The sequence below is a fragment of the Hetaerina americana genome, unplaced genomic scaffold, assembly GCF_022747635.1.
Source record: "Hetaerina americana unplaced genomic scaffold, ioHetAmer1.1.p SCAF_50, whole genome shotgun sequence".
NCBI lineage: Eukaryota > Metazoa > Arthropoda > Insecta > Odonata > Calopterygidae > Hetaerina > Hetaerina americana.
Genome location: NW_027287096.1, coordinates 2,189,574 through 2,250,521, shown reverse-complemented (window position 1 = coordinate 2,250,521; position 60,948 = coordinate 2,189,574). Strand labels below are relative to the sequence as shown.

Below are 60,948 nucleotides of genomic sequence, written 5' to 3'. Positions count from 1 at the left end.
TTTTTGGATTAAGAAAAAATCAATTTTTTCTTACCCAAGTTAAAATCTCACTAAATTATCTTGAAAAAGGTTATCAAATAAAATTACAAATGCAAACAGAGATCCACTTTTTAATGAAATAACATTTTTAAAGAGCTTTCTGTTGATTAAAATGATCTGATTGCTTGTGACTTAAAACCAAAGTAAGAATTATAGATTGCGAGAAAGGTGCTGATATTGCTTACTTTCAAAGAACTTTATAATTGCATTTAATAAAAATAGAACATAACACGTTATATAATATATTTATACCTCTTTCTAGGTTGTTAACCCTTCTATTACTTACAAATCTTGATGGAAAACGAAAGAAAAATACTCGATACATGATGAAAATTTGGTATGAAGATGCATTGATGCAATAGAAATACACAATCCATTTTCACAGAGTTCATTCACTTTCACTTTCTCATTTATTACTCAACAATTCAATGGATTTAAAAACAATGTTTAACACCACCCACTTTTTTCACACTCGTCAGTCCAGCAGTAAATCTTCATCCTCCTGAAAGAACAAAAAATCTTTTAAGTGCTTAGAATATTAATATAGCCACAAAGACAACTACATAATATACAGAAGAAATAATAAGATTGACCAAGAGATAAATTTATGCACCCCCATAAATAATCCATTTTTGAAAGAGTTAAGGTGATTACTACTTGGTTTGATATTAATGGCATTTGGATATCAGAAAGGCAGTTATTGATGAAACTTTTTTGGAAAATCTAAATTTGCATAAATACAAAGAAAAGGTTTTTCAGTAAACCATTTACATTACAAATGCATACATGGGATATAAGATCTACCTATGTGTTAAATATTAAGCAGTGGGACCATGAACTGATAAACTGATGAGTATATTAGTGTAGCACTGTCTAGGAGGTTCTAAGATTCACTCATTAAGAGAATTTAAAGTTCTTTATCATTCAATGATATTGCTCCAGATAATCAAATAGACTGTCAACGAATTGGAACTGCACTAATAATAATCCTTATATTAATCATAATCTGCAATGGTATATGGCTAATTAATAAAAGAAACTTATTTTTTACTATAAAGATCATCAGATAATAACCAAGTTCACACAATACACTAACTTTTTTATCTCAGAAAATGACTTTACCAGCACATATTAGAACGCATCAATGGAAATTCAGGCAGGTATGATCCACAATCATATCCAGGAATGAGAAATACAAAATGCACTACCATCTGTGCATGCAATGGTTTCTTATCATGCTGATAAATGGTTGCTTTATCACAGAAAGGTAACTCTGGTGGACTTACTCTGGATTGGGGAAGATGATGGGAGACCTCGGATGTAAGGAGTATAAGCATAGCAAAACTTCGTGGCACTTGAGCAGAAGTCATATTTTGTTGGAAGGGTTCATTTGCTGAAACACTTACTTGATGTGGGGGGGAGGTAGACGGTTGCTGGCTGAGCTCACCTTGGACAGTTGCTTTTCTTTGTTGCCAACTTTAAAGCGCTCTCTCTCTTATTCTCCTTAACTGAAGGGCCGCATATTTCAAAGTAATATGTATTATAATTGGCAAAAGAAACTGAATAATTAATAACTAAATATGATTACTTCAGAGTAGTATACAATGATCCAGAAGAACTAAAAGATCTACATGAGAAATTATAATATGGCAACTCTCTTTTGGTTAATAATAATATAGATCAAGCTTCTTCAGCAGGTCACATTACCGCAGATATGAGCATTTCCATTAATTTTTTCTACACTTTTATTCATGCATCACATAGTTATTCTGAATAAGAAACGATCAAAAGAATATGGCAGAAATAATCTTGATTTAATTCTGCATAATGTTCCATATAAAATAGAGGACTGATATAAATGGATAATTAAACTTGTTAATCACAATCGGTAACTAAATAACAAAATACTCTTCATTAATATGTAGTCATCTCCATATTTTGAAATCAATTACAGATATGAGCGTGACTGCTAAGTGCTATTAAAATTTTATCTGTGGATTTTTCCACCTACTATCCTAAAAAATTCTTAATTAAAGATCTAAACGTAATAATTGCAAGTACAGGAAAAGGAATGATTCAAAATGATAGAAAAAATGACAAAAAGAGCAAGGCATTGATATACATTGAAGAATTAAACAAGTTTTAAAATTTGTAAATGAAAATACACATTACTATATTCATCAATTATATTATGAGATAAACTAGCATAGTTATGTCTGTGCTTGTATAGCTACCCTATGCCAATTATGGGTAGAAAGGGAACAACAGAACTACAAAAATGAAAAGAAATATAAAAGCATACGTATTTACACAAAAGCATAATTTGTCGCTGCTCAAACACATCGCTGTGACTGGAAATTAACTCTATGCCTCCTTCAAGGTCCAAGCTAGTAATTTGGCCTTCCTTGTACTCTTCCCACTCTCAGATATCCCCTCCACACAAAATTTTACCTCCTTGTCATCATAGTTCCTGAACGTAAATGCCACCAAGTTTCACCATGCCTATAATTAGTCTTTTACTACTTACAAACAGAAATTTTATACTCTTTACTCGCTCAAGTATATTTTTAATTGTAAATAGATATTTTAAAAGTTCTAAATTAGAAATTAAATCGAATTTCAGGGTAGATATCATTTGCGCTGGCATCTGATATTTCATTAGTATTTATTTCAATAGCAATGCCATTTTGGCTGGGTGGAATTAAAAGGAAGATACTGGTAACTTTTAACTATGACATTCAATTTGTTAATGGTAAAAACAAATGTGAGAAGGTGTATGTGAGTTCTTCTACACTGGTGGACAATTTGATGGCAACAATAGTATTTGGGCAACATGAGATCATGTGTTCATGCAACTCCTGCCTTTTCATCTGGATGTTCTCAAATATTGCAACAAAAAGCAGAACAATGAAAAGTAGAGCACTATTTCCAATAAGCGTCACATCAAATTGACTCGTAATGCATGACTCAAATAATGCCAATTTCCTTTTCATAGGGTGTTGACTTTGAAAAACGAACAAGTTTCTAACATTACATTTTAAACTTTAATATATTTTCACTGGAGGTATATCCAACACACCTTCAACATGCAAAAAGTAACTTTGAATTACAAGCCTTTAATTCTTGATTATATAATCACATTTTTGCTCACCTTTCAAAACACATTTCATATGAATAACTTGCATTTCATATTTAAACTATCACCATTGATTTCATAGAAACTTTACTTTCCACTATAAATCTAAAATTTCAGATTTATCTTTGATTACACCAACGACAGTAGCATGAAGTAATTTATACTTTTGACTTATTTCAGCAATCAATGCCCTTCTATCAAAAAGTTTTATTCTGAATTAAATGATCTAAACAGCCTTTCAATGCTTGGATAGGTAAAAAAACTTTTGCTTTCCTTTGCTATCTGTCATTATTACAGAACAAAGACCCAATAAACAAGGGCATAAAGTAAATGTAACATTATCCAAACCAATTTAGTATTTTGGGCATACCTAGTAAGCAGAATATGGTAGAAGAATTAAACAATGCATCAAGTCACTTATTCACTGTTTGATTGCCAAAAACAACAATGAAAAGTCAAAAAGTAACAATGGGTTGAATAAATGAATAAAGATATTCAAACACTGGGTTAGTGGTAACATATTTCACCGGGTACATCAGTGAGATGGTCCAGAGTGGGGTCACAAGAAGTGTGTACGTGTGATGTAAAAGTGTAGTTTTGGGAACCACATTCAGTAGTTAAATATGCTTTAAAATTATTTTATTTGCAAATTGGCTACTTTCCTCACAATTTTCAATTGAATGTGTATAATAAAATTCAATTTACACATGCATAACATGGAAAAAGTAACAATGTAGAGCAAACAAGGGGACGATAAGGATAGAATACATACTAGCTTTTAGTAACCAATCAAAACTACTTAGAATCAATAGATTACCTTTGATTAATTGATATATGGGCCATAGAAATTACCTTAGAATAAATATTATTTCATCCATAAAAAATTATCAAAAATATAATACTTAATGATTTTTCACAATATAGTTTGCTCTACAAAATAAATAACAAAGTTGGGACATATTGTTCATGCTATGTACCTAGGCTGATTGGAACCAATATTGAATCATTTAGAACCAAATTTATGCTTAGAATTTAATTATGAACTTGAATTTGGCATTAGTTTGGAACACATTAGGTCCCCAATGCAATGCAATCAAGCCAATAACGTGAACTTAGAAACTGGTAAAATATGGATTTTAATTGAAATACTAGCAATTCTGTGACGATTTTTTGTATCAACATATTATTTTCAGTCTCCAGGAGAATTATCAAGCAGAGTTGCCACTTATTTCTGATTTAATAATTCCCAGACTGTTCCAGGTTTTCCAGGCCACAGCCATTTTCCATACCCAAGCATAATTAAAATCACTATGAATTAACAGATTCCAATTATTATAGCCATGAATAATCTGCATGTACATATCATAATTTTCCAGCATATCATGTGACAATCAAATAGTTAATTGAACCAAATTTCTTAAATTTATTTTGGTAGAATATTTTTAAAAAGTACCTACCATATGAAACAACAATGAACGTTTTCCTTATTTAACTGAGATCTGTATTTCTCACTCAGATCAAACCATACCCAAACCACTCTTACTCAAGATTAAGAGTGTGGTCATGTGAAGGCATGCATGTTGAATTTGAGGACAGTAGGAGACCAGCAGTCAAGATTTGAAAATTTTTGTTTCCTTATAATTAAAGAGACAAACTGGAAAATTTTATGAAAAAATGTAAAATCTGCCTCCCTTTATAATAAATGGGACACCTTTAGCAATGTATTTTGTTTAAGTGGACGACAATGAAGAATCAAATTTTTTTTCAGGGATTATTCTCAAATTCTCTGACCTCTCCAGGTTTTCCGTATACCTAAAAATGCCCTGGCTAATCCAGGCAAGTGGAATCCCTGATAAAAAAAATGCCCTCCATCCTTAGAAAGCACTGAACTGGTAAAAAATTAAATCATATACACACAAGCCTTTTAATAAAATTATACCACACAATAGCCATGGGGAAACTACAACACTTGTGGCAAGCTTACTACTTCATCATCTTCAATCCCTAAACTGTCCAACTCAAGCTCCAGCTCTAGCTGCTCATCTTCTGTAGGGGCTGTAGGGTTGCTGGGAGTTACAGGCACTGGAGTTAGTGGTGGAGGTAATTGTTTTACCTCTGTTCTCAGGACAGGAGAAGGTGGAGAGGTGATTCCAATGGTTGCAGGAGTAGGAACTGAAAAAATTTCAATTTTGCTTTGTTTAATTTAAGCTATCTATATTTTAAACTGTGGTGCAAAGAATATAAAATAATATTACCATAAAAGAATATATCTGAATGTGTGTACAAATTATATTGTCAAAAATGACTACTGAAGACCAGTTAAATGGCTATCAAAACAGGTATTCCCATTACGAATATCAAGGAGCTATTGAGGAAAACATGCTGCATGGTTAAAAAAATGTTAATGAAATTAAGAATACAAAGTAACTTTCCACTGTTCTTTATTAGCGTACGACCGGTTTCAACGCTCAAGCGTCATCATCAGTACCTGATGATGACGCTTGAGCGTTGAAACCGGTCGTACGCTAATAAAGAACAGTGGAAAGTTACTTTGTATTCTTAATTTCATTAACATGAATTTCCACAAGGTTGAGCCAGAAACAATTGAATATTTAAAAAAATGATATTTAGTCAGCTGATTCAGTGCATAGAATTAACAATGCAATAAAGGGTAATATCAATAAGCTGAATGAGATGAATTAACACGACCAATGCTGTGACGAACTAAATGAGACAACTTACCACCCATCCAATGCTACTGACCATAAAAATGTATCAAAATTGAAAAGTCCACTGTATAATATTTCTTTTGACCTATTTTTAAGCAATAGACATTATAAGAATGAGCTTTGAGCTCAGAAACTGCCAATGTTAATGATAACCTTGAAATTAAACTGTCAGATTTAAAATGACATAACCATGGACTTTGAAGGTATGTTACTCTGGTAATTCTTGTCATGGAGATTCTGAAAGCTTCAAGTTTATGCTAAATACAAGGTACAATTTCATTGATATAAATTTTAATTTATTACTGACGTGAAAAACGTACACAAGAGGGCAGAAAAGCAAGGTGAGATATACCTTCAGTCATCTTTTGCTGACCAAACATGAATAACTGTTTGGTTCAAGCTGATAAAAATTTCATAATAAAGAAGAAAACTTATGGGTACAAAGAGTTTATTGACTTAGTGGCAGTAGGAGACTTGGGGCCATGAGATATGTAAAATTCCTATTTATTCCATAAGATTCAATTTTTATTACAAATTATTATAAAGTCAGAAATTACTTTTCTGCAAAATCTGGTTAAGATACAGAGCCTGCAGCATTATTTTCTAGGCAAGTATCTGAACTCCTTAGGTGTTTGGTGTCACGTTAAGAAGAAGTGAAGCAACGGTTAGTCTGTAACTGTCAAATAAACAGGTGTTGACTCTAGTGATTTAGTGAATGGCATTTTCTTCAGAAAATAATTGTACCACTAGGAACTATTACAAACCAGAAATATCAGTTGAAAAGAGTGCGATTGTGAATAACTAGAATAACATCAGCTCTTCAAATACATTTTATTATTTATTCATCAAGACACCATGGCTAATTAAGTGATATGAATTAGAGTAAATCTTAGAGATATACTGTAATATTTAAAGAAATTTATTATACTTCACAGTAAATATATTTATTCTATCAAAATATACATTTGGTAAAGAGATTTGTAGGTCAAAACTTAATTTTTTTATTATGAGTTTGTAAAAATACACTTTTAAGTACATAATTTCCAATGACGTAAAAAAGGAACTTATACGGATCAACAATGATTAAAAACTTTAAACATGGAAAAGTACGCTAATTTGCTCACCTGGAATACTTGAAGAATCTATCAAGGGCTCAGCCTCTACAAAATGTTCTTCCTCTTCTTCTTCTGTGGCACCAGTTAAGTTTTCAGGAATGTATTGAAAGTTACCACTTGCTTCAGCAGCTTTCATTTCTTCCACTGGAATTCTTTCATAGTTCGGCTACAAAAATAATTGGACCAATTAGTCTTGTGCATCACCAATTGGACTTTAGTAAGACAGTTATACTTTAAATACTATACAGGACTGGTTTTGCTATGGACCTATTTCTTGACATATTCATGAGACATGACATATTCATTCATACACATTCATGATACTTGTACATCTTTACAAAGCACAGACATTCAAATGCTTGTATTAACGATGTGCATTAATCTTAATCATAGTTCATTTTTAAATGATAAGAAACTAAGGATTAAAAAAAATCAGCATCCAATTACCTGCTCAGACAATTCATGACAAGGGTTTTAGTGTGTTTAAGTTTTTTGTCATGGGTCATAGTAAAACATGAACTGTGGTAAAAACTTCCCCATAAAATCATCACTGTATACAATTTTGATAGAGTCACTACTTACTGTAACTTCAAGATATTTTGAAGCTGGAATTTGCTGTTTTCTCTCCACTCGAAGATACTGCTCCGTACTCAGAGCATCTTCCATTTCTGGGAAGAGATTTTCATACTCTTTAGGATCTGCTAAGGATTGTCCTGCCTTGTGACTAACCTTGCCAAGAGATTCTTTCCATAAGCCTACAACCCTTGAGACTTGACTTGGCAAATAGGCCCTGTGTGAAAATACAAAATTAAAATTTAATTTCATACTGTACCCACCTCCCCTACTATTTATTTGTATGAGCCAGCCATATATGTATTGAGTTTGGGGATGTGGCATGAGTTTGAACACATACACAAAGATTATGATAATTTCTTCTCAATATTAAACCATTTTCACTTCATAAGCAGAGAAACAATGTAGATTACTGCCTAAATATGTAGTGAAAAGTTCTGTAACCTCCAGCATTCAAACCTGGGCCCTCAGAGTGGGAGGCTAGTACATTAGCCATCTCACCATCCCAATCCCCTACATTATATAAACAGTTAATTATGAACAAAAAAACAGGAAAATTTATTAAATAGATCTTTTTTCAGGGCCACAGGGCCATGAGATTTGACATATATTCCAGGTTTCAGGAGCTTGAATTTGAGGTTTTGATTTCATCAATATGTTAAAGAACTGTTTAGATCATAAAAAATTAAGTAAATCATGATATACACGCATAGAAACTTGGGGTCTGTAAATTGAAAGCTTAATTGTTATGTCCTTAAAACTTAGTTTCTTAGATAAAAGTTTTGGTTGACACCCTGAAAAAATATTCTTGCGAATAACAGAGACAAAGGCTATTACAATTTCCCACTTAATATTTGACGGAAAATTGTAACAGGCTTTGTCTCTGTTATTATGGAACAGTTCCACCACATTACACCTGAATCTATAATTTATATTATTCTTGTGAATGCTAATTCAAAGTCAAAAATAATTTTACATGGCGGCATTTCTTGCCAGCCGTCTAATATGATTATAGGCTACACATTTCCTATGACTATGGATTAGAAAGAATAAATTTTAGAACTATAACAGATTGAACTAATATTCATTTTTCCTACAATGCACACTTGACTCTTCCGTGAGGCGATTGCACCTTGTGATACGTATATGTACCTTATCAGGTACATATATCCACAAAAACACAAGTAATTGATGATCACACACCAAGATATCTATCCTCACCCACATTATGGAACTTACTTTCTGCAATATATGAAATTAAATGAAGGTGGCTGCACATAGGGCAGTTATAATTGTACGTATTTGCTGTCTAGTTGAGTGAAATTATTACATGAACATATGATTGTTTTATCAACAATTATTTCTTGGTTTCAATATTTGGTGAAACCAAAAGTGTCGCCGTTGACAAATACAAAGTCGACCATAAAATAATTGATTCAGTCAGAACGACCATTATGAGACAGGATATAATAAAAAAATAGAGGATGTGGAGCTATTGGCTGTTGAAGAAATTGTCACTAGAAGAGAATCCTATAGCCAATAAAAATAATTAAGAAGAACTCCAATACCGGTACCTCCAACTCCCTGGACTTTGGACAGTGCCTAGTGCATAGTCTTCCAAATTCAAGGCCCCATTTGATTCTCCCTGTAGATGGTCACCAGGTGACCGAAATACCGGTATTGGAGTTCTTCTTAATTATTTTTATTGGCTATAGGATTCTCTTCTTGTGACAGGATATAATAATTATGGATGGAATAATATGATTTCAAAGAATGAAGCTTTGCCCTCTCAACTTGGTCAATATGATGACTGGTTTAAACAACTGTGATATAGAACTGAGATGAAGAGCTTCTGTCAGTTATGTGAAAAGTGAAAGTCAAGTGGAACCTTGCTTAATGAGCAGCTCCGATAGCTAGTATTTCGGATGAGCAAAAATATTGAGCCCAAAAATAACTTGGTAGGTGAGCGACATTTCACATAATGAGTAATGAGAAGAGGGGGATGCCCAGAGTGATTACACCAGCTGTTCACGTTTGTGTTTCGCACAAGTTCCACTAGCATTGTAGTGTCGCTAGTGTGCTCACATTTGCCCAAACTTGTGTTACATTCCCAGTGGTTTACATTCTCCAATAGAAAAAAGGTGAATGTGAACCATGATCCTAAACAATGTCTATGTGATTATCTTTGAAAAAACTTTGCAAAAAATTTATTTTTTCGTCATGGAATGCAATATTGTGTTTTCAATTACTTTAAACGGAAAAAAATGAAGTCACTAAATGAGTGTTTCTTTTTAGGAGAAGGTCACAGAACGGATCATGCTCCTATTATGAGTTTTCACAGCACATGAATTCATGGACAAGATGATGATTACAACGAAGAATATTGACTTATGTACATAACGTACTGCTTAGTGATGCTTTTAATGAAAATAGTCACACAAAACCTCGAACCTTGCAAAGAAAGCAGCTTCTGGAATCCTATCTGTTGATATTAGAATTTCCAAACACTTGTCCAAGTCCCCAAGCAGAATATATGCCAGAAAACCAATGTTGTTCTTTCCCATTTTGAGTGCTTCCTCAGCTATATCTTTCACCATTTTTACATCACCTGTTATAAATAAAAGTCAAAATCAGACACGAGTTCAACTAGTATTCTTAAATATTAATCATGCTATGTCCAGATGGAAGTATATTCAAACAAGCTTATGTTCCCTGGTTGAGTTTGACAGAAATTAATTTAGCAAAGGCTGTAATATAAGGCCATCTTTGAAAAAAATCCATCTTCCATCATTAAACCAGGAAAGTGATGTATAACAATTGAAGAGAAGGTGGATAGGCAATTCATAAAGCATAATATATTATATTTACAAAATTTTCAATACACAGAGTTTAAATTATAGTTGTAAAAATGCCATTCCATTAAATTATAAACAAGTATTTAATTCCATTATAATAGCAGTTTCATCAGTTGAAAAAAATGACATCTAAGGCTTATCATTACTACAATGAAAAGTAACAACAAAGTCGAGAGTTTTTCAGTTCTACAGGCAATGGGCAATGGGCAATGTGGCAGGTAGATATGAATAAGTCAAGAAGATGGCCTGGAATGATGCTGTTCAACATTTTTTTAAGGAAGCTTTGGGCTGACTACATAAATTTGTCAACTAACTTTGCTTACTTTTTAAATATAAAAAATAAAAGTAGTTATATCACGTCTAAACGTGTAGAAATGACAAGAAGTATGAAAGGGTGTCAATTAGTTAAGTTATTATCAATTATTCTTAACATCTGGACTATATCCACTTATTCAAGTGAATTTTTAGGTAGGAAAAGAGATGACACATAAGACCCCATGTTAAAAGTACCAATATTATGGAAGAACAAAGCAAAAGTAGCAGGAAGTCTTTTTTCAACCACCTTAGTTGATGAAATGTAATTTAGAGACACTATTTTGAAATATTCAGAATATCTGGAATCAGTGACCACGAGAGCAGAGCATTGTTGGATAAAAATAAGAAAAATTACCAATGGAAGTTGCTAGCAGGAGGAGGCCTCCATAATCTTGTGCATGCTCCAAGCATTCCCGTGCTATATTGAGGTTCCCCTGATCCTTGGCCAGTTCAACCAATTGGTGCCATTTATGTGTAGAAGAAGCTTCTCTTGCCAACTGCAAAGCTTCATTAAGTTCACCAAGATGCAGGGCTAGATCAAATTTATGCTCTAGATCCGTTGATACAGCAAGCGCTTGCTGCTTGAAACCCTAGGAGATAACAAAAGCTATGTTATAATCACATATATGAATATATCACTGAGTTATGAGGGCAATCCTAGAAGTACCCGACCCAACATAGAAAACACAAACATTTTGGAAAAATATGTATTTATTTTTCAACATGATCTCCTTTCAGCTCTATAAACCTTTCCTAGTGATGTTCATTAAGTTCGATACCCTTTTTATAATAAGAACTGTCTTGCTCCTCAAAAAAGCTTTTAAATACTGTAATCGATTCTTCATGGTTGGAAAATCTTTGGCCACCGAGCCATTTTTTCAAGTTTGTAAACAGAAAATAATCTGAGGGAGCTAAATCTGGCAAATAGGGTGCATGAGGTAGCAATTCAAACTTTAATTCATGAATTTTGGCCATTGCAATAATGGATTGGTGAGCTGGTGCACTGTCTTGATGAAACAACACTTTTCTTTTTAACCAAATGTGGCTGCTTTTGCTTGATTTCTTCGCTCAAATGTTGCAGTGGATTCTCGCAGTTGAAAGTTTTTGCTTCATCAAGATAGCCAATGAAAGTTATCCCACGCGCATTGCAAAAAACCGATGCTGTGACCTTGCCTACAGATGAAATGGTCTTCACCTTCTTTGGAGCTGGTTCTCCCATTTGAATCCATTGTTTTGATTGTTCTCTTGACTCGGGTGTGAAGTAATGGACTCATGTTTCATCCATGGTTATGAAACGGCGCAAAATTCTGCTTTGTTGCCGTGAAACTTTGCTAAACACTCAATTGAAACATCTTCACGACACTGGTTTTGCTCAAGGTGAGCAAATGCGGCACCCATCTTGCACATAACTTTCTCATGCCCAAATTTTCAGTTAATATGCAATGTACCACACTTTTTGAAATGCCTCCTATGTCTGCTAGCTCGCGCACTTTCAGTCGATGATCATCCAGGATCACTTGGTGGATTTTCTTCACCGCTTCTGGAGTCATCACCTCATTTGGTCGACCCATGTGATGCTTGTCTTGACAGCTCATATGGCCTCGTTTAAACTATGCTACCCAATATTTTTTACTGTTGTAAACGAAGGAGCAGACTCACCCAGAGTAGAATCCAGTTAAGCTTTCATATTGGTTAGGCTGAGGCCTTTCAAATGGAAGTATTGTTTCACATAACGATGACCAATTTTCTCCATTTTCACAAATGCACTGAAAACGTTCACTATTGATGGCTGCCAAACAAATACTTAACAACGTAGCATCTTCAAACTTGAAAAATATTCTTTATAGATTGCGTATTTTCTCACACAGTTGTGATCTTTAAACAACTACCGCTATCTCTAGGTCAGGTCGGGTACTTTTGGGCCTTCCCATGCATTAAACTGAAAATTTTCATTATAAAAACACAATATGAGTACTGCAATTAACTAATGACATGACTGAACCTTGACCTTTATTCATTTCTGAGGTGGACTCAGGATTAGACTTCAGGTGTTGTGGAAAACACCATCGCCCACTAAAAGCCGGCCCCGATGGTGGCGGAGTAACGTCCTCGTCTGCCAACCCAGAGGTCGCGGGTTCGATTCCCACCTAGGTGGTTTTTTCTCCACCTAGGGCTTGAGTGTACGTAATTGTTACACGGTTATAACAGTATTTGAAGTCTACATGATGTTAAGGTCTACATGCTGTTTTCGGACTAATACAAAATAAATAAAACCTTACTACTCTGCATATACGGCACAACCTTATAAGTTTCTTCTGCATCTGGTATGTCCTGTATCCACACAATAAGTTTGAATTTTTTAAAATTCACAGTTGTATGCATTAGGCCAATTTCGTTTTACTTAGCAGACCGGTAGACATTCCAAAATGCAACAAAATATGAAAATTTAGTTTCAATAATTGTTTTCACTACACAATAATGAAGACGTTAATTAGAAACGTAAATTAAAAAACCTAGGCTGCATCACATTTTCTGCATATTTGTTCTTCAGTACTAACTAGTGACTTTGCTTTGTCAAGCAGCGGTCTTAGAACTAGCAAAAAAAATAAAATAGATTTTAGACAATATAATGGTTCGTGGAAAAAACCCTTAACTAGCTAAATATTGATATGCTGAAATAACATACAAGGAACAAATAATTTTTCATAATATAAAATGGGGGTAATTAACCAAAAATGTCTTTTGTTCCCAATACTGTACGTTCTTTTCATGTAGATGATGTTCTGTGTTTGTGCCATTGCGATTGACTTAGATATTTCAGTGGGGTTACAAAAAATATAATTGATAAGGCGGAGTTCGAAATGAACAATTGTGAATGCATACTCCAACTAGAGTATGTGAAACAGTGGTTATCATGAGTGCCAAACCACACATATTAGAGGTTTAGGGGGATGTAAACCCAGTCAGGCAATGACACACCAATCAGACTAAAAAATAAATTAATTATGTAATAGAACTACCTAACCTAAGTTGGCAGTATTTCTAAAGGAGAGAGTGCATGGCAATCAGTTTAGTCACACATTCCAATTAACTTATATGTAATCTGATGACTGGGTCACTGGCTATGGGTTTGCTCTGTACCTAATCCTTGAGTGTGCTTGTGTTTGAGATTCATTAGGTCAATGTTTTCCACTCTCTTGAGCAATGGGAAGGGCGTCAATCTAGGATTGATTCTTTTAACTTGATTTTTATTGCATTTGAAGGGATTTTTCATTCATCCCCTTCCACATTTTGCACCTTTTTAAACTTATGGCCCTGAGTCAAAATTAATTGCTCATCAGAATGCTTGAGGAAATGATGCAAAGAGCAAAATTATTTTTCACAACATATATGATTTAAGAGACAAGAATAGCATGATGGTACCCTGAGAGTGACTTACTTGCTTCTCTAAGAAATGTGCAACCCTTGTACGTTGCTCTCTGGGAACTGTAGGTAACACCCGGTCTGCTGTTTCAAAATCTCCACGCATCACTGCAGTCTGGTATTCCAAGACCGAGAGTAATAACAAGTAGGAAACGACATTCAGTTCCTTATCGCACAAATAGAGTCTGTTTTCTCTGGGTATGTAGCCAAGCAGGTACATTGTCCTAAAGAAATACAAATATAAGTTAAATTAGTTACCATTTTACATTATGAGAAAAGCTTTCAAATGGATCAATCAATTACAAAAATAACTTAAAAAAGGAATCTAGTCATCTATTAAGAATACTAGACAAGAAAAATTCTGTTTAAAAAAATGCTAGCTCCCTTTTTTGAATATTTTAAGATCTGGCAAGGTGAATACATTGAACTATTTTGTCAATAAATATCCAAATAGCTTTAATTCTTAGAGCAACAATAATGCAAAAATCCTGAAATATATTTTAGAGATGCATAGACACCTAACTATAAGGTAATATGCATTGATAAAAATTGTATGAAGGACTTGGCTGAGATAATCCAAAATTTATGCACACTTTTTCTACAATATTTATTTGTATTTAAATTTATATGCACACTGTAACAAAAGAAATCAAAAGTCCTTAGAATAGGGTTCTTAATTATTTAAAAAACAATACTGGCACAAACCTGTCTAGGTGGGAAATAGTCACAATCTCTCCTCCAACATAGTAATTAATTCGGTTTACACTATTTGTGTAAATGAAACAATCTCCTACCCAAAGACCTGTTTTTACTGTCTCCGGTACTTCTCCAAGCACCTGTCAAAAGTAAGGATGCATGTAAATATACACATATTAAAAAAATCCAACCATCCAAAAATCAATGATATAGTGATTTTCACAAGAGAGCATCAAAAGAGAGAAATTAAAGCCATGCTCAAGTAGAGCCTATTCTTGTACATACAGGTAAAACCAAACAAAGTTCTAAATATAAATGTCTGGCTTGGAACTAAAAATATAAAAAACTCAATGAAATCTAATGACCACGTTTCCCTGACTTTTAATCTCTACAGAACAAACTCAGTCAAACATCTAAAAAAGCATTAGAGAAACATTATCTCAAAAACTGAACAAAATTAAAATAACCAATAATATTATTTTTAGATATAGAGCCCATAGCTGTATGGAAAACTATTTTCAAACTCCCGATAAATATACTTTGGTTCAACTTGTGGATGATTCTGGGGCCATTCTTTCTGATCCCCTTAGGCTAGCTACTGCTTTTAATGACTACTCCTCCAGCCCTCATTTTTAGTTCCTCCTACTGACTTTCTTCCTATGAAACCTATTCTCTTATCATCTTCTTTCTAATCAGGAAAAATGAAATTTTGTAGATTTTACCAAACTTTGTTGCGGTACAACCAGTTTCATCACATACGTGACGTCTTCAGGATGACACTGGTCGTAAACCAACTAACTTTGGTGTAACTTAAGAAGCTTTTCAGGATGCGATTCTCCAAGTTGAGATTTCACAAGATTGAATCTGATACCACTGAAATCATTTTTTTTCTTCAGAAAATGGCCTCAGATGCTGAGGTATCTAAAAATAAATTACTACCACTTCCTTTTTCCTTTACACTTAGTCTGAGCCCTAACTGACTAATATCATGTCCAAATCAGGTGCCAAATTTTGTGCAGGTCCTGATGAAATCCCAAATTATCTAATTCATTCACTTTTTATTCACAATTTTACTATATCCTTTTACTATTTCTTATTAAGAGTTCATTGGATTTTTTCCAGAATCCTAGAATGCAACTAAAGCAATACCCATGTACAAGAAAAAAGGCCATGCCCATGGATTCAGCTCCTTATTAGCAATATCTATTCCAAATCAACATAGAAATATTTTTGAACAAGTACACTATAAACAGCTAGCCACTCACTGAGGCCTGAGTAGCTTGTTGTAATCTTTTCACCATGGCTTTCATAAACACTATTCCAGCAGCACAGCACTTTGCCAAGTAATGCATGAGACGATATTGCTATAGTGCCAGAGAGTTTAAAATTTATAATCTATTTATTGGTTTCAGCTTATTCTAGAAACACAACTTTGCATGCTGTCCTGAACATTTTTAAGTTTTTAAATAGGGCAGGAAAGAAAGAGAACAAGCAAGAACAAAAATTATCACCTCAAAAGCATCCTCAACTCCATCTTCCTTTAGGCCTTCTCGTGACTCAAGTGCTCGCGCTACAGTGGTTGCATTGTAACGTAGGATGAAATAAGATTCATCGGTGGCAAGGCAAACCAGGGATCCACTGTCTGACCAGAAAACATGTCTTGGTTGGATTTCAATGCGCCGTGCCAGTTCCAAGCCCTCCCACTCATGGAATGCCAAGCCTGATGCAGAGCGCACACCAAGCAAAAATCCTCCAAAAATGCCTTGAAAATATGATTTAATGAGTTAATGTTAGTGAGAATGCAGACAAAGTATATAATAACAGAAATTCCTTCTGTTTACAAAAACTCTGAGCAAGGGATAAGATATTGGCTCTTTTTTGAAGTATATATAAATTATCATTAACCACATTCTATCAATAACAGAGGTTCATCAAAGATTCCACATTTTCGCAGTAGCATGCTATTTGGAAAATTAAACAACTTATTAAGAGAATATGAATGAAAATGATGCACCTGAATTGCAATAGCTGATGAAACAGATCGCCTTAAATAACAAACAGGCTTAAATAATTTTTCTGGTACAAAATACACTCGACAGTTTCATAGTAATACAATGCCATGAATTGAGGTAAATATTATTAAACTTGAAGCATTAGATGCCCATATTACAGAGTGGCCTTCCATTAACACGGTTGAATGCCATGGTTAGCACTGGTTGATATGTGCCCCTGCATCATCTTTATTCTGATGTCTCCATGTTCCTACTAATACACCATGGCTTTACAAAACATTTCCCTATAGTTACAATTACAACCCTATAATTAACAATTCTTTTCACAGAATTTTCCCTGTGATGGAAAATGAACTCTACCTTTTAAGCATCATACAATCTTAACTATTAGTACCAACAGAATTGCTGAACTTTACTGAAATATTGAATTCCAATTTCTTTCCGATATTTTTTAAAGTGGAGAACATAGTAATCAACCTGAAAGTTGGTTGATAGGTTTGAGTCAAGCTCACCCAATACTAAGATTTATATGCATTTGAAATACATATAATAAAAGGGTAGACGGGCCACTTCCTTTTAATGAGCCACCATTGGCTTCCCAGAGAAATTTGGTCCTATTAAAAACTACATAGATAGAGTAAAGCTTAGGCTGTTTAGAGGTTAATCTGGAATCGAACCTAGGCTCTCAGGTAGATACCCTAGATCTATACCCACTATAAAACCACACCTCTCTCTTAAAGTAAAATAACTCGATACTGAACATTTTTCAAAAAAATACACTCAACGTTTTGAATGAGACACTTCATGAGATATGAGCATGTTTTGCTCACTGGCTGGGCAATGTTAACAACTTTCAGAAAACCACATAATTCATTGTCAAAATTGCCATTATGATGCACTCAATAACTAACAAAAGTTCTGGGTGTTAGCTGGTGCTACATTGAAAAATTTGGGCCTTTTTTGAATACATACTTGTACATAAAACCTCAAGGTGAAAACTCATTCAAAATAAATTACACTGAGGTGCATCAATCCTACAATTTATTTCCATTAAAAATGAACACACATGGATTTTTGATGTAAATGGCACCAATGGGTCCAATTACTTTTTTTGTTTGGTCAAAGTCTCCCAATTTCTGAACAAACAGGTTTAAAATTAATAGTTTTGGGCATAAATTTTGGAGTCAATTTATTTGAGAAAGATAGACAGTAATATGATACTCGCACTATTAATAATTTCATTCTACCAGATGGATACAATGGAAAACTCATGTCCACCGTGAGAGACTAACTAATCATCTTAAAGCTAGTAGATACATACTCTGCCCATCAGAATAATTAATTTTACACCAAGTAAAGAGACTATGAAATATTTTCAACCCAGTGCCATGCAATACCATGTACACAGAATAAAATGAACACAATTCCGTAACCCTGGGTATTCAAATAATCCACATAAAAACAAAAATGTTACCTTCAGCCCCAAATTCAGGTTTGAATGCCTTACGCTCTTTGAAGTTCTTAAACAGGCGAACTGTAGAAGTTCCTTCCCTGATTGCATATTCAGATGAATCATGAGCCCAAACAAATTCTTGAGCAGGGCCAAAAGCTTTGTTTCTAAGAACCATTGCGGTGTAAATTATGTATTCCCCATCACCACATACAACCACAAACCTGAATAAAAATAAAATACAGAACTGTCAGTAAATCTGCAGCGCTTACATAATTAATTCTGTGAATAATTATTTAAAAATATAATATACTAAAAATTCCCCAAAAATTAAGTATATAAAATTTAAATTGGGGTTATGTGTATAAAATTAACATGTGCTAAATAAGAGTTGGCATACTTTCATTATAAATTATTTTCAAATGAATAAAAGCAATTTTGTAGTTTAGATTGAACTCTAATTCCAATTTGGTTGAACCTAATTTTAACAGAAAATGAATTTATTTGATTTGAAATTGTTCTCATTGAGAAATATTTTCTTCACGTTATTTCCATATAAATTAATAAACTTCAAAAATGGTCATTCATTCATTTCACAATACATACCTCCCATTTGGATTATGAGCTATTGTTTGTGGGTAAATTTCACAGCTACCCATATCACGAACAGCAAGAGGTAATCGTTCCCCATCTCTCATCAAATCTTCTCCTGAATCTCCTCCTGTGCCAACAGCTTTTAGGTTAGCTTGCTGCAGCTCAGAGTGACGAGCCCAAACAATTTTCCCACCTGCATCCATTGACACTGCTGGCTCCTCTCTGCCCACACGTAGCTGGAATTACAAGCAAACAATAATTAGGACTTTGCAATACTGACAAATAGTCATTTTCCGTCAATTTTGCACAGTACAAATGTTCATATTAAATTATAATGCTGATGGCCCCTGAGAGTGTTGCAATCATTGCATCTAAATCGTATTGCATCTCTGTTCCAATGAAGTACAGCACAAAATCACCTCAACAACATATATTTCCAGTGAAAATTAAATTACAAAGGAGGCTTATAAATTGATGTATTAAGTCACGCAAAAGATCTGACTAAATTATCATTTCATTGTCTGCTAAGAAATATATTTACACGAAAAGTAAAGATTTTTTTGGGATTATATACAATAATTCAATTGTAATTTATAAACAATGTCACATCTCTAAGTACATAAAGCCCCATTTAGAACATGTACTAGTAGAGAGCACTTTTAAGCAAAAACCAAGCTCTCTGTTCATTAGCAAGTCATTTTTTCCTTCATATGGTATTAATGTAAGGTAGAAAATTATGCTATACTTTGAAGTTTAGAAAATTTTATAATTAACATCATTAGGAATCCATCACATGTAGGTTAAGTCCATTTGCATACCTTATCAATTCAATGGTAAAAGCCTCAATCTTTTTACATTGCATATTGAAGAATCAGAAAAAAATTGTACGCATGTACTGGTCAGTACAACCAATTTCATCTCACATGTGATGAAACAGACTTCATCATAATTAAGTATGGTGACATCAATAAAGCTAATCCAATTCTTTTACATACTTTTATATGACTCTGATAAGTTTACCCTATAGTTACTCTCTAAGAGTAAAACTTCATGCCTTCAGTGATACAATAAAGACCTGAATCTTTAAGTCATCAGCCAATTATATCTTGAAATATTTGTTCACACTAAATTGTCACATAGACTTGTTGAGTTGAGGTTCACTAATCGATGTAATAATAAATAAATTACATTTTCTGAAAAACCATCTATTTTAGATAGTAAAAATGTTTATCACTAGGGGCCTATGGAATGACAACTAAAAATGGGCATTTTAGAAATGTGAACATTGAAGGGTTTACATAAATCACATTTAAAAAATGAAATAAATTTTTTAAATGGAACATAATTTGTTATTTAACTTGCCAGCATAAATTCGAGACATGTTTTACAAGCACAATTTGTTAATTTAATTAACTGTTTTAAAGCACTTCAAATTAAACTAGCTCTTATCTATTAACAACCAAACAAATTATACTTACCATAATACTGCCTTCATCATAACCAAGAGCTATACAGTTAGATCCTTTCAGGCACGCAATTGTCCATACTCTTTCAAGGCCATACGTCAGGGATACTTCTAATCTGTGAGTACCAGAATGCCAAAGACGGACTGTGGTATCTTCAGAGCCAGTTACAACAATTGGCAACTCAGGATGGAAACACACTGAAAAGAAAATGAAAAATTACTAAAAATCACAACCAAAATTAATCATATAGTATTTTTTTCATCCAGAAATAAACTCAATCCATATGTCCTTTGACAAAAAAGACATGACTCAAAGAAAATAACATTTGTAATACTTTAGCAAGCCACTCATGTAATATTATAACTTATGAAAACATGAATACATGATACAATTTAAAATTCATCAAGAAGGAATGTCATATGGAGTTAGCTCCTCACTGTTGATTCACTAAAGATGGATTGAAGAAAGAGGAAGATTTAAACCATAAGCAAAAAAATTGTAATTGTTACATAAGTTATAATCTAGAAGGACATTAATGAGCATATCTTTACCATTTAACAATGATTAAACAAAATGTGTCTACAATCTTCAAATGTATAAAATCGGCAAGGCTGCCGCATTACAACATATCAGTCAAAATGATTGTTTCAAAAATATTTACTCATAAATTTTCATTTCATTATGTAAACTTGGTATGTTAATTTTACATTTTGCAATGACGTTAGAATAGGTTGTCACAAACATATTTTCAAGCATAACTCATATCATTATCATATGAAGTCAGGTTTTCACATGTCTACCAATTGAAAGAAGAAAAACATTAACAAAAATTCATCAAACCAGAAAATTTTTCAATTTTAATATGAAATCATATAAAATGAACCAATGGTGAATAGGAATTTGCTTAGAGTAAAAAGATTGTGGTTGGAATTTATATTGGTATTTTTGACAGGTAATGGCAAAATGGATGTGCTTAGAAAATTTCACTTGCCACCTTAACTATCAGGATTAGCATTTTTTTCAAGCTAAATCAGGAATAATAGACTTAACGGCACAGCTGCATTGTACCAAGGCAGTTTATACTTCTCAGCAGGTAGTTTTCTGAAGGACCATTTTGCAAGCTAAAGGTAGGGAACATGTAATTCACAGCATTCATTGTCAGAGCAAGTGCACATCTAACTTACTGCATTTCAATCCTGTACAATACTAGAGCATACAACCAGTAGAAGATGAAAGTATGACTCACACACTGGAAACTACAAATGGAGCAGGTAAAGGCAATCATAGTTTTAAGAAGTACTAAATAACAAGTCTAAAATATGACACTTGAATGAAAGAAAAAATCATTTGCTTACCAGCAGTCACATTGGCAGAGTGACCTTCCAAGGTCTGAACACAGGTTTTATTCTGGTAATCCCAAATTTTTGCCATGCGGTCATCAGCTCCTGATATAAGATAAGGCTTATCCCCACCATGATAATAATCAACACAATTGACTCCTTTTTCATGGCCTTCCAATGTAAAGTTTGGTGTAGCAGATCCCAGTTGCCATACCTAAGTGAATCATGATTTTTTTAGTTTCATTCAAAAAGGATTCCTAGAGTAGACACAATAAGAAATCAAAACGTGATTAAAGTAATTCCACCATAATCCAATTAAATTATCTTCGCATGTGAAGGTGGAGAATGAGGGGACTGAGACTCACAAATCACAGCCTGTTCCATAAGCCTCCTATGAAGTTGTCTTGTGGAGGGGAGAACTAAGGAAAAGCATTTCCACACCTATGATACACCTCTCTCTCACCAAGCTTGTGCATTGCCAACTCAAAGGGAAAAAAACTAAAATTTTGAATTCTCAAATGAGTATTTGCCAGCTCTAGAGGAAATTTGTAGCCTTCATAAAAGGTGTTCCATGTACCAATAAGTCCTTTAACACTGATTAATGCAAAATTATAAATTTGATCATTTAAGATATTTAGTGAAATTACAGTCAAAGGTTAACTTATACACTCTTGGGAGTTAACATGTAAAGTGAATGCATGACACAGAGAGAAAGAATGAAATTCACCATCTTATTTCTTATCTATCCTTGTAGACCAAAAGTTTCCACAAATAAACATTTTAAGTTTCAATGAGATGAATATCTGAATAATTTAAGCATTCCGCAACATATCTTTACAGAATGAAAGATTCAGAGAAATGAAATGGTAATGCACACTATGCAGTTTAGTACTCTGGGAGTGATGTGTTTGCCATAAAGGCCTCTGAAAAAAGAGACAGAGGCTCTTAACCAGGGATGCTCCTGACTCCCTCCCATTTTCTGACGTCTCCGCCATCCCTCACTTCAGGGATACCCCTCCCTCATACAAAAAATTTGAGCTCTAATGGTGATAAATAATTATGCAATATGATACTTGATTAAATAGTGGCCCTGAATTATGATACCCATACAATACACTGCAATCATCATTAGTTGCACTGATGGAGATGTGTGCATCAAGGTAGAGTGAAAAGCAATTTTTATCTTAATCTGCCCGGACTTAGCAATAATTTGGTGCCATTTATGATGCCTATCATCACGGCAAAAAGTTTCCAATCGGTCAAGTTCCTTCTGGTTCTGCCCAGTGACTGAAATTCTGACTTTGCACCTACCACATAGGAAGCTCACTTGAGCCACTTCGTCTCACTCATTTATTTTAAGAGAACACTCACATCATAAACTCATTTTATTTAATTAGTAATGAATGATCATCTGATAATTGAACAAGACAATTGGAGAATTTCATGCTCAGTTACACTACGAGTTTTTCCGTGTGTAGCTCCCGGCTTGTTTCACCAAAACATCCCAGGTCTGACATCACAATGAGGTGGCTTCACAGCAAGTTTCATATCTAACCATGCAAAAATCCTACCTCGGACATTTTTATTAAGTTACTCATTTTCTGGAAATGTTCTGTGGACAAGAGATTCACAATTAACTGTTGTGATCTGATACCAATCCGCATGATTTTGACAAAGAGTTAAGCCATCGGCGTATACTTTGACAATACTTTTAACAAAGATATACATTACAAAATTTGTGACGTACCAATAGGAGTTTTCCACCTTTAATCTGGCTCATCAAATGAGTTTTTGTTCATTAGTAGTTATGCAAAATTAGGTTAAAATATGAGTATTCAAATTCTTACAGAAAGATAGACAGGAGGTAGACATAGGGTAAAGTAAACTGATTATGCAGTGGGTTCTAAGCCAGATATCTAATGGCTGGGCAGAACCAGGAGAAAATTATCGATTTAAAATTCTTTTTACCATGATATGGCACCTTAAATACCACCGAAATATCCCTCGTTCTGAAATTCAGAAAAAATTTCATTTTCAGACTATCCTAATGCCACTTGAGTGATTAATGTAAATTTTATTTTTCCTTAGCTGAAGCATTTTCTATTAACCTAGCTAGATAGTTTGTAAGGTAATGGAATTATTAAAGCCAAATCTTTCCATCCAATTATGGGAATAAGTATTGAATTAACACATAAACGACTTTATATGGATGAGTTAGCAACACAAAATGACGTTTAAGGAATGAGCATCTTTGAAAGCCAGTGACTACAAATTTTTACCAGTTCAATAAAAGAAATACATTAGGCTTGATATTAATCAACACTCAATGATCTAGTCTTGTTGCTTTCTTTAACAAGGCCAATATGTGTTACGTAATTCAATTCTATGTGCTTCGTTGAGCATGCTAATTGTAAATCCTCCTCTAAACTACAATTAAGGCTACCCACCTGGACTCATACATATTTTCTAGTTCTCGGTAAGGAAATTATGAAATAGGTGATGAGCCTAGGGGTAAGCCTAGACCAAAGAACATAGATGGCTTGACATTTTCTGCCAAGGATTTACCCTCATTAAACAACACAGTATTCTAAGGTATCCACACACATTAATGAAGGTTAAGATGGCTTAACTTTAGCTTCTCAAATTACCAAAAGCTTCGAAGCAATTTTACTCACAACCAAATGAGGAAGATAGCAGTGTTAGTAATCTCTGGTCAATATGAGGGTAAAAATTTAGTTCTGTTCAGATGTGAGTCAATCATACTTTATTACATATTATCAATTCCAGAATAAAATTAAATGCAGCCACATAATGGCAATATAAAATACACAAGCTGCAATAAAATATATTGCAGAATTGGAAAAAGATTACCTTCACCCACTAGGAAAAACAGTGATCTAGAATAACAATTTAATTTACCCCCAACGTCATAAAAATATATTTATTTGTAAGAGCCTTGTTGACCCAATGAAAAAATTACCAGCATATTCAAGAAAATAAAGAACCAAAACAAATTTGTATTATTAATACTAGTTGGAATAGTTTTATCTTCTAATGAAATTGAAGCATTTTAGGTTAAAAAAAATTAAAGTACCACTATAAGAATAACAAGAGCTTCTCAAGCACCAATGTACATTTATGGAAACAAATAAAATAACAGGCATATAACAACCAAGAGATTTACAATATAAGGATAACTGAAAATCTGATAAATACTGCTTATGAAAATGACTTCCCAATGAATATCAAATACTATCAATAATTTAAATAAGCAGTTTAACTATTTAAATACCTTTACTGTACGGTCAAGAGATGCACTGGCAAAGGTGTTATTATCCTTGGGATTGATGACAACTTGCATGACATAGTGAGTGTGACCCTCAAATACCTTTTGGCACGACCACTGTTTATCCCAATCCCATAGTTTAATGAGCATATCATCTGAAAAGACAACATAAAATTAGTGCCACAATACATAGTTCATCCTCTTATGAAAGAGTTTGTCATTCCAGGGATTGAATTAATAATAAAAATTTAAACATACATGACTTAAATCAACACTAGGGTTTCATCAGCTTCCGGATTTCCACCTAATATTACAATTCATAGATAGTTTAAGGTCCTTACAACCAAATTATGTGTGCTATCAAGGGAAAAATCAGGGGTACTGTTTCCCAAGCATAACCCATTGCAATAATTGGATGCTAATTACTTATGCATTTGATACCAAACAACCAATACTAGTAATATTGCTAACTAAAATAATAGGGAAATAAAGACAACATGACCAAATTTCCAATTCACTCCAAATAAATCCATACAAAAGAAAATATGCATAGCTTTTTGAGGTGTTTTTGCAATACAAGAATAACACTTGCATTTTATGTAAAAGTAATGAAATTTTATATTATTAAGCAAAATGGAATCTAATGGTTTCAAAATATGTATGCAGATCATCAGACCTGATGCAATGTGAAGTTCAAGTGAGAGCAACAACACTTTTTATATGAAACCACAGGATATCCTGCAACTTCTACTGAGTCAACCATCTATGAGCACATAAAACCTGAGAATTTCAGTGTGAAAATCATAGATCTTCCGGGGACAAGGCGAATAATTTTACACTAAAATTCCTGCATTACCATCAACACTGGTACAAAATGACTTTTTACCAAAACAGTTTACTTAGTTCGTTTTAATCTCATACCCAACAGCAAGTGCCTAGCCACATTGACACACACATTCCCATTAGAACATCTAAGTAAAGTAATGTTTGGCCTAGGAGGTTGGATGGATGGCCTCTATACCATTACCGTGGCACTCTTGTTCCCTGCTTGCTTATGCCAGCCAAGTTAAACAGTTTGGCACAATTGCCTGAGAGGCCCCTGCCCTATCAAAGGTCCCATGCAGGAACCTTATATCCTACATCTTCCTCTCAATTAAACCTAATACTAGGGTTTCAAGGAAAAGAAATATTAAATGTACAACATGACTACAATTTGAAGATAATAATTCCAATGTCACGTCTCCTAATAATTTGACGACATACCTGAGTTGCATTTAAATTTTATACCTAGCGTGTGACTATTAATATATCCCTATCTCTTAGTGAATGTACTTTCTCCAATTTAAAAACTGCCAAGTAAAATACACTTTAAATTAATCCTTAGGCTTCCGCGCCGTCTATCTGATGAATCCATGCTGGTTTCCGGGAATTACCGTCGCGTAGGTTAGTCGGATGACAACCAGCATGGATTCATCAAAATACACTTTCCCAAGAATTTTCATTATTCCTCTAATAACGTACATATCTAAAATTTGATAGCAATAGTATATATTTTCCAAAAATTATAAACAAATAGACAATATTCAGTTTCAAGTCAAGGTGGTGGTGCTCCTTAATAGAGTAGGAACAAATGCAATTATCTGTATAAAGTTAACCTCCAGTGGCCAAATGAGAGTGCTCATTATTTATGCCTTCTCTAATGACATAACTTGGTTGTTTCAGACATTACTTGGTGGAAGAAATTCATGGAAACTCTTTAAGCACTTCATTTTTCCATGACCTAGGTCTTTAGGATTATGATGACTTTTCAGGTCAAAACCTAGGTCGTGGAATAATAAAAATATGGAAAACCAAATACATTCAAATATTAACCTTAATCTCTCATAGTAAAATATCTATTGATTCTAAAACAATAAATGGCTCAATTAAGTTCAGAGTCAATTGGATATTTCCAAGTTCCAGCAAGAACAGTTTACCTGCAAAAATATTCGAGCCTTTCCTAACAGGGTAAATACTTTTAAGAGAAGAGATAAACAATTTATACAATAATATGATTGATGCATTGGGTAAAATTGTATGTAACATCTTAGTTTTGATTTATTTTCTCATTGATTGGGAAACTGAGGTTATTTGAACGATTTTCTCTTTACTGTGTTAGAGATTGGTGCTCGGAAGTTTCCTTCTGGTATAATGTTTTTTTTCTGTATGATTTTATTTATTAATTTTTGTGATGATGATTGGATTTGAGATATCATGCTAATTTTCCAAGGCAAGCTTGATTGTAATACTTGGGACTTCAGTGCCACCTGACATTGTCTATCTGCACATGTGCGTTTCAATAATAATAAAATCATTTTTAGAGAATGTTTTGGTAAATACTAGGTAAATTATGTCAAGTGTTCCAATATAATGGCATATCAGTTCTGAAACACAATATTGGTATTTTTTACCACACTTGCCAAAAAAATGACTAATGCAAAGCTGGTTTGATACATTATTGAATAAAGTTTTCGTTATTGTGTATTCTAAGGAGTGAACCTATCAAAAGATGAATTCTCTTCATTAACAAGAAGCTCCTAGGATTTTTTCAGAAACCATTTCAACATCATATAACACCTTGGGAACTAAATGGAAGTTTGAATTTCTACTTTATGGAGAGTCAATGGGGCTACGAAAGTTAAGGGCACTTTAAACATTATTTCTTACATTTATTTAACCACTTAGGGTACAAATAGAGTTAATGTTAAAAGATGAATCAGATCATTGATGGAAAAGAGAATATGCTACAAATTCAGAGATCATTATGATATTTCAATCACTGAGCCTATATTAACAAATATTAAACATTTAAAAATCTCCATTATCAATTAATAAAGTAGAGTAAGAAGTTTGAAAATGTGGACAGATATGAACGTACCACTGCTTGTCAGAATATATGGTTGAGCAGGATGTACAGCAATGCAGCGAATATAGTCCGAATGTGCTTCAAAGGCATGGGTGCGCTCAAGGGTATTATAGTTAAACACTCGAACTTGCATATCATCAGAAGCAGTTACTATCCAATTTTTGCGAGCAACAAATTTGGCTGTCCTCACCGGGAGATCACACACCTGTTAGGAAACAATATGTGGCATACATACACGTTTAGAATAAAATAAATGTATAAAATTTTACAGATAAGCCTTTTAAAACAATTCGAATGGAAAACCCAGTAAAACAGTGACGCTACGTTTCTACATGCATGAGGAAAATACATTTTAGAAATAATGTCTATAATTGGAACAACTTTATGGTAATTTTTCCATGTGGGGCAATGCTTTAGTGTGTATTTTGAAATATCACCTGTGGTAAGTCTATTTTCGTCTTACGTAGAAACTATAGCATTTTACAAAAAATGTGAGCGAATGCCAGCAATCAAGCCAATTTGTTGACAAACATGACACGTATGTATAAACTACCAGTAATTTTTTACGGCCGTAACTTGCCAAACCCTGCATTTAGGGGAGTCATTTGTTTTTTAAGTGAACGTTGTTTTTTTAATATAGCGTATATTTTCATACAATAAAATATCAATTTCACAAATTGAGCTCTTTTATTTTGATTTTTGCGGAAGGGCAAAGTCGTCTACTTTGCTTCGACTGTCGTTTCTAATGCTCCATTTGTGACTCAGTTGATCCACATCCTTTAATGTAAAAATATATTCATTCTGGGGCCACACTATTTTAGATTTGTTCAAATGTTCACACGATAACAATGTAATGCTGTGAATTAGAATTTACAAGCGTGGGGCCATCGGAGAGTTAATGTGTTAAGAGTTAATTGGCCCTTTAAGGCTAACTACGATTGGAATAGGTGACTAAATTAACCATTAACATTAGGAGTAGCAATAAAATAATACCTCAAAGGACTTCACAAGTTGCTGTGTTTCGTGCTTCCAAACATGGACATTGCCATTGTACAAAGCGGCCAGCATCCATGGCTCAGTCGGGTGGAGATCAACACATTTCACCCTATCAGTTCTTGCAGTGAGTTTTCGCTTTATTTCAAGTCTGAGAGGCTGAGGAAATATGGCAATAAGATTTTTAATTATCAATAATGTAGTTGGGTTTGAAGGAAAGATACCGGCTTCCTTTATCCAAATATTCCAATTCCTCTGATAAGAATAACACTTACCATTATTCAATTTTTCCGTTACAGCAGTATCACAAACAATTATTAAATCTCATGTAATATTAATTAACCGTAGGTCAACCCGGATAGCAAGATCATCTGTCTCAATGTAAACTTTTCGGACGTAGGCCACGTCATGTGGCTCCTGAACGAGCGCATGCGCAACTACTTGTCATGAGCGTTAGAAATGGATTAGAAACCAAAGTTACTCGTGAAGAAATCTCTGAACCAAAGGCTGCCTTATAAATATATTCTATTGCAAAGTTATATCCTACTGTCACCCCTGAAAACATTTGTCATTCAAAATTAGAAATTATTCTGCAAGAAGCACTGACGTACGATTTTATGAAGTTCCCTTTCATTCCGCGAATTCTGTCATTACCGGCGCTAACTACCTTCGATACCGTTTCTAGCCAATGGCGTGAAATAATATCGTAAACGGGAAACGAGAGGATCAGGTGGTGGACGTTGCTTCATCAGCTTTGATTTGACCTTCGTTAACATTTTCTTAGTACGTATTTTGTCACCAAGGATTTTTTTGAAACTGTACGTAAACCTTTGTATGCAAATTTAGTTATCAATGCGATTCATCGGTGTACGTAAAAGTAGGATGTTATTGGGTGTGACTGGAATTTTGTACGAGATATCTAGTTTGAATATACTGTAATAATAAATATGATTTCAGCCTAACTCAGTTAGCAGGCATATCATTAACTTTGATAGTATTTTGATTTTCTATCATTATTTAGGTCACTTGTGTTTTTGGGCAGTGAGGTGTGACCAGTGTAATTTGCCTGGACCTAATTTCATTTTTATCATATTCAGAGTATGAAACCATTGTAAATAAAAATGATTCGGAAAACAAACAGTGCAACTGCGCGGCTAAAACAAGATTATATCCGATTGAAAAAGGATCCAGTGCCCTATGTAGTAGCTGAACCATTGCCATCAAACATTTTACAATGGTAAGGGAAATAAACTTTGAGGTGCTTTCTTAGATGAATTATTATCTTGTGGGTGAACATTTAATTTCTTTCAGGCATTATGTAGTCAATGGACCAGAAGGCACTCCCTATGAGGGAGGGCTATACCATGGGAAACTCGTGTTTCCCCGTGAGTTTCCCTTTAAACCCCCAAGTATATATATGATAACACCAAACGGTCGGTGAGTATTTTTGGCATTTAACCGTTTTAATTTAATGCTACGGAAGTTGTGAAGCAATGTAATTGACAAACGTCATCATCATTTGAATGATTTGTCTGTTTCACCTTATTTTTTGGCTTTTCAAGGTTCAAGACAAATACTCGTCTGTGCCTCTCTATTAGTGACTTCCATCCAGATACATGGAATCCAGCCTGGTGTGTGTCGACGATACTTACTGGACTATTAAGTTTCATGGTATGTAGAAGTTACTATGTTGCAGTTTGTCTTGATAATGAACTTACAGTAATTTTCAATTATGATTGTAATGCTACGTCTGTTATAATCCAACTGTAATTATTTGAGGACATACGGTAATGCATATTGCCCTGTTTTGCGTATGATATACCTGCTACATCAGAGAAATCGACGAATGTAAGGTAAATTTAGGTTTTTAAAGAATAATTTTATAAACTAGTTATCTTGGGATCATCAAGGAGGTTTTCTGTTGTATTAGTTTAGTTACAAAATAGTAAAGCTACTCTAATGTTGCACTTAACATACATCTTGCAACTGAAAGTTTTGATCACAGCATTATACCTCCCGATTGTCTTATTTTCCTCATCGTAATGTGTAGGTGTTAGATGGAAGAAGGGACTATGAAGTCCCAATCTCACATCAATAGAGTCTCTGAATAAATAGTGGGGCATCATTCTGTGCTTTAAGAATATGTGAATGTACATTAGTATTCTTTGGAAAATTAAATAGATGTAATTTGTTGGCACGAGAGCAATTGCAATATTTCATTGGAATGTAATTCATATCTTGCCTATGAAAGGAAATTTTCAAGAAATGTGGCCAAATATCCTTGCATACATAAAAGGAGCCCATGTGGAACGAACCGGTAATAATTTTGCGAGAAAAAATGGTGTGTATTAATTGCTGCAGCCTAATTTTTAACCATGGTTTCCCATCTGTTCGTTCATCATTCTTAAGTGTTGTATTGTTAATGCTTTAATAATCTATTAATCCAATTTGGATCAGCAAAGAGATTTTCCATGCAAAATTGTTAACAAGTCTCATTGTAATTAATTTTCGTGGCATTGGGGTGTATAGTTGATAAATACCTTGCGCTTGTTTCAGTATTTGGAATTTTTGTGCTGCATGTAGGATTACATACAATAATGGCCATGTGAACTTTTGTGTAGCTGCCTGTGCTTGTACAGGATATAATTATTATGTGAAGGTTAATCAATATTTAACCACCTTCAATGCTTAATTCACTGTATGAATCCCAAATCGCATGAAGTATTTTTGCCTATAAATCAGTTTGTGGTAAAACAGCAATTATTTGTTCAATACTCTGTTCAAGCTTTTGAATATGGCTAATCTACTGGTGAGAATATTGCTTTCAAATTAATTTCTCCGATAACTTATGCAAAATTGCTTTTATATAACTTTCTTGTTTCATAAGTGGGCTAGGGATATGCATGTTCACATACCTTTTCCTGTACAATGTACTTATCAGTAACCTTTGACCTTAAACATGATTCACGCAAGGCCATTTAGCATTGTTATCAGCTTTTGCCTTTGGGGTGCTTGGAATTTGGAATTCAAATTTTTTTCAAGAGCATCTCTGAAGGCTACTCTTTGATAGGGAGGAAAGTGGCTCTTGGAGTGTTCTCATTCTCATTTCTTGTTTTCTTTTAGATTGAAAAGAGTCCTACTCTTGGTAGCATAGATACCTCTGAATATGAGAAAATGCAGTTAGCCATTCAGAGCCTGGAGTTCAATCTCAAGGATAAAATTTTCTGTGAGCTGTTTCCTGATCTTGTCACGGTAATTTTATTTTGATTATTCTGTTATTTGATGTTTAATTCCCTGAATATGATACCTTGTAATAAGTTACCTTTATGTGGCATGCATATATTTGAAGGTATATTTCATTGTTATGATTGACCAAAGCAATGAGAGAAAGGGTGTTGATATGTTATTATTGTACCAGAATAGCATATCAAGAAGGATTGCCTGTTAGATTGGTTGCCTGGTTACGTTGACCAAAATATCCTTTATTTGCTCAACCTAGCACATTCATATGTTATGAATGTGTTAACCTTCAAATTAAATAAAAATCTTCTTCTATGTAAGTACTTCTGTTGTCATCCTGATAATATTTAATTCAGGTGAAAAGGTCTTTGCCATAATAATCGTTATTATTTGTGTTACAACAGTAACATCTTTCATCTTAGAACAACGATAAATTGGCTTTAATGAAGTTGATAATTTTGATACTGTTTATCTACATCTACATCTACATAATACCCCGCAAGCCGCCGCAAGGGCGTGTGGCGGGGGGTGTTAGGTCACCAACCGTAAAAACGAAAAATACCACATGCAAAAAACAACACGGAAAATTACACCCCAGCAGCGCACACACTCATGCAAAACTCCCTCCATCCAATACTCATGCAAACACATACACCGCCAAACAACAAAAAACTGCACCCCAGGATACAGCACGAAAGCCATCCTAAAACACGCAAGCCAGGACACAACAAGCAAGAATGTGAAACATCACTACCACATGAAAATGCACCACAAAACACTCAACCCCCCAAAGAGACAGTAAAAGGAAGGGAATTCGACCCAACGTTGCAGGTAGCAGGAATTTCCCCCAACACATTTATATAACAATTGACTGTGATATGAATGATATCAAAATATAACAATCAAGTAAATGAAGTTGATCTAAGCCTTTGTTGTAAAGGATCATGTACTCGTTATAGATTTGACCCAGTGCTCACTTTGCCATCTAATTGTTATTATTTATGTTACAACATCTTTCCTCCTAGAACAACAATAAATTGGCTTTCATGAAGTTAATAATTTTAATACTGTTTGTGTAACTATTGATTGAAATATAAATGACATCAAAATATAAAATTCAACCCAAAGAATATTTCAAGTGTAAAAAAATTTGCATGAAGGATCATGTGATACAGGATTAGTGCGAGCTGTATGGAAATATAGAAACAATTAGTAATCAAAATATAATAGAAATAGAATATATAAGGACTTCGGGTCATGAGGGATAGACATTTCACATGACTGATGTGCTTCTCTAACTCCACTGATACAAAGTATGGTCTACCATCAGTGTGTAATTGATGAGGAATTGCATGCCTACTGCAAATGTATTTCATTTTGCGGAGAACTGTACTGCTTTAATTCCATGTAGTTCAGTAGTCTCAGCTATCACCAGCTGAATAACCTGATATGCTGGGTTTGATTGATGGGCCAATCTTCATGTTAATGGTGATAGGATTAAGGGCTATTCCTTCATCAAACAGTTGAAAATATTCAATTTCAACCTCAATTACATTGACTTCTTCATTTGTTTTCTCTCTCTCACCTTCGTGAATTCCATTATGTAAAGCAATGTTAGTAATTAAGCCTAATTTAATACAGCACTGTGAATCAATTATATTTGCAAAATCACAGTTAACACATCTGTTGGTAGTTATAATGTTTTAGCATAATTTCAAACACGCTAACCCCTAATATTAACAATTTCATTGGTAAATGTTTTGATTGAGGTTTTACTTTGCTCAATTAATTGAGGCTTAACTGCATCTGGATAAATTGAATGAGCACCATAATATAACATTTAGCATCAAGTTCACATTATACTTGTAAACATCAGTAATTGGCCTAAAGATTCTTAGTACACACAATCTTATTGTCAATGTTATTAACCAACGGAGATAAGACATTTTTTCTTCAATTTCACCTCCTTATTAATGTTTTCCCATTTGACAGAGTTATGAGATCATTGACGAGACCATGCATACCAAATACTGGACATTCAATGTATTCATGAGGCAGTTCACACCTGCTACACCTTTGTTAACAACAAGTGTGGTTCACCTGAGTGGGAAGACTTCTGCTTGTGGCCCCTTCTGACTCCTTTGTTGTACTTCTCTAGGCCATTTATTTCCATAGGTCCTTCTTGACCTTCTTGTTTAATTTGTAAGTTTTCAGCTTTCAGATCTAAGACCACCTCAGTCTGGTAGTGGCACTGTGGCCTGGCACTCAATTCTTTGGGAGCAGTGAAATTTGGTGTTCTTAGCTATGATGCTTTAGCCTTGTCTGATATGTCCCTGATAAACATGTCTTTAATGATTTCCTCTCTCAGCAAACCAAAGCATAAAAGGACTCAAGTTCCTCCCAACTTCCATAAAGTTTTCCTAGGATTTATTAGTCAACTGATGCTTGATTAAAAAATTATCCTATTCATACTTAACGTTTTTGTTAGGAATCAAATAATAATCAAACTGTACAATCTCCACCCTTAAATTCATGTGCTCTGCATCACCAATGACAAATGACTTAAATATTTCCTGACCATTTTCTTCCATATAATCTGTGAGAAGTGCCATTTTATTGTTTTGCTGTAGCAATATCGCCAAGAAATAAATTGTATGCTATTTAAATTGAAAACCTATCTCTATTTCTCTCCCAGTTTGATGAGAAGTTTCTTTGCTACTCCTTTGACAAACTATGTACCAATATTTCAGATTGATTTCAGTAAGCCTTAACTAGCTTACACGATTCTTCCACCATATTTCCATAAATTTCAGCATAAAATGCTAGAGCAATGTAAGGGACCATTAGTAACTTTTAGCCTATTCTCTACACAATAATTTCCATTATAGTTCTTGATTATGTTCAAATTTCACCGCATCAGACCTGAAACTACTCAATTCGATCTTAGCCTTTGTTGTAAAGGATCATGTACTTGTTATAGATTTAACCCAGTGACCCTTGTTGGTCAAATTGTAAATGGAAGCAACTTCATGGATTCCCTTCCTTCAATATTTTACAGAGAATTAAAGAAGAGCTGGAGAGGAGAACAGAAGCTGTAATTGCGGCAAGGTCCAGTTCACAAAATGGCCAAGTGGCTGGAGGTGGTAGCACAAATGCCAATAATTCCCAAGTTGGACCTCTAGGAATGCATCCACAGCTTGCACACAATCAAGACAACCAAAGTCCTTTACAGAGTGCTTTAACCAACATTTGTGTTATCATTGGATTTGCAGCCTTTGCTTATACAGTAAAGTATGTGCTGCTCACCATTGCCACTGACTGAACTATCATTTTATGTGAAATTATGTAAATAATGTTTTATGCTGAGAGAGATTGAACTTGATTGTGTGTCAGTGTGCATGTGGGTATGTGGTATGCAAGTGTACGGCAGATTGAGCTACAGAGTAGGTTCCATCAAAATTTAAAAAAAATTGCTTTGATCTGCTTTTGCATTAAAGTTATCCAATGAATGCAAGTGAATGTTTTGTTATTTTTCAAAAATATTATTTTATTCTGGACCACCTGTATTATTTTCACATGCTTAAGTATTTAGTTTGTACATGGTAAACAATACTATTTTTCAATTGACAATAAAATTATGGTTTGCAATATTGTAAATATAGCATCTTTTAAAAGTGCTAGCAGCAAGACCATGCACTTGTTTGTTTTATTTTTATAATATTGAAAGTTTATCTCATTACTTATGTACTGTTAGAAAAAATTCAGTATAGTGTTGGGCTAAATTTATCAGCTTCAATATTATTTTTTTAAATCTTGCTTACATTTTTCTGTCTGATCGTAGCAGTGTGTAGTTCCAATTCCACTTTGATAATGGAACTCAATTGGCCTATGGATATCATAGACTTCATCATTTGTATTAATGTTACTCAGTCCATAAGTCTGTTTCCTGTGTAATAAAGTATTTTTATGAAGTTGAAAAAATGCCTGATCTCTCAAATTTTGTTAAACATGTAAGGTGTGTCATTGTTATCATGCAAGGAGGATGTGAATTAATTGGCTCCTAAGAGGTTTCCTTATTGATATATGATGTTCATAATTCCTTAATTTCTTTGTTCTGCGAAGAAATTGCCTGATAGCTCAAGATTAATTATATTGTGCATAGACTCATCAATTCATAATTTTTCATGCATCCACATGCATAGGCCAGAAAGTTTGTGCTCTTTTATTCATAGAAGAGTTCAGTTTTAAGGGAATAGACACTTAAGATATTTCACCATGAGAAAGAAGATTTAATCTTTTTATTATAAATGTTTGACTCTGTGGATTTTATTGCCTGAAGTCTTTGGCCTAATAGTTTTGATGAATCACTAGGACATTTAAGATAAAGAATATTGTAATAATGCTAGACGTAAATAGAAAATGAGGTAAGTGACATATAAAGAATTAGCAGCATAGGTCCCAACAAATAACCTTCATTATTTTTGATGTTCTGGTAAGAAATATGTAGTTGTTAATTCATCTAATGCTTTTTTCAGACAATACAAAATAGTGATAGATTTTTGGCATCCAACAATTAACCATTCTTTCAAAATATTTTTGAGGATGGTGATGGAATGTCAATCAAATATATCCTCTTCACTTATTTAAGTGACGAGTAATTTTCAATTGGATAGGGTGAAGTTTTTAAGAATTAGGTTTTTATTATTTTGTAGAAGGTGTGCAATATTAGCAACTTGTCAAAATTGAAATAAATTGTAATTTTCCCTACTAACTAATGCTGTGCATTGTTTCAATGCGTGTGCCATCATCAAGAATGATAAAAGTTTGAAAGTGGGATATGCTGCAAAATTGGGTTGGGTGCTATGGAAGGTGTGAGTTTAGGGAGTGATATTAAATTTTATTATTATTTCCCAATATCGTTTATTTCCACACATTAGACTGCTAATATTGAAACAATATAATTGTATGTGAAGGAGGTATCGTGGTGGAAATAATGACACCTCCTAACAATTAACAAAGTTTATTGTGCTCAGAAAATTAAAACCTTGATGAGGCGATTGAACAGTAATTATTCAGTACATATTCGGCCGTGCGGTGGCGAAGCCAGGAGAGAATCCTTCACCAGGAAGCAGCGTCCTTGGGTTGACCACGATGGCGGCGCGCGTGACGGTCCAGAGCCAGTCAGAGAGAGAGTAAGAGTGTGAGACTGAGAGTGGCTCTGGCGGCGTGGTTGCGCCCTGGCGGCGGACCCTGGTGGCGAACGCCGGAAGCCAAAACACTTGCCGGCGAAGGCGCGTTCGCAATGGCGCTCAATGATGATTCAAGGGTTGAGCCGCCACACCACCCCCTTGGTTGTTTTATAGTCCCTGGTGATTAGTAGACATTGGAAAAATTGTGGAAACAGGAGGTGATAACGGGTGAGCGGCAAGGAAGGAGGGTGTAGTGGTGGTGGAAGCATGACAGGTTAGGTAATGAAGTCAAGACAATGAAAGAAAAAGAGAAAATTATAGTTGAAATTCTTCAAGATGCGACGGAAAGCGCACGCGTCTCCCAGATCGGGTTGTCCGTTCGCTGCGCAGTGCAGCACCTGGGGGCTGAGGGGCTGGTGGTGCAGGCAGCGCAGCTGGGCGCGATGTGAAGGCGGCAGGCCGTCTTTCGTCCGGTTCTGCTGCCTCCAGCTGTGGCGCGGTGTGGTGAAGCGGTAGGGCTGCCTGGTGGTTATAAATTGGTAGGTTGGATACCGTAAAGGCAGGTTTGAGTCTGTCGAGAGAAATGAACACATCACGGTTTGGTAAGCAGACTTTGTACGCCTTATCATTCCGTTCTAAAACTTTAAACGGCCCGTCATACGGCAGCTGAAGAGAACCCCGCGGGGGGCCGTGCCGGACGAAGACGTGGGATGCCGTTGGCAAGTCTTTGAAGATGAAAACCTGACGGGAACCGTGGCGGGCAGCGGGGCGAGGGCTCAACTCCCGGAAATGCTCGCGCAACTGGGACATGAAGGTGGTGTCAGCTGGCTGCGATGGAGAGGTTGGTGAGAGGAATTCTCCGGGAAGGCGGAGAGGCTCCCCATACACTAGCTCTGCAGTGGAGGCATCCAGGTCTTCCTTCCAGGAGGCGCGGAATCCCAGGAGGATGGCAGGAAGTACGTCCACCCACTGAGTGGTCCCGTGGCAACGAATGGCGGCCTTCAGCTGTCGATGGAACCGTTCTACCATCCCGTTCGCCTCAGGATGGTATGCTGTCGTCCTGAAATGCTCCGCGCCGGCCATGAGGGAGAGCTGGCGGAAGAGGTTGCTTTCAAACTGCCGTCCTTGGTCGGTAGTGATGCGTTGGGGTGAGCCGAAACGCGACATCCATCCGCTAAAGAAAGCGAATGCCACTGTCTCGGCCGAAATGTCACCAATCGGTATTGCCTCGGGCCATCGGGTGAAACGGTCCACGCACGTAAGGCAATATCGAAATCCACGTGAACTTGGGAGAGGTCCGACCAAATCGATGTGGACGTGCTCGAATCTCCGTCCTGGAGACGGGAAATTGCGCACAGGGGAGGCAACATGACGAGTCACTTTTGCCTGTTGGCACGGGATGCACGCGCGTGCCCATTCGCGGCAGTCTTTCCTAATAGAGGGCCACACGAAACGCGATGTCACGAGTTTTATCGTCGCTTTCGCTCCGGGATGCGCCAGGTTATGAAGCGAATCAAACGCCTGACGCCGGAATGCGGGAGTGACGTATGGGCGAGCACAAGGGGTGGAAGTGTCACAAAACAAGTGCACAGCACAACCGGGAACAGGAAGTCTTCTGAGCTTGAGGGAAGACTCTTCGTTCTTAAGGAGCGCAGCAAGTTCAGCGTCTGCCTCCTGTGCACGGCCTAACTCCTCAAAATTTACCGCGGAGGACAAGGAATCGATGCGCGATAAAGCGTCCGCCACGACATTATCCGCGCCGGCTACGTGACGAATGTCTGTCGAGTATTGGCCGATCAGGTCGAGGTAGCGGAATTGACGGGGCGAACATCTGTCAGGTTTTTGCTGGAACGCGTACACTATCGGCTTGTGGTCTGTAAAAATTGTAAAATTCCGACCCTCCACCATGTGGCGAAAATACCGGACCGCCCGATAGATCGCCAGGAGCTCCCTGTCATAAGGGCTGTAGTTTCTCTCGGCCGAGCTTAGTTTTTTGGAGAAGAAACCAAGCGGTTGCCAACCCGCCTCTGTGCGCTGCTGGAGCACAGCTCCCAGGGTGAAGTCTGAGGCGTCGGTAAACAGGCCGAGGGGAAGGGAGGGGGCCGGATGGGCGAGAAGCACAAAGTTCGAAAGAGCGTCTTTACACCGCTGGAAAGAAAGGCGCAGTTCGGGCGTCCAATCCACTTTGTCGCGGCCGTGTACACCACCGCGTAGCACTTCACTGAGGGGGGCCTGTAAGTCGGCGGCATGGGGAAGGAATCTTCTATAAAAATTCAGCATCCCCAAGAATTGGCGGAGCTGTTTCACCGTCACAGGGAGTGGGAAGTCGGCGATAGCACTCACTTTGTCACTTAAAGGCGTTGTACCCTCGGCACTTACACTATATCCTAAAAACTTGACATTGGGAACACCAAAAACACACTTTGCAGGATTAATGAGCACACCGTATGATTTTAATCTGCCAAAAAGCTCACGCAGGTGATGCTCATGTTCGTCCTCATTTTGGGAGGCGACCAAAATATCGTCTAAATAGACGTAGCAGAAGGAGAGACCTCTGAGTGCCTCGTCGAGGAAACGTTGGAAAGTCTGTGCGGCGTTTCGCAGTCCATATGACATAAAGGGAAATTCAAACAACCCAAAGGGGGTCGTGATTGCAGTCTTCGGTATGTCTTCCGGGTTCACAGGTATTTGGTTATATGCCCTCACGAGGTCAATGGTGGAGAAAACACGAGCACCATTGAGGGATGCAGCGAAATCCTCGATATGGGGGACAGGATAGCGATCGGGGATGGTCCTAGCGTTTAACGCGCGATAATCCCCGCATGGGCGCCACTCGTCTCCCTTCTTGGGCACAAGGTGGAGGGCGGAGGACCAACAGCTATCCGAACGGCGGGCTGTCCCTAATCGCACCATTAATTCAAATTCCCGTTTGGCTGCGGCAAGTTTGTCGGGAGCAAGCCTACGTGGTTTACATGACACCGGCTGACCTGCGGTCGTGCGAATGAAATGCACTGTGGAGTGGGACGCATGACCGGGTGACCCTGCTGGACGCGTAATTTCGGGAAAGCGCGAGAGAAGAACGTGAAAACGGGTTTCTCCGACTACCGCCTTTATCTGCGTTGCCGGGAGGCGTACAATGTTTCCGGCGACGGAAATTGTCGTCGAACTGTCTGTAAGACGAGAATTCTTGACGTCCACCAAAAGACTGAAATGCGTCAAAAAGTCCACTCCGATAATAGGCTGTGCAACGTCTGCCACAACAAACCTCCACGTGAAGTCGCGGCGCAGACCGAAATTTAGGTTTAATACTTCCCAACCGTACGTATTTATTACGGAATTGTTGGCAGCAAAAAGTTGGTAGTCGGTCCGCTGTCTAGGACTTTTGACGAGCGATAGGGGAAACACAGAAAGGTCAGCACCAGTGTCAACAAGAAACTGTACCTTTGTGGTCGTGTCCGTAACGAAGAGGCGGCTTGCTGTAGGGCTAAGGTCGGCGGCCGCGTCTACCGAGCGCCCGCGGTGTTTTCCGGCACCTGGAATGAGCACGGCTGGGTGCAGTGCCGCGCGTCGGCACCAAACTTCCGGTGATACCAGCAGAGTTGTGGCGTCGTACGGCGTCCTGATGGTCCGTCTTCAGAGCCGCGAGATTGGCTGCGGGAACGGGAATGGCCTCGGAAACGGGAGCGTTCCTCTCGAGGGTGCCGCGCCACCGAAAGAGCAGCAACTTGCCGGGTGAGGTCGTCCATTCGGCTCAGGAGGGAGGCCAACATGCCCGAGCATCCACCGGTACAAGATGGCGGGTCGGAACTCACCTCGCTTACCTGAGCGTGGGTAGGGGCGGGCACTCGTTCCCGGGGTATCACCTCACTAATTCTGTCGGCGAGGGAAGCCACGGCGTCTAGGTCGACGCCATCTTGAGCCGCTAAGATGGCGTGGAGAGGCGTGGGTAGCCGGGTCAGCCACAGCGACCGCATGAACTCGTCAGGCATCGACGAGCCTGCCAAGTCCTTAAGATGGCGGAGAACTTGGGATGGCTTCCTGTCGCCCATCTCTTCTCGCTCAAGGAATCGCCTAATCACATAGCGAGGCAGATGTACAGATATTCGGGCTCGACCAAAACGGCGTGGTCAGTGCACGGCTAAGCACGTGGGGAGAAATGAATCACGTCGGGGTCACCACTATTGAAGGAGGTATCGTGGTGGAAATAATGACACCTCCTAACAATTAACAAAGTTTATTGTGCTCAGAAAATTAAAACCTTGATGAGGCGATTGAACAGTAATTATTCAGTACATATTCGGCCGTGCGGTGGCGAAGCCAGGAGAGAATCCTTCACCAGGAAGCAGCGTCCTTGGGTTGACCACGATGGCGGCGCGCGTGACGGTCCAGAGCCAGTCAGAGAGAGAGTGAGAGTGTGAGACTGAGAGTGGCTCTGGCGGCGTGGTTGCGCCCTGGCGGCGGACCCTGGTGGCGAACGCCGGAAGCCAAAACACTTGCCGGCGAAGGCGCGTTCGCAATGGCGCTCAATGATGATTCAAGGGTTGAGCCGCCACAGTATGCAAGGCCAGCAAGAGTCAGAATAATAATTCAATGTGCTTCCCATCAAATGACTTGGCAGCAGAATATACTACGTCTGCTGCACACAAATATATATGTTCTTCATGTGCTTACAATCAAGAATTCATGGTGTCGATAGTCAACCAATGTTCAACAGGCTAGGTTTCATTTTTATGATTTGAACTTTTTAATGCAATTACTTGTAGGGAAACTAACAGAGTGAAAGAAGTGTGCTAGAAGAAGTATTGTCAGAATATGGAAAGTTTGCAAATGAAGGGAGAAATTGGTGTACAGTACTGGAAGGCAAAAGCTTTATAATGAAGCAAGAAGGGGAAAATCAATGGAGACTATTGAAGGATACTTAAAGAAGTTATTGAGTTAGAAAAGAATCAAGAGAGATGAAAAGGATACATAGGGGCATATATATGGCAAAAATATGAAGTCTGCATGTTAAGACAGGACATAGATGGGGCTACTGTTTTTGTAAGTTAAAAAGAGCATAATGGGAATTGCAATCAAATATGGCTTTGGGGATGGATAACATCCCAATGGAACTACTTACGGGTTCAGGAAAAACAATGAAGGATTTTATGGACTAATTCATAGAATTTATGAGGGAGGAATTTGGCCAAGAGATTTTCTCAGATCAGTGTAAATTCCCATGCCAAGAAAGGGAAAGGCAACTACGTGAGGTCTATAGAACAATAATTCTGATTTAATTAGCAGCAAAAGTGGTTCTCAGGACCGCCAACATGAAAGGATGGAGACCAGATCAAATGATTACTTAGGTAATATTCTATTTGTGTTCAGGAAAGGGAGTGGGACACGTGATACCTTAGCAACAATGCCATTAATAGAGAGTAATACAGAATACAATGAGAATATATTTGCCTTTTTCGTTGATTTTGAAAAGGCATTTGATAAAGTGTATTGGGTAGAAATGAGGAATGTGTCACAGAAAATAGGAGTAGATTGGAAGGATAGGCAACTTATCCACAACATGTGCATGTCTCAAACTGCTCCGGTACATGTTAGTGTTAGGTAGATGAGTAAGATAGGAATGAGAGTTTGTGGGAAATAAAAGCAAGTTGGCTGAAGATCAAGCTTTAGTTTGCCAGTCTACCAAGGGGTTGCCAGCATTGCTGTGGATTGCATGAGAAAGTCAGTGCAATCGGTATGAGATAAGAATAAGTGTGAACCAAACAAATGTTATGCAGTTTTTGAGAAAGAGGAAAGCTATATTAAACGTGGAATAGGAGGTCATTAACTAGAGCAGGTGGGACAGTTAACATATCTCACTGGTGTTATTGACCAAAATGGTTAAAGTAATAATGGCATAAGGAGAAGAATTGCACTTGGCTGGGGCTTTCACAAGGAGGAGGGAGTTGATGAGAGGGATGTTGAGTAAAGATGTTAAGAAAAGGCTCATCAAAACTTTGATATGGAGAGTAATTATCTACAGCATGGAGACATGGCCACTGAAGCAAGAGGATAGACAAAGATTGATAGCTTTTGAAATGTGGCTGTGGAGAAAGTGAAATGGACCAAAAGGAAAACAAATGAAGTGCAAGGAAAAATTGATGAAGGGCATGTTGATTGGAAGTGGGATGTTGAAGACTATGAAATAGGGGATAATTTTAGGAAAACAAGGAAGTGGCTGGAATAGAATTGGAGTTAGACGTAATGAAGGGAGGGAGGAAGTATACAGAGATGAAGAGGGGCTTGTTGTAGAGTAGGTTGTGTTTTGTTAGGAGAGGCAGGATATTTATTTGGTAGTTGTGTCCATCCAAAACCTACCTTAACTGGTAGATTACCTATGAATAATATCTGTAGTAGGTGAAGCAGTTTACCTACTTGGAAGTATTTGGAACTCTTATGGTCAAAGGTAGGAGGGACATATGAAGAAGAATTCCATTAGGCAATGAAGCTTTTACAAGGAGAGGTGGAGGGGCATGGGAAGGTTGGGGTTGATCAGGTACATTGAATGGTTGGTTTTTGCGTTTTCTCCTTAATATTAGTGTCTCGGAAAGGAGTGGGGAGTGTTGTGGGTACAATTGCTTGTTTTAAAACCTTCCCCACTCCTTTCCGAGAAACTAATGTTGTAAATGAAATATTTACTAGCAAGCCAGCCTTAACCTACCACAAGTTGATGAAATGCATTGTACATATGTACCATAAAATTACTTCTCTGGATAAGTACAAAACCTTTTAATATAAATCAGGATTATTTAACTGTTCCCTTCATTTCACCAACTGTAACTGAGGTAAATCTTGGTCAAGTTGCCAAGTCTTGATTTTCCTTTCATGTGATACTATGGTTTTCCCCCAAGTTTGTTTGAAATTTCTCAAGTATATGAGAAATCAAGTTTTCTGAAGAAAAAATTCAACTTTGATATGAAATTATTGAAACACTTACAACTCTGATGCTAGTATGTAGTGAAGACGCTTGAATATGATGTGGAAAAAACAGCCTTTTATATTCTCACATGGAATGGCATGTGAGAATATAAAAGGTCGTCCACTCCCATATAACTACATGATAGAACTATAATAGAACATGTCCATCTCTACCTAGTTGGTATAGATGGACATGTTCTTAAGAAATTTTTTTCCTGTTTGTAGACGACCTGATTTATTTGCCCCCAGCCATCAAAGTCAAAAACATTTCTGCTTCACTGCCATTTACAACATACATTTGTCTATTTTTGCTGCTGTTCAATTGACGACGGGATACATATAATTTCATGTGTTGAAGCTTTGCTGCAGAGTTATTTGGCTATGATGTAAAATCTTATTTATTTCTGGCAAGCTATTAATCTTTCAAGTGGCTTGCCTATTCATGAGGGATTACCGTATTTGATGGCAGATGGCTGATACTTAAGATACCATCAAACAATCAATATGTATGAATGTACATTTTGAAACTTGGGATTTTCTGCTATACAAATACTGTCAAATGGCGATGAAAAACAAGTTTTTACTCCTGGTTATATCAGTTTTCTGTTATTAAATGATGTTTATAACAGATAGGATTAGCACAAGCTAAGATGCACTAAAACCATGAAGTTTTTTGGGAATAATTTAGGCATTTTTCTGGTTGCATAAGTGATATCCTTGGAAAGTTTTGCAGAATCCTCAAAAACTAACTTCAAATTACCAAAAGTAGATATACGTCTTCACCATCACATTCATATATGACTTCATTTTCATAATTTCTTTCATCATCATCTGAAGGCAGAGCCTTGTCATTGCAGCCATAAGCCACTCTCCATTGCTGTTATTTTCAGTAATTCCCTGAAGTACTGCTGGGGTAGAGAAATGCCATCCTGGCCTCATTCCTTAATGAAGGGAAATATCCAACCACACCTTGTGGTGGGGGATGGACACCTAAGGGGGTCTAACATGGCATTGGAGACAGAATGAAGGTCAGTATAAACCCTCTCTATTCTTGGATAGAAATGGGGCACCCTCTTGTCCCAGAGGCAAAAAACAGCCCCTAAAGGTGGTGGAGCCACAAAGATGGCCAATGGCATAGGATGGAGGAGACAAGGAGAAACCACTCCATTAAGGATCCTCATGGATATCTCATGTTTATGCAGCCATGGACAATGACTTATGGAAATGCATATAAAAGATTTATTTCTTTACAAGAATAAAATATCGCTGAATGCAAGAATTTCAGCAGTGGTGATAATTGAGAAATTTTCCAACAAGTAGGTAGAGAATTTATTTTATTTTTCTTGGAAGCTTTTTCTGAAAACTTGTCCAAATATCAAACTGTTGTAAAGGCTGAATTCAAAATATTGTAAAATTATATTGCAATTAGCAGAGTACCATTTAAGTTAGGTTTTGGATGGAGCTAGGAATTGTATCGACGATCAGTTGAAGACCCTCCAAAACCTAAATTAAATGGTACTCTACCAATACAATATAAATAATTTTACAATATTTTGAATTCAGCCTTTACAACAGTTTGCTATTTGAACAAGTTCTCAGAAAAAGGCTTTTCTGGCCTTCTTGGAAGTAAAGGTTTCAGAGCATAGACTGATCGTCAATAGAATTCCAAGCTCCATCCAGAGAGATAATTCCTGACACCCAACACCAGAGTTGCAGGATAATTTCCTACAAAATATTAGATTCTATTTAATAAGCATTGCTGGGTCTTTCAAATTGTAAGAGTTAGATTATTTATGTCTTCCCTAATTCTGAAAAAAATGTTCTCATGGGTAGACTACTGGAATGACTCAATTAAGAGAAAAGATAAGAGAGGAAATCCTAGAATTTAAACAGCATTATTTGTTGTACTTGCATCATTCATATATTTCTGTGTCATGTTAAATTCAAACTGAGAAAAGTATGTCTGTCAAATTGAAGTAGTAGTGATTAGGGGAGGCGACCGACAGCTGAAGTAATTTGCACCATTGGGGATGGACAGGAAAGGATGAAGGGTGGAGAGAAACCCAGTGTCGGCATTAGCCTACTCTTTACGAAAGGCACCAAGGGGTCCGCAGCTTAACGTCCCATCCGATGGACGGTGTACTCACTCAAAGTGCCCTCTGGGTGGGAAGCTGTCAAATTCAAGAATTAATGAATATTTGAAAAAAACAAAATTTCTGTAACTGGCCTACCTACTTTCATTATATTAGTCGCTACTTATAGTCATTATTATTAGTAAGATCACAGAATATAGTCTTAATTTTCAATGCCAATTTAATGAAACTATAAAAGAAGTATATATGACTTCACTTAGAAATTACTAAAGGAAGTTCACACTATTGGGACCTGGAAATATACCTGAACTCTTTTAAAAATAAGCACCTACCCTTCTAACACAAAAGGACCTGGTTGGGATTCTTTCCAGATTCATGAATATCCTGAAATATATGAGTAGGTACCCTGCTAATTAGGTACCTATGTACTAAATCTTGATTTAGGAATCTAAATTCCATTGGTGGTTCCTTAAATAACATTCTTGAAAAACATAAATGTAAGAGGTTATGGAAGAAGTTACTATTATATGAGAAACTAAAGATATTACTCATCTATGATTCTCTCCACCTCAGCTAAATCAAAATTACAAGAATAATTGTGTCATTTGATTCTTTTCCTGGTTTGTAACTATTATAATTGCTGCCATTAATTGAAAAATAAAACCTTGAAAGGAAATTCATCCGCCCACTGAATAATTCTGCATATCCCAAAAATCACCATACTTCACACATCAGGGTCAGGGGGCCAGTTCCTTCCGAAATACCGGCAGTATTTCTCAGGTTTATTTGGTGCCTGAAAAATCACACATCTTGGTCGGAGCTTAGGGTGCCCAGAATTGAACCCAGGCCCTACGGTTAGTAGGCAAATGTCAAATCCACTGAATTAACTCTTTTTAGTTAAATTAATTTGTAATTTAATTAGTATTTAATATATTGTAAAATATTACAAGCACATGTAATGAATGCATTATGCTAACTGGGGCAAGGGATACAAGGATAATGCTATGAGGACAACAGAGATTTTAATCTGAATGGATTATATGATTGAACTTGAGAAAAATAAAGCATTTAGAGGAAATTTCAGCAACTTCAATAAATATTTATTAGAAACAGGATAACCAGTAATATGTATATTTTATCCAGATGGCATCCCTGCTGTGCTTGTAAGGTACTTATATATATACTCATTTTTATACTCGTTATATATACTCATATATATACTCGTTTCATGAATTTCCCTCAGACCCTACCACAATTTCTTGGTAATTTTTCCATTTTGAAGAACCCTTTATGATTTCAGTGGTAGCAAGTCATGAAAAAAATACCTTCTTTGTTTTCATTCTATTGTTGGTGGCTTGGACGGCACTGACCTACCTATTTATAATCATTTTCTTTAAAGTGACAGATGCATGTCAGCTATGCGTAATAACCTTATTTTTAGTTATACACACACACACACACACACATATATATATACTACCTTGATCAAAAATTTCCCGGAATTTATTCAGAAAATTAAAAATACAAGTTTATTCATCTAAATCTATATTGTCCCCTTCAAAGTAATCCCCATCGACTGCAACACACTTATGCCAGCGCTTGATCCAATCCTCGAAACATCTTTTATATTCGGTTTTCGGTATGTCCATCAGTGCTTCCTGCGATTTTTCCATTACTTCCTCTCGGCTGCTAAAACGCGTTCCCCGTAATGGTTTTTTAACTCGATTGAACAGAAAGAAGTCACAGGGAGCCAAATCAGGTGAATTCGGTGGCTTTTGGATGGTATTTGTTGTATTTTTCGTCAAAAAATTACGAATAATGATAGCACTGTGCGACGGTGCGTTATCATGGTGCAAAATCCACGAGTTTTCTGCCCACATTTCTGGTCTCTTTCGGCGAATTGCTTCACGCAAACGTCTCATAACGCCCAAATAATACTCTTTGTTTACTGTCTGGCCTTCTGGCAAAAATTCATGATGCACTACACCGTTGTAATCCATGAAAACCGTCAGCATTGCCTTCTTTTTTGACTGAAAACGACGTGGTTTTTTTGGTCTCGGCTCATTTGGTGAACGCCATTCACTTGCCTGATGTCTGGATTGCGTGTCGTACTCATAAACCCACGTCTCGTCTCCAGTAATGATCCTTTTGATGAATGTGGGATCGGATTCAGCCTCGCAAATCATGTCTTTTGCGACGTCAACACGGTCTCTTTTTTGCATGAAATTGAGGTCTTTCGGCACCAACTTTGCTGCTACACGACGGAAACCCAAATCATTAACCACAATGTCTTGGGCGGATCCATAGGCAATGTTCAAGTCCTCCGCTATTTCTCTGATGGTTAATTTGTAACCACGCCACTAAATCCGTTTTTTACGCAAAATTTAATACAAGTTCGTTGTTGCAAATTTAAATCCATTTCTGCAATTGTAAAAAATCGCCAACACACACAGAGATAGATGTACTCTTGGCTACGTAACTTTTGCAAATGTCAAGTTATGACACTAAGATTTAAAGGGAATATCAACAACAGATGTACCAATTTAACAAAAAAAACAGAACTCAAATCGGAACGATGGGAGCGCCACACGGTGGTTATTCCGGGAACGTTTTGATCAAGGTAGTATATATATACATATATATATATACATATATATATACATATATATATACATATATATATACATATATATATATATATATATACATATATATATATATACATATATATATACTATATATATATATATATATATATATATATATATATATATATATATATATATATATATATATATATATATATATATATACACATATATATATATAAAATTTGGACAGCACAATAGTAATTATATTTTATTTGTTTTCTATTGTGCCTTCTAAATGCTTTATTGCTCTTGTGAGTACTTCAGCATCATCGATATATATATATATATATATATATATATATATATATATATATATATATATATATATATATATATATATATACCAATCCTGAATGCATCATATGGCTGCTTACATATCCCCCCACCCCCTTGTTTATTTCCTATTGGTCCCTTTACCTCTTCGCTCTTCCCCGAAAACGTCATTCTGAAGACGACAGCCGTGCTGTCGAAACGTCAAATAACATATTGTGAGTGTCCTTTCTATGTGTCTCTATATTCCACAAATCTACATCTGTGTTTATATATATATATATATATATATATATATATATATATATATATATATATATATATATATATAAACACAGATGTAGATTTGTGGAATATAGAGACACATAGAAAGGACACTATATATGTTTATATATATATATATATATAAACACAGATGTAGATTTGTGGAATATAGAGACACATAGAAAGGACACTCACAATATGTTATTTGACGTTTCGACAGCACGGCTGTCGTCTTCAGAATGACGTTTTCGGGGAAGAGCGAAGAGGTAAAGGGACCAATAGGAAATAAACAAGGGGGTGGGGGGATATGTAAGCAGCCATATGATGCATTCAGGATTGGTTCAGTCCGGGAGGTTTAAATGATTGGGCCACCCAGATATGCGCCATCTCTCGGGTTCTCACCTCTATTATACTAGCAGATTTGGGGAGGATTTCAATCATCGAAACGGAGAAGCAGTCGTCAAAAGATTGATTTTGGGGAGCAGTGTGAGTAGGAATGGGATAATTAAGAAATGTGGGAGATTTGGTGGAATATCGGTGGTTATTCATGCGGAGGGAGAGTGCGGTCGTGCATTCGCCCACGTAGAAGGCAGGGCAGAAGTTACAGGAGAGGCGATATATAATATTTTTTGAGGTACAGGTGGCGAGCGGTTGGGAGTTGGTACTGAGGGAGGGGGAGGGTCTTAGAAGATGACAGCATTTGCAGCGTGGGCGGTTGCATGGTGCAGATAGGGGTGGGGTAGAGACGGGGGTGCTCGCAGTTGGTTTTGTGGACTTGAAGATGTCTCGCAAGTTCGACGGGCGTTTAAACGAAACAGAGGGACAATGTGGGAATAAAAGTGATGTGGACTGAGTGTTGTTAATAATGGGGAAGAGGTCACGGATTAAATGTTTAATTTTGTGTGTTCCAGGGAAGAAAGTGGTGGTAAGATTAGGGCATTTTGGGCGGTTTTGTATGGGGAGGGGAGTGTATTGGGTTGACGGTTTGAGGATTTTACTATTAAGTAGTTTTTCTGGGTACCCACATTTTCTAAGAGAGTCATGTAGCTGGTCCAAGTATTTCTGTTGGGAGGGGGTGTTATTGCAGAGACGGAAGCCACGGATTGAGAGTGAGAATGGGATGGAGCGCTTAGTATGAGGTGGGTGGCAGCTGTCGAAATGAAGATATTGTAGCTTATTGGTTGGTTTAATGTGGACTGAGGTGTGAAACGTGTTGTTTTGGAGGTGAATGTCGATATCTAGGAAAGTGATGTTCGAGTCGGATATAGAAGAAGTGAATGAGGAGTAGTTGAGGGAGGAAATGAAAGAGGATAAAGTTTCGCGTCCGTGGGACCAAAGGAGGAAAATGTCATCGATATAGCGGGCCAGAAGAGTAGTTTGAGGGTTTGTTGTTGCAGAAAGTCGTGTTCAAGTTTACCCATAAAAATATTGGCGTATGTAGGAGCCATACGTATGCCCATTGCAGTACCTTTTATTCGTAAATATATTTTGTCATTGAATTGAAAGGAATTTTTGGTGAGAAAGATTTGGCTCAGTTTGATGAGGAAATCTGTGGATGGGGTGTGTGGTGTGGATCGTAGGGATGGGTAATGTTTCAAGGCTTCTAAGCCTTCTTTGTGGGGAATGGAGGTGTACAGAGATGTAACATCTATCGTGGCCATGAGAATGGTCGTGTTGTGCGGAATTGGGATAGAGTGTAGACGTTCCAGAAAGTTGTTCGAGTCTTTGGTGTAAGAAGGGAGTGAAGTGGCTATTGGCTGAAGGTGGTGGTCTATCAATGCGGAGATTCGTTTAGTGGGTGAGTTGATGCTGGAGACAATAGGGCGTCCGGGTATATATACAGGTTCGTCCGGAAAATAAGTGTACTGAGCTCAGGAAAAAAATTTATTACACTTTTACATAGCTTAAGCTAATATTCCTCAAAATAGGACCCTTGTGAGTCGATACACTTGTTCCAGCGGCGTTCCCATTCCTGGAACGCTCCCGCGAAGGCATCATCGGGAACCTCTCGAAGACACGTCGTCACGGCCTCTTTGACGGCGTCCAAAGTCCCGTATCGCGTTCCTTTCAAACTCCTCTTTATCTTCGGGAACAGAAAGAAGTCCGGTGGTGCCAAGTCCGGGCTGTAGGGCGGGTGCGGCAGCGTTGCCACGCCGTGCTTGGCCAAGAAGTCCGACACGACAAGCGCAGTGTGAGACGGCGCATTGTCGTGATGCAGCCGCCAGATGTTTTTGATCGCTGGCCGGACGCTGGCGACTCGTTTTCGAAGCCTGTCGAGCACTTGGACGTAAAATGTAGCATTTACAGTTTGTCGTCCAGGTACAAATTCGTAGTGGACGACTCCCCTTTTGTCAAAAAAGACAATGAGCATCGCCTTGATCCGAGATTTGCTCATGCGAGCTTTCTTTTGACGGGGTGATGATGGGGTGTGCCACTCCGCACTTTGTCTCTTCGACTCCGGGTCGTACTCAAAGATCCACGTCTCGTCACCCGAAACAACGTTCTCTAAAAAATGTGGATCATTTTTGCAGTGATCCGCAAGTTGTGTCGCGATTTCCAAACGATTGAGTCTTTGATCATCACTGAGCACTTTCGGCGCCAAATTTGCACAAATTTTTCGCATCTGTAATTGGTGCCTAATAATCTCGTGCACTATTGTTTTTGGCACATTACACTGCTCTACCATCATCCGAACACTAAGACGACGATCAGAGTTCAGTACATCGCGAACTTTTCGCACATTTTCGTCGGTGAGTGTCGTTGATGGGCGTCCAGACCGTGGTTCGTCGTCGACCTCTTCTCTGCCCTCCACGAACATCTTGTGCCACCGAAAGATCATGTTTCTGGACATGGCTGACTCCCCGTAAGCCTGGTTTATCATACCGACAGTTTCGGTAGACGATTATTTCCCAAGCTTTACCGCAAATTTGATGGAATAACGCTGCTCCAAAAACTTCGGCATCGCGTTCCGTGACGTGGGTCGAGCGTGGAGGTTCGCGTTAACAGAGCTCCTCACTACACCACAGCTCAGAGCCGACTGCCTTTTTCAGCGTCGCTTGCCAACATACCCCCCTCCAATCGCAGCCCGTCAGAGCGGTGCTGGGCGCGCCTGGAGCGGCGGGAAAAAATCAGTACACTTATTTTCCGGACGAACCCTGTATATATATATGTGTGTGTGTATTGTATATATTGTATATGTATATATATATTATTTATATACTTTTATATAAATTTATATTATACATATATATGAATATAAATATTGCGCGGTCGCGGTAGTCCAGGGGGTAGAGCGTTGGCCAGCTGACTGAGGGAGGGGCGCGGGTTCGATTCCCGGGCAAGGCACTCTGGGCTCCTGCAGCTCCACCTAAGCGATGTGATTTTTCGAGTACCAGGTCTTCCTGGGAAACCATAACCGGTACAGGGAAAGAGACTGGCCCCCCTACCCTGATGTGTGAATTTCACACGCCGTCGGGCCTGGCACTGGGTGAGCTCTACCATCACCTACCAAACCGACCTTCGGGTTGATTACGGTGTATATGATTTATATATATATATATATATATATAGGCATATATTCACTCAAATGGATATAGTATAATTGAGGAAAAGTAAAAATATTTCGTGAAAACTACGGATATTCCGGGGCCACTTATTGCACCGAAAACTAAACTGATTACAATTATTGGAACGACAACCCCTAGGGTTAACCAAGGAGTACGTTGCCGTCCGTACCAGCGGGGTTGGCTATGAGCTGGGTAATGCCCGAATGAAAATATTCCGGACCAACTCTTTACCTCGGAGGGGAAATTGATAGTCCCTCCCCTGATGGTGTTTATTTCCAAGGTATCAGCAGTCGCAACCTTGCGAATGGAAATTCCTCGGTGGTACTCAATGGAGAGCACGTTAAGTAGCTCTCGTTCAGAACAATAAAGTGCATCTCTTTATCATTAGGACACCCATTCCTGCTTTCCTTTCCTGAGAGGACAAGACGTTCCGTCCTTCCCCTTCAAGAAGTTTACAGAAGATTCCGCCCGGAAGCGGGGCCACCGGTATAAAGGAGGGGAGCGATGGGGCTCTTGGGAGCGTGGATGTGTCAGAGGTAAGGAAGGACCAACAGCTGCTACTTAAGACTCGCACACACCCTCGCGCTAGCAGGCGAGGTCACACATTCAAAGGAAAGCGCTGTCGGGTCACACACTATCTGGAGTTCTGTCGGTGCCGACAAAGACGGAGGGAATGCTGTGTGTTTAGGTCTATCGATGACTTCGCAGCGTTCTGATTGATGGTTCCAGATATGTTCTCTGGGCCTCCTAGACGACGATCAGGACATTTCTTTTCGCTCCTCATAAATTCATCTCATTTTGATGGGTCTGAAATGGATCTTTGACATTGGGCACTGTACTAATTAGGCGATAGAAGTCCGATTGCACTTATGAGCTCTCTGAAGTGCTTCTTTACCTTTTTAAATCTACGGCACACTTACGTATTTTTTGTTTCAAGGCACATTCACTGGCGTAGTTAAGGAGTAGTAGGATAAGCATCACTACTTTAAGTCTATTCTAAAAATAAACGCACTTATATCCTGCATAAACCAAATTCTTGTTTTCAGGTTTGCCCGTAGCGCAAAACTACATGAAAATTGTGTCGATTGTCTATTGCATCCCTTGTGTCAATATTTAAAAAACTCATCTGTTTGAAATATAAAATTTAGCACTTTGGCGGATTCCTGTCGAGTCTTTTGAATGTTCATTGCCATTGTTCAATTGGATGACTGGATTTTGCAAGATTTTATCGTTCAGTCCAACCCACATAAGAATGGAATAAGATGTATATGATTTCTTTAAAATTTCTCCCTCGAAAACTGCTAATCGTACCCATATGCCCACAGTGATTTGTTTTGTGATAGGGTTCTCTGTCTGTTTGAATGCTCAAACCTAAATCTTGTAGGACATAAAGAGTGATATTTGTTACGTATGACATGAGTTGCTTCCTTATTTGCTTTTTACGGGAAACAGGAATTATAGAACTGGTTTGCAGGATTGATGATGAGAAACGCAGAAAACAATAGGATTTGGAAGAAGTTAAACGCGAAGTGCAAATAAGTAGAGGGAGCTAAATGATTACCCAAGGTGAGGAATTAATTGCACAAATGGAATGTGTTGTAAAAAATAATTTGAAGAAAACGGAGAAAATTCTGAGATATAAAATTGGATATTAGGTATATGAGAGCATAATTGTCAGTTTAAAAATAAAATCCATAAAAACTATGAGAGATGCATGCAATAAAAAAAATAACCAATACATAATGAAAAAGACGTGAAAAAGTAATCATATTCCCACCAGTTAGTCTATTTCATTCATTTTTTCTGCGATGCATCTTGGAGCATAATGATTTATGTTAATGCTTAGCTTGAAAGACTGTGCCTAAATAGATGTTTACAAATTGTTATTATGTCTACGCTTCCACTTTCTTTTCCACCATTCCAAGCATTATTTATTTGCGGATACGGATTACATAGCCTTTTACTAATTCAAAATATTTTATTTTTTTATTTTTTATTTTACACAATTACGTTGCAATTAGGCAAATTTCCTGGTGGCAACGGTCAGGTTAGGTCAAAGATAACTACTAACAACGAAAATTACATACGAACACATAAAAACAGATAAGAGACAAAATATTTTTACATAATGACACTTCCACATCACATACAAACAAACTTCCACACCACCTACAAAATGCCGTCCACATCACATACAAACAATATTTTCAAAACATATGTGCAAAATTAAAATATAGCATGTTATATGAACAATATAAAGTAACAAATATGAAGACTTGTATCCAAGTCAAGATATCCAAATATTATATATATAGTAGATTCAATTGATGGATGATTAAAGTAAGAAAAACTAACTAAATATTGTACAGCTTCCTTACGGAGTATTCTTTGATTGAAATGTATCATTATTACACTTAAAATTTGGTTCAATAGCCTCCATTTTTAACTGTAGTACACATAAATTCGACACCAAGAGCATTTCTTATTGTATGGATTCCAGCTAATGGATTTTAAAAAAAATCCATATTTCATCGAGTGGAAATTACGCTGAGAGCATCGTTTACGACATTTTTATCATGATAATTAATTTTTCGTGAGTCCCACATCCGTAGTCAATATTCTTCAACTGTGATTTTGAAACATGTTGTTCTGGATATATAACCTTTATTATTTAGTGAGCTCCATTTCCCTTTGTTTCAATTCATTTCCCAAGTCTGTATCTTCACAATTTCATTCGACGATATAATTCCAATCTCCTAGCACTAATTACCATATTTTTGACTCCTTTTACATTTTTTATTACTTCCACGATGTCATCACGCGAGTTATTGACATGGTCGTCAGTATAGTCAATTGCGTTGGACGCAATGAATCACTGTGTAAAGTTATAGTTTTTATATTTTATAGCATGTGTAATTACGACAAATTACACTCAGCCACAATATTCCTATTTTAGGTGCGTACATAAAATTGTACAGGATAGGGATGTTGGACGGGATGGAGGCAGGAAGAAAGTACTCTGAGATGAAGAGGGACCTGATACAGAGTAGGATGATGGATTTTGTGTTTTGTTGGGAGTAATAAAATGTTTGTTTGGTGGTTGTGTCCATCCAAAAACCTACCATAACCGGTAGATTACCTTAAAAAAACATAAAATTGTGCCATGACGATGAGTGGGCTTCCTTGCTATCTTCACTATTCGTTTTACTTTCGTTGAATCGCGGTAAGCTTTTCGCTCTATTGATAGTATTTTTCTGCAGCATAATTCCCACTTTTGCATTTCTATTTACTTATTTTGTGTAGGAATTAACCTTTGGACTTGCTTGGAAGTCTTTTTTTGCATTCATTCACATATGCCCGCATGGTAATGATCGCGGGGAGAAAACAATACTGCTGCAGGAGAGAGGGCTTGGAAAATGCCCGAGGCTTCATGAAGATAACAGTTTGGCTATATTTTGGTTAGACACAAATTTAGGAACGGCGTGATAAATTCGCAATTTCCAGGAAGCGGTTTCGGATCATGACTTATTGCAAATGAAGTGTAACATAGTATTCAAGAGGATAAAACAGAGGAGGTGGTTGAGGACTTTAAATGCTTAAGCATTGATCGGAACGATAAGGAAAGAGTATCAGCAGGATTTACAGTAGAGTAAATCATTAGTAAAAAAGGGAGCTTGGAACAATAGAAGAGGAACATATGAAAAGAGGAACACTCGGGACCGATCATCGGTGACCCAATGTTGAACTTCAATGCGTAAGAATGCGCGGGCCGAAAGGGGAATCAGGCCCGGCGGCGGGAGGGGAATGGGGGGGGGATCAAGCTTGACGTGGATGGGGAAAGGTGGCGGAGTGATTTAATGGACGGGACTAATCCGGCAGATGGGACGCCGTTTAGCAGGCGCGGATGAGAGGAGAGGAGTCAACCTTCCAGAACTCACACTTCCACCCCGCCATAACCCCTCCGTGATCGTCCGTGACTACCCCCCTTTTCCCCTTTGGCATAGGATAAAAAATTATACGCCCACACACTCTCCTTTCCCCCTCTTCTATTCCCGTTAGTTTTGACTCTCCCCCCTTCTCCTAAAACAGATACTACACCCCCCACTCTCTCTCACCATCTTCCTTCCACCCCGCCGCTACCTCTCGGACAGGATACGATTCTCTCTCTCTCTCTCTCTCTCTCTCTCTCTCTCTCTCTCTCTCTCTCCCTCCCTCCCTCGCGGCGCATGCGCAAACGCTCAAATCTGTCTTCTCTTTATCTCGGGGGAGAACAGGCGGCGCCTGCCCAAGATGGAGGACACCCCGAATCCATCGTTACTCCCCTGCTTCTATTCCACACCTCCTCTTCCCACATCTCTTCCTTCATACCCCCCGTCGCCCCCTCCCTTTTTCTCTCTCTCCCCCGAGCCTCTCCACCGAACATCAGAATCCCCTTCCTCTTCCTACCGCACCGTTTCGTCCCTTCCACACCGCCCTCCCCTTAAAGGATGTGAGGGAAGAAGTGAGAAAAGCCATGACATAAATCCTGATCCCGTAAGGAAGGGTGTAAATAAAAAAAATATCCATGGAAGGAGAAATGAGACGACGGAGGGTTGATGCTGAGGGTGGCCGGGGAGGGGATGAAATTGAGGAAAGCATACCGGCGGAGAAAATGACTGACTGTGAGTTGAATTGATCTGAGAAATTCAATCTCAGAATGCGAAACGTGTAGATATGTGTTGCTGTTTGATATTGCAGCAATTTTCCACTTGCAAATCATTAATGAGGAAAACAAATTTGCACTTTCCACAAGTTTATTGGTAATGTACTTGGCGTTCGGTTCACAGAACCATAATCAGGAACAAAGACATGTCAAATAGTGAATACAGCTTATTCATACATATTTGAGGAAGGGGGGAAGTTCTGTTAACCGAAACGAATAGCAAGAACTTGTGGAAAAGTGCTAATTCGTTTATCTCATAATAAAGAACTTCCACTACATCTCGCCTGAATCTGTTGAATATATAGAGAATTATTTGTATCGAGCTTAATTACTGTGGAAAATTGCTAATGTTTCTGTCAATATTACGTTCCACTTCCACCATGCCAGGCCTGATTCTTTGCGATGTAGGTACATTTTGTTGGCCTATATGATTACTAAAGTCTGGTAAATAATACTTGAGGGAGAAAAGAAATGATTACGAATATTCTAATTCTAACGTGCAAATCATTGCGAGAGTAACATGGGCTGCGAGAGAATTTGGAGTTTATTCAATGGAAAAGTTGACAGAAATGCGAAGGAAAGAGTTCAAAACTGACTTCTCGCGCGATCGCGATGTGATGAAATCATTGAATCGAGAGCCTAATTCAAGAAGGTGTGAATCAGCATTCAAGTTTTTTTTAGGATTATCCTTTACTTCTATTTCTCTGCTTGCGAATTAGCGCAATCGACGACTCGATGGACATATCAGCGCAAAACTACGGAACCTCGGAGTAAGAAAGATTAAATTTAATCGATGCCCCCTCTAAGGCACCGGAGTTGTTTTCTCTTGCTATTTGTTTAGCAGATAGTTGGAGAAAAAAACAAACAAACCTCCACATCGCGTTTGACGGATTATTAAACGCCCGAATATTCTCCTTTTGAAGTGAATGCAATGAAGTTTCGAGCGGCTCCCCCGCAGTGTGTTGGATATATCGAGAGTTTAAATCCGCTTTCGGCGCCTAGTCCCTCCCCTCCTTCCCCAAGTCCCCAACGAATTTCTTCGCTTGGCCCCCTAATACGAGGGGAGAGACGAGGACACACAAAAAGAAAGACCAAGCTCGGAACTTATTTTGAAAACTTACAGCTGATAAACAAAATAAACAATCTAATGTGTAGGTACGCACAAAAAATTCCCTCCTTTTTTGTTCCCCTCTCTCAGAATGCTTTCCCAGGGCTGTCCGGAGCTCGTAATGAGTTGGTGATTTACCAGGACGCCTTTCGGGCTTCTAAAATGCGCATGTGTGTTTGTGCCCCTGTTCTAAGTGGATGAGGAGGCAAAGGAGACGTTGAGGCGAAATCTCGCTTAGTGCTCCTACGTGAAAGCAACAGACATTAAGAAAATAAGCGACGGATGCAGCATTTCCCTTCCTTGTGGATTCGATTCTTTATTCTGGCGAAAGTAATATAAATTCTATTTTGTTTTGTAGGTCACGTCTCTTTCCTTTTCGCAAAAGTACTTCGAACGAAACTGGAGCTTCCATTCCTTCTGCGCGGGAATGATGGCCGTCCTTAAATTACGCAACACTATTTTCAACTTTTTTGTTAACCCCTTCTCCCGCTTGTAGGGAGCCGTGAGATATGAACTCCTTCCACACCCCCATCATACACGTGAGTAAATATAAGCCCTGTCGTTAAATTATTGAACGGTACTTTTCCTTAAATAAAAAGAAAAAATCGCATTTAGGTTTGACAAATGGGATTTTCACTACGAGTGTCTATCTACTGATCACTTCAATTGCATGTTTTTACAGAAGGAAAACACACCACTATGAATTTTAACTTGTTTTTTGTTTATTTTACTGCATCAAAATTTAAGCATTGAAATGAGTAAAACTTGTCAAAACTCTATCAACAATTTGATAAATGCTTAAATAATTCTTAAGCTTTAGGTCATTGGCGAGCGTTCGCACAAAATGAATTCTTTGGTTATTAAGAATAACATATCTTTCTTCATCAACAATGGCTAAAATAATATAATTACATATATATATATATATATATATATATATGTGTGTGTGCACACAAATATATATATATATATATATATATATATATATATATATATATATATATATATATATATGTGTGTGTGTGTGCACACAAATATCGATTTTTAAAACATAGAAACACAAAGACGGGGAACCCACATATGTAGTTTTGACGTTTCGATGGCACGACCGTCGTCTACATACGTGAGTGTCCTTTCTTTGTGTTTCTATGTTTTAAAAATCTATATCTGTGTTTATATATTTCTATTTGCGTCGCGGAAGAGCGTTCCATTTCGAAGATATATATATATATATATATATATATATATATATATATATATATATATATATATATATATATATAATTTTATTTATTTGAACTTAACTCTAATGGCTGCATATGCTCTACGGAGCCCAAGTAACGTACGCAAGGGTATTCTAAAAATATGTAGACAAAAAGACAATAGAATGTATGCAAATAATTTTTTGAGCAAAAGTTCCGCAGCTCGTATTTGAATTCTAAGGAATTTCGAGAATATTCTACCACTTCTTGGGGGTTATACTAGCTCTTTAGCGACCCCCGCTGGCCACTTGTATCTACCCTATGAAGAAACATCCGGTAGGGCTAACGGAAATTAGGGATTTATCCCACGAAGGAGGTAAAAAATCGATGCAATCCCAAAAAAACTATCTAGCATCCTGGAAGCATTGAAGTGACGCAAGATTTTGGCTGCTACAAACGTAATACTGCCATACGAAGTAATTTACGGAGTGAACTGGTTACATTTCGGCTGATTACTCGAATTCAACAAACAATAAAATTATATATAAATCGTCCAACCACGATATTCCATGCGGGTAAGATTAAGTGTCAGAGAGAAATGTATTGAGAATGTTCATTGAAGTTTTGAGAATTGAATTCACCGCGAGAGAATTTTTTTCTTGGGGCAGTTTATTCCTCAACGAGAATATTTTCATCACTATTTCATTTTAATGCGAATACCAATAAACAGTGAACTTTGGTCAAAGTGACAATAGTGACAAACTAAAAAAATGAAAGCGCTG

General features: G+C 37.2%; 2 protein-coding genes across 8 annotated transcripts; one reads left to right on the top strand and one right to left on the bottom strand.

The window, feature by feature from the left end:
- Nucleotides 1–265: 265 nt before the first annotated feature.
- On the bottom strand, nt 266–29,374 carry beta'COP (coatomer subunit beta'). Of its 4 annotated transcripts, none has more exons than XR_011702152.1 (18): nt 29,203–29,374; nt 28,928–29,086; nt 27,947–28,139; nt 25,036–25,184; nt 21,759–21,957; nt 20,416–20,600; nt 18,950–19,173; nt 18,368–18,567; nt 16,393–16,643; nt 14,891–15,021; nt 14,202–14,409; nt 11,118–11,352; nt 10,044–10,200; nt 7,602–7,809; nt 7,029–7,185; nt 5,289–5,347; nt 1,446–1,547; nt 266–541 (listed from the first exon to the last, which is right to left on the bottom strand). XR_011702152.1 is itself a non-coding variant. In XM_071593073.1 (18 exons), the coding sequence occupies exons 1-17, from the start codon at nt 29,203–29,205 to the stop codon at nt 1,518–1,520; spliced, it is 2,748 nt and encodes a 915-aa protein (XP_071449174.1). In that variant the 5' UTR covers nt 29,206–29,374; the 3' UTR covers nt 266–541; nt 1,487–1,517. The 4 variants fall into 4 exon arrangements, 3 of the variants coding, with proteins under 3 accessions (XP_071449174.1, XP_071449173.1, XP_071449175.1); XM_071593073.1 differs by having other exon boundaries at nt 1,487–1,547; XM_071593072.1 differs by lacking the exon at nt 1,446–1,547 and having other exon boundaries at nt 5,160–5,347.
- Nucleotides 29,375–29,595: 221 nt separating this feature from the next.
- LOC139694568 (ubiquitin-conjugating enzyme E2 J2) lies at nt 29,596–36,878 on the top strand. 4 transcript variants are annotated; one of them, XM_071593075.1, is made up of 6 exons: nt 29,596–29,710; nt 29,949–30,164; nt 30,239–30,364; nt 30,490–30,598; nt 32,051–32,179; nt 35,226–36,876. In XM_071593075.1, exons 2-6 carry the CDS (start codon nt 30,049–30,051, stop codon nt 35,487–35,489), a joined length of 744 nt encoding a protein of 247 aa, XP_071449176.1. In that variant the 5' UTR covers nt 29,596–29,710; nt 29,949–30,048; the 3' UTR covers nt 35,490–36,876. The 4 variants fall into 4 exon arrangements, with proteins under 4 accessions (XP_071449176.1, XP_071449178.1, XP_071449179.1 ...); XM_071593077.1 differs by having other exon boundaries at nt 29,599–29,710; nt 30,025–30,164; nt 35,226–36,878; XM_071593078.1 differs by having other exon boundaries at nt 29,603–29,745; nt 30,025–30,164; nt 35,226–36,878.
- Nucleotides 36,879–60,948: the final 24,070 nt, after the last annotated feature.

Excerpts from the sequence above, each read along its gene's own strand:
- LOC139694568 (XM_071593077.1), top strand. The coding sequence starts at position 30,049 with ATGATTCGGAAAACAAACAGTGCAACTGCGCGGCTAAAACAAGATTAT. Across the intron at positions 30,165-30,238 it reads CCATCAAACATTTTACAATG|GCATTATGTAGTCAATGGAC; the intron begins GTAAGGGAAATA and ends AATTTCTTTCAG. Across the intron at positions 32,180-35,225 it reads TGTTTCCTGATCTTGTCACG|AGAATTAAAGAAGAGCTGGA; the intron begins GTAATTTTATTT and ends AATATTTTACAG.
- beta'COP (XM_071593072.1), bottom strand. Across the intron at positions 28,140-28,927 it reads AACTTGTGAAGTCCTTTGAG|GTGTGTGATCTCCCGGTGAG; the intron begins GTATTATTTTAT and ends GTTTCCTAACAG. Across the intron at positions 21,958-25,035 it reads CTCTTGACCGTACAGTAAAG|GTATGGCAACTGGGATCTGC; the intron begins GTATTTAAATAG and ends TGATTCACTTAG.